This window comes from Arachis hypogaea, chromosome 17 (assembly GCF_003086295.3).
Source record: "Arachis hypogaea cultivar Tifrunner chromosome 17, arahy.Tifrunner.gnm2.J5K5, whole genome shotgun sequence".
Classification (NCBI taxonomy): domain Eukaryota; kingdom Viridiplantae; phylum Streptophyta; class Magnoliopsida; order Fabales; family Fabaceae; genus Arachis; species Arachis hypogaea.
This window is the reverse complement of record NC_092052.1, coordinates 125,632,868-125,704,956: the sequence shown is the minus strand read 5'-3', so window position 1 is coordinate 125,704,956 and position 72,089 is coordinate 125,632,868. Positions and strand designations below refer to the sequence as shown.

General features: G+C 34.6%; 5 protein-coding genes across 9 annotated transcripts in view; 3 read left to right on the top strand and 2 right to left on the bottom strand.

The window, feature by feature from the left end:
- Positions 1–27,230: 27,230 nt before the first annotated feature.
- Positions 27,231–29,287, top strand: LOC112762594 (1-aminocyclopropane-1-carboxylate oxidase 5). Its single transcript, XM_025808471.2, has 3 exons — positions 27,231–27,614; positions 27,865–28,091; positions 28,325–29,287. The coding sequence occupies exons 1-3, from the start codon at positions 27,513–27,515 to the stop codon at positions 28,926–28,928; spliced, it is 933 nt and encodes a 310-aa protein (XP_025664256.1). The 5' UTR covers positions 27,231–27,512; the 3' UTR covers positions 28,929–29,287.
- Positions 29,288–29,786: 499 nt separating this feature from the next.
- Positions 29,787–34,755, bottom strand: LOC112762592 (NAD kinase 2, chloroplastic). 2 transcript variants are annotated; one of them, XM_025808463.2, is made up of 8 exons: positions 34,025–34,755; positions 31,981–33,828; positions 31,505–31,626; positions 31,253–31,394; positions 30,937–31,161; positions 30,711–30,785; positions 30,495–30,596; positions 29,787–30,237 (listed from the first exon to the last, which is right to left on the bottom strand). In XM_025808463.2, the coding sequence occupies exons 1-8, from the start codon at positions 34,283–34,285 to the stop codon at positions 30,034–30,036; spliced, it is 2,979 nt and encodes a 992-aa protein (XP_025664248.1). In that variant the 5' UTR covers positions 34,286–34,755; the 3' UTR covers positions 29,787–30,033. The 2 variants fall into 2 exon arrangements, with proteins under 2 accessions (XP_025664248.1, XP_025664250.1); XM_025808465.2 differs by having other exon boundaries at positions 31,981–33,767; positions 34,025–34,636.
- A 987-nt stretch (positions 34,756–35,742) lies between these two features.
- LOC112762593 (ubinuclein-1) lies at positions 35,743–42,447 on the bottom strand. Of its 4 annotated transcripts, none has more exons than XM_025808470.3 (14): positions 41,757–42,382; positions 41,365–41,451; positions 41,118–41,210; positions 40,913–40,989; positions 40,223–40,485; positions 39,879–40,144; positions 39,193–39,292; positions 38,954–39,063; positions 38,763–38,849; positions 38,060–38,185; positions 37,669–37,791; positions 37,537–37,584; positions 37,363–37,464; positions 35,743–36,443 (listed from the first exon to the last, which is right to left on the bottom strand). In XM_025808470.3, exons 1-14 carry the CDS (start codon positions 41,937–41,939, stop codon positions 35,994–35,996), a joined length of 2,115 nt encoding a protein of 704 aa, XP_025664255.1. In that variant the 5' UTR covers positions 41,940–42,382; the 3' UTR covers positions 35,743–35,993. The 4 variants fall into 4 exon arrangements, with proteins under 4 accessions (XP_025664255.1, XP_072079656.1, XP_025664251.1 ...); XM_072223555.1 differs by having other exon boundaries at positions 38,763–38,846; XM_025808466.3 differs by having other exon boundaries at positions 39,879–40,485; positions 41,757–42,447.
- A 14,446-nt stretch (positions 42,448–56,893) lies between these two features.
- On the top strand, positions 56,894–57,820 carry LOC112763889 (protein FAR1-RELATED SEQUENCE 5-like). Its single transcript, XM_025809436.1, has one exon. It carries the CDS (start codon positions 56,894–56,896, stop codon positions 57,818–57,820), a length of 927 nt encoding a protein of 308 aa, XP_025665221.1.
- A 12,653-nt stretch (positions 57,821–70,473) lies between these two features.
- LOC112763887 (uncharacterized) overlaps positions 70,474–72,089 on the top strand; it is a 3,362-nt gene continuing 1,746 nt past the window's right edge. The window contains exons 1-2 of the mRNA XM_025809435.1: positions 70,474–71,531; positions 71,780–72,089. The exon at positions 71,780–72,089 is cut by the window's right edge and continues 389 nt beyond it. Of these exons, the coding sequence (XP_025665220.1) occupies positions 70,474–71,531; positions 71,780–72,089 (1,368 nt within the window). The remainder of the gene's footprint in view (positions 71,532–71,779) is intronic.

The following is a 72,089-nucleotide window of genomic DNA, read 5'->3' as shown; positions in this document are numbered from 1 at the left end:
GAGTGATTAACTGTGGGTTGAGCTCAAAATGAGCTACTCCAACAGGAGGTATACTAATGTTGCTTCCATAGAAATCAGGAGTGGGGGATGTATAAGACCCCAAGGTTCTTCTTGGTTGTGCCTCTTCCTATAGATCCATAGTGCACTCTTCCTGTTCTTGCATACACAAACAAGAGGCAAAGAAAAGTAGGAGTCTCTATGTCAGAGTATAGAGAGCTCCCAGTGAGATACCCAAGAAGAAACAAGAATTAAAGATTTTTTTTTTCGAAAATTAAATAAATAAATAAAATAAAAATAAAAAACTAATTTGAAAATAAAGAAAATAATAAGTTAAAAATTTCGAAAAAATAAGAAAAGCAAAGACTAAGAAAAGATATGAACAACCAATTAACTAACAAGATTTAAAATTAAAGAGCAAATTTTCGAAAAGTGGAAAGAAAAAGTCAAATAAAAATTTTGAAATTTTAAAATTAGAAAGAAAGAATCAAGAGAGAGAAACAAAATAAGATAAGATTTAAAAATTTAAAAGTTTTGAAATCCAAATTTGAAAGAAGATTTGAAATTAAGATAAGAGATTTGATTTTCAAAAGTTTTGAATTTAAAAAGAGAAAGTCAAACAAAAGATTTGAAATTTGAATTTAAAAGAAAGAATCAAACAAGATAAGATAAGATTAAAAAATTTGAAAATTGAATTTTGAAAACTTGAATTTTGGAGAATTTTAAAACTTGAAAATTGAATTTGAATTAAGATAAGATAAGAATTTAAAATTTGAATTTAAAATAAGATAAGATAGGATTTTTGAAATTCAAAGAAAGATAAAAAAAAAAGATAAGATAAAGATTTGAAAAATATTATGAATTTAAAACAAGATAAGATAAGATTTTTGAAATTAAAGAAAGATAAAAAGATAAGATAAAGATTTGAAAAAGATTACAAGATAAACAAAAAGATAACTAACGGGACACCAAACTTAAAATTTGAAATTAAATTAAAATAAGATAATAAGAAAATTTAAAATTTAAATTTTGAATTTTGAAAAATTAAAAACACAAACACTAAACAGACACCAAACTTAAAGATTTTGAAATCAAATACTCCAATTTTCGAAATTTTGGAATGAGAAACACAAAAGGACACCAAACTTAAAAATTTTAAGATCAAACAAAGGAAAATACCAAGAACAATTCGAACACAATGACTCAAGAACACTTTTCAAAAATTTAAGAAAAGAAAAACACAAAGAGACACCAAATTTAAAAATTTTAAGATCTAATGACACTAATTTTCGAAAATTAGAGAAAAAACAACTAAAAGACACTAAACTCAAAATTTTTAAAATCAACCAAGAAAATTCACTAAGAACAATTCGAATATGAAGAAGGGAAAATAAGAACACCTTCAAAAATTTAAAGAAAGAGATAAAAACAGAGGGGACACCAAATTTAAAAACTGACACAAGGCTCAAACAAAAGACAAAGATTACTAAAGAAAAGAAAATATTTTGAAAAATTTTTGAAAAAGAAAACAAGAAATAGGTAAGACCCAAAGTAAGAAAATCAAAAGAAAATACATAGCCAAATAAACAAAAGAGCAAATAAACCATAAATAATACCTAATCTAAGCAACAAGATAATCCGGTTGTTTGTCAAATCCGAACAATCCCCGGCAATGGCGCCAAAAACTTGGTGCACGAAACTGGCTCTGCAGAATTCACACAAATAGACCGGCAAGTATACCGGGTCGTCCAAGTAATACCTCAAGTGAGTGAGGGTCGATCCCACAGAGATTGTTGGTTTGAGCAAGCAGTGGTTATCTTGTAGATCTTAGTTAGACGTATATAAAATATAGTTTGTCACGGAAAACTCATAAAACAGATAAATAAATGAAACGTTACTAGATAAGTGTGAAATCAATGGTGATAGAACGGTTGAGGATTCGGAGATGCTTTGTCTTTCCGGATTAACTTTTCTTACTGTCTTCTTCAACAACTTTCTGATTCTTTCAATGGCAGCCGTAAGTGATTAACTCATGTCCTCTCATCAAGTTAACCTCCTCTACTGCAGCAATCCACCATGTTGAAGTGACTCATGTCCTCTCATCAAGCCACCTCTAGGTTTCTCACTGTAGCAGAAGACGAAGCTCTAAGCAATCCACTCCCCTTCATGATCCTACTCAAGGTGCCACAGACAAGGCAGATCTTCTGGATCAAAAAGTTTGCTTCTCTGACTCTAGCCTTATGCCACAGAGACCTCACTTACCCATGGTCAACAGGATTTTATGTCACGTATCCAAAGTTGCCCAGGTACTCTATTGGAATCCGCAATGTAATCTCTAGCTCTGGTTCAACGCTATCCGGGTCAGGACTCGCACGAAACCCAAGTAGAACAAGGGTGATTGTCACGGGTCACCCTCAATTCATAAGATGAAGAACGAGATTGCATAAGAGAATATAATCAGACATATTGAGATAGAACAGTAATATTATTAGTACATGAAACTCAGCAGAGCTCCTAAGCTTAACCTTAGGAGGTTAGTGACTCATAATATTCAAAAATATAAAATGAGGGAGGAAGAAGATCCAAAGTTAGGGGGATCTCCTCCTATATATACTAAGAATTACAGAAATAAGATAAACTAAGTTGATAGTGCGAAAATCCACTTTTGGGGCCACTTGGTGAGTGTTTGGGCTGAGTTTGAGTGTCTTCCATGAGCTAGTATCCCTTAGGGGCGTTGAACACCACTCCTGGGCTCCCTTTTGGGCGTTTCAATGCCAGCTACTCCCCTTTGGGCGTTGAATGCCAAGAATGGGGCTGGTAGCTGGTGTTGAATGCCAGTTTTTGGCCTTCATTTCCAAAGTAAAGTATGTATTATTATATATTTCCAGAAAGCCCTGGATGTTAGATTTCCATAGCCGTTGAGAGCGTGCTATTTGGACTTCTGTAGCTCCAGAAAAGCTCCTTCGAGTTTACGGAGGTCAGATCCTGACAGCATCTGTAGTCCTTTCTTTGTCTCTGAATCAGACTTTTGTTCAAACTCCTCAATTTCAGCCAGAAAATACCTGAAATCACCATAAAACACACAAACTCAAAGTAGAATTCAAAAATATGAATTTTTTAATAAAACCTATGAAAATATAATAAAACTTAAACAAAACATAATGAAAACTATATAAAAATAACGCCAAATAGCGTACAAAATATTCGCTCATCAATCACTCTTTACTTCCTCATGCGTCAAGCACGCCATCACATGCATCGTCACTTTGTTCTTTATTTCTGGCCGCTCAAAAATATCTTCTTTGATTCGTGGTACGTTTTAGTAATCTCAGGGAAAATTCGAAAATCCTCTCTTGTGAGCTTCGGATAATAGTTTCTCATCTCAACTTCCGATTTCGACACAAATTCTCTCTTGGTATCTTCTTAATTCAATAGGCTTCAATACCCTTAGTAGCTCCTTATCATCATTATTGCGCTCCTTAAGTTCTCGACCTTATGATCTCTTGTAATTTGTAATTGGTTCAATCTAACACCTCCATCCACTTTCTTAACACCCAATTTAAGACCTTAACTTACTTAACAGTTCTTTCTCTTTGGTCATCCAAGCAATACTCAGAGACCTCCTGCTCAGGCATCCGTCACCACTTCCCGATGTTGTATTCACACGCCTCCTAAACTCCTCTGGATGGCACACACTTACATGTTTCACCTTCCGCGTCCAAAAGTCTTGCTCTAAGGAATCAACGTCTTGATGGTTACAGCTAGGATTCATATGCGATACTAATATAGGCTCGAGTTAATTTTCAAAAAGACATTAAGCTCAAAGACGAATGAACAATACGAATGGTGTTCGTAAGAAATCAGAAAGAAAATCTTGTATACAGTCAAACAGAGTTATAACAAAATAATAGAATGCACAAGAAGAAGAACTAAGGTGCATCTCAAGAAAAGAGTTCAAATCAAGGACCTTTGTTTGAAAGAACAGAGCGTATAGAGTCAAAGAAGTCTCAGCTGATTTTAAAGAACATGGTTTGCGAATAAGAGCAACTCCACTCATAGCGAGCTCCCAAGATTCAAGGACGTGATTATACCAAGACAAGATTAAGCTCATCCTAGAAGAATCAAGATTCATGCACATGAGGAGTAAAACTGGAAAGATGATCAAGTCATTTAAGAGGAACTCGGGATAGAGTTTCAATGCAAGTTTCAAAAGAAAGATTAGATCGAGTCGCAAAGAATCGTTGGCACACTCCTTCTCACATAAAATCTGCTGTCGTTCTCTTTCTTCTTCATTGGCATAACCGGTGCTTCTCACAAAGAAACACTTAGTTGGACAATTCTCTCTTCCAGTACTCCCTTAAACTCTATCTTAAGTTCTACCGATTATAATGGTGTCTTCGCTTGTGGTGCAATCGAATTTAATCCGACTTCCGGACTAAGTCTTTCGCAGACTAACTTTCTCTCTAAGATGAAGATTTTGGTATGCCTTCAAGAATCACCTTGGAGACTCTCTTGTAATAGGGATTTGGTCTCATCTTCAATCGCCTCTTAAACAATTAACAACTAAAGGTTGAATCCGCTCTATTCCTCTTCCTCGCAGCTCACCATCACTGAGTTTCGAACAACAACTCCGCGTAGTTCTCAACATTTTCGATTCCTTAGGCATAATCCAACATGCTTCCGCTGCGTCACTCTGATTCTTATCCTTCAAGAGCTTAGCCACTCCTCTAAGTTAACTAAATATCACTTCGTCTCAACAACTAATAGTCTTCAACTAATCATCGACTTGGACTTCACGATTATCAAAACTTGTCATGCATCAAGAATAAATATTACATATTAATGGTATGCAAGAAAGTTAGAAATTCAACTACTAGTTCACAATTACCTCAGATCTGAGAATCAAATTCGGTTGCATCCCGGCCTTCTCTGTATGGACAATTCCAAGACATATGCCCTGGTCTCCTACACTTGTAACATACGCCTAGTCCGGCCCTGTATGGTCTGTTTGGATGGTACCTTTTGCATCTCGGACACCTTAAATCTTCCGGTTGAGTACTAGTTTGCTCTTCTGAATCCTATCCCTGATGGTTGTCGTTTCTTTGGTCATTGTTCTAGCATTGAGAACGTGAAGTGACAAAATGACCCCTCTTGAAACTTTGGCTCCTAGGTGTAATCTTCGTCTTCATTCCCTTTTTCTTTATGAAAGATTCCCAGCGATCACTCCTTGTCACCTCAGTCCCCCTTAAACTTTCTCCCATTGCTTGACCAGTGTGAGTTGACTCCGGATAACCCGTTATCTCCATTGGTACCACTGTACTCGAGACATTATTTCTGCCTTCATGTTCACTACCACCGTCATTGCCAATTCTAACTTGTGGTTCCAACCTGCCCATTGCTCGGCTGGTCGCAGCAGCAATAGCACCAATGGCAGCAGCAGCAGCACTCGTCATCACAATCATGAAATCGGTCAAACTACCTACTGGTATGGTTATCACATTACCTCTCCGTCCTCAACCTTGATTACGCCCACGACCACGCCCACGAGACGCCATTTGGTTCCTGTTCACACCAAACAAGTGATATCAAGGTGATCAGTCTCAATATCGCAAGTCTAATATTTTAAAGTCCCAAATGCATGCTCGTGAGCATTCATGCCATATATATCAGTTAGATATCCTAAATAGCATGTATAGACACCCAGAGTATGCCCAAAAGCATAGTCAGTCTGTCCCTCATGCTCTACAAGAATGAACTGCTCTGATACCATAATGTAACACCCTACCACACAGAGCTTTACACTTAGGATGTAACACAGAGGTGGCGAGGCACTATGACCTCTAAAATAAAATAAAATATAAATACGTATAATACTCGAAAGAATGTAATATACTAGGAGTCTTGAAGAATAGGTAAAACAAAATCGCAAAATTAAAATCGTAACGCTCAGGAAAGAGATTACTTGCGTACGAAGAAAACTAATGGTTCATAAACATATATATAAAAGCAAGAGTAGAGCGTCAAGAATACAAAATATCAAGCTCGAACTCAGCCTGCGAAGCCAAGGCTGGCCGGAGAATATTTACATACATATATACTTAACCCAAAACCCAAAATACATATATATATAATAAATCCTTGTTCTCCATAAACCTCTAAGAGATGCAAAATAAAACAAGTTATCAGGAGAGTTCTATACATATAATCATATATAAACTATATATCAGAATAAATTACCAAAAATCCACTTCGCTGCAAAACTCCAGACGCCTAGTGAGGTGCCGCCTGACCTGCATCTGAAAATCACAAATATCCGTATGGAATGAGAACCGGGGGTTCTCAGCATGGTAAAGGTGTCACGTACATAAGATATAAGGTTCTGGGAACGCCAGAGGCAATTCTAGAACGCCGACACTCAGATTATAAAACTTAAAGAGCTAAAACAGAAACCATAAGGTAAGGTGGTTTACTAAGGATTATAACTAAACCAAACCTTAAAACTTGACTAAACTCCCTAACTTCTCGCCTTTCCTCCGATCCTCCAACACCAGTGGTACCGCACACACAAACAAGCAAGCAAGGGCAAACACAGCTAGTATACAAGTACTGCAATTAGCGAATATAACAATTAACATAGTAAGTTCACTTAGGCATTCCCAATTAATGCACAAACAAGCAAGCAAACAATATGCACATGATGTATACCTGTCCTATGGTTGATGAGTCTCATCTGTCGGTTATCAAGCCAACCCGACAAGTCCAGCTGCTAAACCCTGGACTGTCCCTCGTCGTGCATCCCCAAGAGTACCTATGCATAGCTTTTTCACATATATATATCAAATTGCTCAATGGGGGTACCATTCCCGAAAATTTATACGTGCCCAGTCACCCTTACGACGTAGGGTCAACAGAGTATCGAGTCTCAACCTAGAACACGCGGTGGCAAGCCACGGTACTTTACCCAGGAAAACTCGTATCCCAGATAATCATTTCATATTCATTCATAAACATTGCATAATCATTCATTATCACCATATCATTACTCATTCATCATATAATTGCACTTTTATACATAACTCATCATAACCCGGAGCAAGTGAGGCGAAACCACAACCCTTGTGTCTACCCGGGGAGCCTCTATACTAACCAACCTAGAGCAAATAGGGCGAAACCATAACCCTTGTGTCTACCCAGGAGGTACGTTCTCATATGCCCAAGAGGAACAAAGGAGGGGATCCTAACCTCCCACCATCTCGCTAGGGGCGATTTTACAATACCAGGAGAAACAAAGAAGGGAATCCTTACCTTCCACCATCTCCTGGGGTCTGATGAGCGGATATTTTATACGCTTTTTGTCATCATTTTCATATAGTTTTTACTATGTTTTGTTTAAGTTTTATTATATTTTCATAGGTTTTAGTGCAAAATTCACATTTTTGGATTCTACGTTAAGTTTGTGTGTTTTATGGTGATTTCAGATATTTTCTGGCTGAAATTGAGGAGCTTGAGCAGAAGTCTGATTCAGAAGCAGAGAAAGGACTGCAGATGCTGTCAGGATCTGATCTCTGTGCACTCAACGGAGCTTTTCTAGAGCTACAAAAGTTCAAATGGCATGCTCTTAGTGGCTCTGGAAAGATAACATCCAGGGCTTTCCAGAAATATATAATAGTTCATACTTTGTTTCGGAAATAAAGGCCCAAAACTGGCGTTCAACGCTAGCCACCAGTTCCATTCCTGGCGTCCAGCGCCCACAAGGGAGCAACTGGAGTTCAACACTCAAAAGGGGGTCCCTAGCCAGCGTTCAACGCCCCTAAGGGACATTAGCACGTGGAGAACACTTAAGCTCAGCCCAAACACTCACCAAGTGGGCCCAGAAGTGGATTTTCGCACTATCAACTTAGTTTATCTTATTTCTGTAATCCTTAGTCATTAGATTAGTATATATAGACAAGAGTTCACCATTGTTAAGAACTTTTGAACTCTTGCCCACTTTTACTTTTTCCATTGTATTTTCTATCAGTATGAGTCACTAACCTCCTAAGGTTAAGGTTAGGAGCTCTGCTGAGTTTCATTGATCAATAATATTACTGTTTTCATTCAATATGTCTGATTCTATTCTCTTATGCAACCTCGTTTTTTATCTTATGAATTGAGGGTGACCCGTGAGAATCACCCTTGTTCTACAGGGTTCCGTGCGATTCCTGACCCAGATAGCGTTGAACTAAAGCTAGAGATTACATTGTGGATTCCAATAGAGCATCTGAGCAACTTTGGATATGTGACATATAATCCCGTTGACTATGGGTGCGTGAGGTCTCTGTGGCGTTAAGGCTAGAGTCAAAGAAGCGGCACTTTCTGATCCGAAAGATCTGCCTTGTCTGTGGAACCTTGAGTAGGATCGTGAAAGGGAGTGGACTGCTTAGAGCTTCATCTTCTGCTACAGTGAGAAACCTAGAGGTGGCTTGATGAGAGGACATGAGTTAATCACTTACGGCTGCCATTGAAGGAATCAGAAGGTTATTGAAGAAGACAGTAATAAAAGTTAATTCGGAAAGACAAAGCATCTCCGAAGCCTCAACCATTCTATCACCATTGAATTCTCGTCTCATTAGTAACGTTTTATTTAATTATTTTGCTTTATGTTTTTTCCGTGACAACTTATAATTTTCTATCCGCCTAACTAAGATCTGCAAGGTGTCCACTGCTTGCTCAAACCAACAATCTTCGTGGGATCGACTCTGACTCACCTCAGGTATTACTTGGACGACCCGATATACTTGCCGGTCTATCTGTGCAAATTCTGCAGAACTAGTTTCGTACACCAAGTTTTTGGCGCCGTTGCCGGGGATTGATCGGATTTGACAAACTACCGGATTATCTTGTTACTTAGATTAGGTACTTTTTACTATTTTGTTTTAGTCTTTTGTTTTCCTTTTTCAAAAAAATCAAAAAAAAAAAAAAATTCAAAACCTTTGCTTTTCTTTATTAATCTTTATCATTTGTTTGAGTCTTGTATCAATCTTTAAGTTTAGTGTCCTTTTGAGTCATCTTAAGTCTTTAAGTTTCTTTTCTTTTCTTTTCTAAAATTAGAGTCTTTAATTTCAAAATTCTTAAGTTTGGTATCTTTATTTACTTTGAATTTTCAAATTTGTTCTTTGTGTTCTTTTTTGGTATTTAAGTTGTTCTTGTTTCTTTTCTTGTTTTGATCTTTAAATTTTATGTTTGGTGTCTTTTGGTGTTTTTCTCTCTTTAATTTTTCAAAAATTAGTGTCCTTAGATCTAAAAATTTTATGTTTGGTGTCTTTTGATTGTTTTTCTCTTTCTTCATTAATTCAAAAATAAAAAATAAAAAATATCTTTTTTATCTTTATTTCAAAAAGAATTTTGAAAATTTCAACCAAAAAAAAATTCAAATTTTAATTTCAAAATCACTATCTTATCTTATCTTAATTTCAAATTTCAAATTTCAAATCTTATCTTTTTAAAATCGTTTTCAAATCTTTTCTTTTAAATTGTGATTCTATCTTATCTTATCTTTCTTTTAAAACTTAAAATTCAAAACTTTTTCAAATCTTTATCTTATCTTTAGTTATCTTTCATTATCTTATCTTATCTTAAATTTGAAATTCAAAATCAAATCTTTTCAAAAATCAATTTTTTTTTCAAATCTTTATCTTATCTTGTTTCCAATTCAAAATTCAAAATTTAAAATTCAATTTTCAAAATTCAAAATTCAAAATTCAAAATTCAAATTTCAAATTTCAAATTTCAAAATAAAATCTTTTTAAATTTTTTTATCTTATCTTTTCCAATTTTAAATTTCAAAATTAAATATTTTTCAAATCTCTTATCTTATTTTCAAATCTTTCTTAATTAGTTACTTGTTTTCTCTTTCTTCTTTTTCAAAACTTCCTAACTAATTCTTCTCTCTCTTCTATTTTTGAAAACTTCTTGTTTCTTTCTCTCCCATCTTTTTCGAAATTTATCATTCAATTTTCAATTATTTTTAGTTAATTAGATTTTATTTTCGAATTTAATTAATAAATAAAATAAAAACAAAATTATTTTAATTCTAGTTTCTCTTTTCACTTCTTAATTTTCGAAATCTTTACCCATTTATTCAAATTCTTCTTATCTTCTCTCTACCTTCATTGTTCTTTCTTCTTCACATCTCACAAGGAGTCCTCTATTCTTTGACATAGAGCTCCCATTCTTCTTCTTTCTTGTTTTCTTTTTCTTGTTTATGAGCAGGAACAAGGATAAAGAACCTCTCTTTGATCTTGATCCTGAACTTGAGAGGACCCTAAGGAAGCATTTGCAACAAGTTAAAGCACAACACTCCGAAAGAGATCTCACAGAACTTTTCGAACAAGAAACTGAAAATACTGACATGGCAGCTGAACCAAATAGTCGACGAGATGCAAGGAAGGTTCTTGGTGACTTCATTGCACCAACTTCTGACCTTTTTGGCAGAAGTATCTCTATACCTGCCATTAGAGCAAATAACTTTGAGCTTAAGCCTCGGTTAGTCTCTCTAAAGCAATAGAATTACAAGTTCCATGGACTTCCACTGGAAGATCCACATCAGTTCTTATCTGAATTCTTGCAAATATGTGATACTGTTAAGACCAATGGAGTGGATCCTGAGGTCTACAGACTAATGCTTTTTCCTTTTGCTGTTAAAGACAGAACTAGGATATGGTTGGATTCTTAACCTAAAGAAAGCCTAGACTCTTGGGAAAAATTGGTCAATGCTTTCTTGGCCAAGTTCTTTCCACCTCAAAAACTAAGCAAGCTCAGGGTGGAAGTTCAAACCTTCAGACAAAGAGAGGGTGAATCCCTCTATGAAGCTTGAAAAAGATATAAGTAACTGATCAGGAGGTGTCCTCCTAACATGCTCTCAGAATGGTCTATCCTAGGTATTTTCTATGATGGTCTATTTGAGATATCCAAGATGTCCTTGGATCATTCTGCTGGTGGATCACTCCACTTGAAGAAAACGTCTACAGAGGCACAAGAACTCATTGAAATGGTTGCAAACAACAAGTTCATGTATACTTCTGAGAGGAACCCTATGAACAATGGGGTAACTCAGAAGAAAGGAGTCTTAGAAGTTGACACTCTGAATTTCATATTGGCTCAGAACAAGATTTTGACCCAACAGGTCAATATGATCTCTCAGCATTTGACTAGAGTGCAAGCTGCAACTAGCAGCACTCAAGACACCTCCTATGATGGAGATGCCTATGATTCAGATCAACTCATGATGGAGGAGGTGAATTACATGGGAGAACCCTATGGAAACACCTACAACCCCTCATGGAGAAATCATCCTAACATCTCATGGAAGGATCAACAGAAGCCTTAGCAAGGCTTCAACAATAATCAAGGTGGAAGAACCCAAAATAGATTCAACAATAGACCACCATTCTCGTATTCTCAGCAACAGATGGAAACTTCTAAGTAGAGCCTTTCTGACTTAGCAACCATAGTCTCTGAGCTCTCTAAGATCACTCACAGTTTCATAATAGAAACTAGGTCCTCCATCAGAAATCTGGAGGTACAAGTTGGTCAGCTGAGCAAGAGAATCCCTGAGACCCCTCCTAATACTCTTCCTAGTAACACTGAAGTAAACCCAAGAGAAGAGTGCAAGGCCATCACAGTGGACATTGAGGCCGAATTTGAAGGAGATGATTTGGCATTGAACGCCAGTAAGGAACTCCCTATTGGGCGTTCAACGCCCACAAAGGCACCATCACTGGCGTTGAACGCCAGTAAGAAAGTCCTTACTGGGCGTTCAATGCCACAAAAGCACAACTACTGGCATTGAACGCCAGTGAAGATATGCATGATGGGCGTTCAATGCCCAAAGAAACACAAGTCCTGGCATTGAATGCCACAATAAGGATAGTTGGCAACCCTAAGCCCACTAAGAACTTCCCTATTAAGGAACTGATGGAACCAAAGGTTCATGAGGAGCCCATTGAAATTCCCTTGAATGCTTGGTTGAAGATCACAGAATCTGCAGAGTACTCCTCCTCTGATGAGGGAAGAGGAAACTAGGGAGGAGCAAGTTGCTTGGTACCTAGGAATTCTGACGAAGCTTAATGCCAAGCTATTTGGCACAGAGCCATTGGAGGAAGAACCTCAATGTTCACCAAGGAACTCAATGGAGTGAGGAGGCGGAAAATTTTTAGTGTGATAGATCTCCCTGTAGATATCAACAAGAGAAACTCGGAGTGGGGTGTAGTTGTAGTGTCTTCGAGGCTTTTCTGAGCTGTATTTCTCTTTTTTTTTCTTTGTCTCCTTATCCTCATCCCGAGCTTGGTAGGTTGAGTTCGGTCTTGGAGCTAGATCTCTAAGTTGAAATTTTTTTGTCATGTTGATATACTTCTCTGCCCGCTCTTGTACTTCATATAAAGAGGTTAGATGCCGCTTTGATATGGATTGAGAAAATGACCATTCTCTAAAGTCATTAACTAACCCCATTATTATTGCTTCGGGAGGCAAATTCTGTATTTCTAGGCAGGCTTTATTGAACCTTTTCATATAAGCTCGGAGAGTCTCTCCGACTTCTTGTTTTACCCTTAAGAGGTTTGGAGCATGTTTGACTTTGTCCTTTTGAATTGAAAATCGGGTAAGAAACTTCTTTTCTAGGTCATCAAAGCAAGTCACCGACCTGGGGGTGAGCTATTGAACCACTTCATTGTTGCTTTGGTTAATATTGTCGGAAAAGTCTTGCAACGAGTCGCATCGGACGCATCGACAAGACACATCCTACTTTTAAAATTGTTGAGATGATGTATTGGGTTGGTCGTGCCATTATAGAGATCTGTGTTGGGGCTTTTAAAATTTCTTGAGACCCTATCCTGCATGATCTCTTCTATGAACGAATCCTCTTCCCCAAAAGGGCTTTCTTCTCGTTCAGCATTGTTGGTTCAATTTCGTAGATCAGCTTCTAATTTTAGAAGCTTTTTCTCGAGTTTCCTTCTGCGTCATACCTCCCTTTGCATATCTGTTTTGGCTTCTCTTTGTCGCTCGATCTCTTGTCGAGTTGCTCCAACCGGCCTTGATGTCCGTATACAAGTCCCATGATCTCGGTTGGGTGTGGAGGCTCTTCATTCTCAGGTGGATGTACCTCTTACCGTAGTCGTCGATTTTGGAAATTTTGTGATGTTCCTTCCCCATTGGGATTACTTGTCCCTTCTTATCGTGGGGGTATCACCAGGGCTCGATCGTCGTTATGAGGTTCTAGCTCGGACTCAGATGCAGTGTGTCTGTCCTCAAATTGTTCGTCCGCCATGGTTTGGAGTAGATTTCTAGGTCTCCGATAATGGCGCCAATGTTCCGAAAGTTACCTGAAATGATGATTTGGGCCTGAACGTAAAGTCCAAACTCCTTCTGAGGCAGCGTCTGACTTGTGCTGATGTCGAGGTGCCGCCGTCTGAGTTCCTCGTGAGGAGGTGGAGGTGGTACCTGCAAGAGACTCTGATGCTTAAATTAGCAAAGACTTTAGGCAAGTTTTTAGTAGATTAGGTCTTGAATATACTTAAGGTTGTCGATGTATTTATAGTAGAATAGATAATCACCTTTTAATGTAGTTCTACCTTTAATAGTGAATAACCATCCTTTTTTTCTAAGAAAGTTATTGAGATCTCCCTTTTAAATAAATGAGAGATATCTTAAGAATTAGTTACTTATTAAGGTAAGTAAAATTAAGTCGCAACGCTCTGAGATCGGGGAGGTAGGATGAAATGAAATTTTTTTGTTGGGACTTTATTCATTTTGGATTTGATTTTATTTTTTGAGTTAGCGTATAAACAATAACTTTTATTAATAATAATAATAATCTTATCATGTATCTTTAGAGAATTAGGGTACGTTAGCTAAACTCTTAAAAAATAAATAATCAAATTAAAATAAAATAAATAAATTAATTAAGAGCATAAACCAAATCTAAGTGTATGTTCATGCATGTAACCTGGCCTAGAACAATTTCTTTAATTTGTAATCGTTATTATTGTCGTGGGTGCCTTGTGAGAGACACCATTACTCAGCACCCATGTGTTATTCTTTTTGTGCCGTTAACCTCAAAATTAAATTAAATTAAATTAGCTTATGGATATGCAATGCATGAATATAGCTCTGAAATTCAATTGCCCTTGAACACGCTCTCATGTCTATGCTGACACTATTGCTGGGGGAATGTATTGGTATATATATCATTGTACCTAACTATTAAAATATGGTGAATGCTACCCAATCTCCTCTAAAATAACATGTAAGTTACTCTTTATTATGTGTCACATTGTAATTGGTTCTTGTCTTAACCATAGTTGGGGCGCCAACGTCATCGCTATCTACTGTCCTCCCACACAACCTCTCTTTCCAGTATAGCCGGCGCCTCTTTTTGCCATGGATCACTTTTTACCCACATAATTAATGATTAATTTGGTTATTAAATTTTTTTATTAAAAAAACATATCTTTATTTAATTACGTGATGGAATATATATTTATATGTAAAATATAATATAATAAAATAAATCTATTCAAAGTATTTAAAAGTATAGTTAAAATCATGAACATACAAATATAATAATAAAATTTGTACTCCAAACAAATAAACATATTTTTTTATCATACATATATTATTTAAAAAATAAATATATTATTAAAATTAATAACAGAAATTTAAAATGATAAAATTTAACTTTTTTACCGTATTTTTTATAGTATTTTTATTTTTTTAATTTTTAATTTATTAGTACTTTATTATTTAATTAATAATTAAACAAATTATTTTTATGAAAATTTATTTTTTGTATTATATTAGAGAAGAGATCAATATAACAGTTTAAAAAATAAATTGTATAAATATTTAAGAGATAAATATAAAATACATACCTAAGTAATGTTTAGTTTGGTTATTAAATTTTTTTATTAAAACAAATCTTTATTTAATTACACGATAGAACATATATTCATATGTAAAATATAATATAATAACTCTATTTAGAATACTTAAAAGTATAATTAAAATCAGAAAAAATATATTTTTTATCGTACATAAATTATTTTTTAAAAAATAAATTGTTAAAATTAATAACACAAGTTTAAAATGATAAAATATAACTTTCTTACAAGTATTTTTTTATAGTATTTTTATTCTTTTAATTTTTAATTTATTCGTACTTTATTATTTAATTATATTTTATATATAAATATATGTTCCATCACGTAATTAAATAAAGATATATTTTTTTAATAAAAAAATTTAATAGCCAAATTAACCATTAATTATGTGGGTAAGAAATGATCCATGACAAAAAGAGACGCTGGCTATACTGGGAAGAGAGGTTGTGTGGGAGGACAGTAGATGGCGATGTCGTTGGCGCACTAACTATGGTTAAAATAAGGACCAATTACAATATGACACATAATGAAGGATAACTTACATGTTATTTTAGAGGGGTTGGGTAGCATTCACCTTTATATTAAGTTAATTATATTTTTAAAATTTAATTTTAGTATACTATGAATATAAAACAGTTTTATAAATACATTCAATTATATAATATCATATTAGTAAAAATAACTACTTTTTATATTGATTGTGTAAATATTTATTCAAAAAAATAAATATAATTAAATAATTATATAAAATATTTTATACTGTAAGTATATCAAAATTAAACTTATGTTTTTATATACTCTAACTTATGCATTATATATATTTTTTAATTTACTTTGTTAAAATCTCATTTTAATCTCTACATATGTGTGCAAATCGTTATAAAATATTAGCACCAAGTAAAAATGAATGTCACGTGTATAATAAAAATAAAAATATATAACAAAAAAAACCCAAAAAAAAAAGTGTCTCCCTTCTAAAATTAATAAATTTGGTTTGTTCAAGCTATTGTATATGAGAGATTCAATTTTAATTTAGACTATATATATAAGAAACTAATTTTAAATTTTGTCTTTAGATAGTGTGATAAATGAATGACATGTGTTTCCAAATGTTTGCTATTTGGCGAACAAAGCTTATTCTAAAACATGTCATGGCGGCTTTTTTTTTTTTTTTTAATTTTATTCTTTAATAATATTACAATTTACAAATAACTAACCGCAATTTTCATTCTCTATTGATCACGGCATTGAAAATGTGGGGAAAAAAAAATCTTTTTCTTTAATTTCGTTTTGATGGTAATGCCGAATGAATATATGATAAAACTTTTTATTTTATCTTATGTTTTTTTAATTTGGTCTACTTACTATTTTATAAATTCTTTGTGCTATGAACCCTAATAATAATAATAATTCAGACCCAAAATGAAACTTGTGAAAAGAATGCATCTATGTGTTGACTTTGACTCCTGGTGGCTGAAAAACTCTAATCATTGTCTGAAGGTTCTAATTAACAATGCTCCTGGATTTTCTCTAATATTAACTTTTCTGTTTAATCTAGCTTAAATTAAATTACTGCAAATAGTTTTAGAGTGATACCCTAAATTAATAGGCTCTAACGACTTTGTGAAACACTATGCAAAACATACCTGTTTTAATGTCCAAATAAATTTATTGATTAAACTACAGTTAAGAAAATTTAATTATTGGAAGTGAGTCGAATTGAGTCGAATTAGATTAAACTTAAATTTAATTAAAAAAATTGAACTTTAACTCATAATTCGACTCTAATATTTAAATCTATTTATAAAGTTCGAATTAGATTTACCAAAAGCTCACAAGCTAGTTGGAGTTCATGAGCTACAAATAATATAAACATGTATAATTTGTAATTTTATATAAATTATCAATAATATATATTGTATATTTATGGATAGTTTATGCTCTATCAAAATTATATATAAAAAATAATTATAAAAGTTTCTAGCAAACTATTAATATATAGATATAGTGTTTTTTATCATAAATAATTTAATTAGGCTTGTTATTTATTTAACCTACAGTGAAATAAATAAAAATATTACAACTTAGATACAATAAAAAAAATTAATACACTCTCATATATTTAGCAAACATAAATAATATTATTGTGTTGTAAAACTATATATTATTATAAATTAAAAGTATAAAATATATATGTTTTAATATAAATAATTATAATAAATAACATGTATATAAGAGTTAGTTTACGAGTCAATGAATTAATTTTATCCCATTTAAATTTGGCTCGTTTAATATATGAGTTCAAATTTAAACTCAAACTCAAATTTGCGAGTTCATGAACTCAATTTATCGAGTTGTTAACAAATTGAACTCAAGTAGTTAGTTCACGAGTTGACTTGACTTACTCTAATCCAAATTCTCACAGAAATAATTAAAAAATAATACTAGAAAGCTAATCAAATTTATTATTTTTAACCAACCGTTATAATAATATTTAAAAGTATTAACTAAAAAAATATTGTTAGGCTGTTGAACTAAAAGTATTATTGATGCTAAAAATAGTGGCTAATATAAAATAAATTTACTGGTTTTTTTTAAAAAAAATTCATAATTAAAAAAAAAAAAAGACAAAGCTCCCATTATATTATTGAAAATACTAAAAAAAAAATGGGAAAGACAGAACAGGAGAAACAAATTAATTAAAGCACCTCAAATGAGAGATACCTTATTATGTCAAATCATCTCTATGGTTTTAAATAATGCCCTTCTATAATTAAAAAGTTAAATGAAAAATTGAAAACAATATAATGGTTGGGTTACAAAGTGTCGGAAACAACTATTGAAAGATGCATAACAACAACAACAATTGCTCATCTGATTTAATGAAATCTCACATGACACCGACTACAACAGTTTCTGTATATGTGTCATGCATTTTTTGTTCTTTTCTTATGTTTAATGTGATTCAATCTTCTTTCTGTTCTTCTCTATTCCAACTTTCCATGTTAGGATGGACCTACATTAAAGTATTATTATTGTGACCTCACACTGAAAATAATGTCCCATTAAAAAGTATCATTGTTCTCATCAAATCTCTAGCATGATTACAAGGAGTTTACTCTTTACATAATTAGAAAAATATAATATAAATTAAATTATCTACATTATTATGCAAATGTAGTCATGCAAATTAAAGAGTATTATTTATTTCTTCTTTTATTTTATCAGAAGAGATATTTAACTTAGTTATGCCCGTGATGGTACGTTGTTGTCTTAATAATTTTGTCCCTTTTAAAGGCTCTTTAAAGTTTACATATATGATATATATGATTTAAAGTATATTAATTTTATATAAAAATATTACGTATATACTAAAAATTGAGTTAAATCTCAAAGTGGTCTTGAAATTACACTTGTGCTTTATAGTAGTCCTTGAATTTAATAGTTACTCATATTTGTCCCTAAAATTGTACTTCGGGACTCAATCTCGTCCTTCTAACACATTTCCTTCAGCTGACATTACCGGAAAGCTGATCTGGACAATAGGGTGACACGCTGGCAACACTAACGGCTAGCTGACGTGGATGAGTAAACTTTATTGAGTCAATTTGGTCCCTAGTTTGAAGTTAAAAATCCTAATTCCCAAATTTGAAGGTCAATCTCCAGTGTTCCTTCTCTTCTCTTTCCTTGGATTCTATTCAGCATCTTCATAGCCAGACGGCAATGGCTAGCGCGAGCAACGCAGTTGGGAGTTCAAACAACCCACGATCGTTTGGAAGCATTATGAGGAGAATGAACAAAAACAGGAATTCACGTTTGCCAGAATGGTGTGGGTGTGGGTCAAGACCAGTGCTACGATGGTCAGCGACGGATTCTAATCCAGAAAGACCGTTCGTGGGTTGCCCAAACTACAATATAAGTGATTGTTGTTGTTGTTTGCTGTAATTCTGGATATAAACTTGGTTGATTCACTTTCTTGGGTGCAGACTATAGGTAAGAGGTGGTGTGAGTTGTTTCTGTGGGTAGATAAAATTTTTGAAGAAGATGTGATAACATGTGATGGTAGAACAAGCCTTCAATTGACAATGAAGAATGGAAGATGAAGATTGCTTGAAAACTTGAAAGATTAAAGTCTAAAGTTAGGGTTCTAAAAGTGGGTGGAGTTTTGGTATTTGTATTTATGCTGCTGATTACAGTAGCTGTTCTTCTCTTAAAGTTAGATAGGTAATTTGGCCAATTGTATCTAACAAAAAATAAATGACATGCATGTGTTATTCCTGTAGTTGTACCTGCCAGTTTGTTTGAAAAAAATGCAAATTAAAGTGTTTGACACTGCTGTGCTTGCATATTTTGAAAATTGGAGAAACAATATGAACTGCTAATATATTCATCCAAAATATAATTCTTGTAAATAAAATGGAAATGGACAGTGTTTGGAATGCATCTTAATTACATATAAGAGGACAAAATAAAATTAAAAATCTGACACAGATCAATTCAAGAAAGTCATAATTCATGTAAATACATCCAAAAATAAGGCATTGTAAAGCCAGAACAATAGTCACCATGTATACCAGAGTTGTCAAAACATAAGTCTGATAAGTTTCTAACACTAAAATCTCCAACACTGGGATCCTAATTAAGAAAGTATACAAAGTAAATTTCTTCACCAAAACATACAAACAAAGACACCATTTGTCCCTAAAGATAATAATCTAAGTCATTCATTCTTGGTTCTGGGTGGCTTGAATCCACGAGCACAAATCTCATTATGCTTGCTGGTTGAGTGCTTGCAAATGAAATGCTTGCAGGTGGGGTGCTAGTTGGTTGGGTGGTAGCAGCTGGTGTGCTCGAGTTGTAGACCTTGCACACTTCCAAATCAAACTTCTAAGGTGATTATCCTTCCACTGTTTGTTGAAGTTCCTCCATAAATGCCAAACACAGAATCTGTGATGGACATTTGGGAACACATCCTAAACTGCATGGATAAGTCCCTGTATAACCAAAAATGGCAGTACAAAAGTTTATAATGAAGCCTAAAAAAGGTCCCTCATGTTGTATTAATGAACTTGGAGTGGTCCCTAAAGTTGTGTAAGTGATATCACATTGGTCCCTCAACAGAGTAAACAGATACTACCCGTATATAGCAACCATCAACTATGCAGCATTCAATTTATACAACAACTACTCAATTGTTCTAAATAGCAGTAAACAAATTTACTACTCAGCACACATATATAACAATAAACAACAATAATTAAGATATCTAACAATAAACAACAGTAAAGGGATTTACTACTCAGCATTTATATCTCATAATCTTCGATTACTACCATTAATTTTAGTGGTGGGTTGGACTTAGTACTAGGAACAACTATAGGTTGTGCTATTGTTTTTGGTGGTGGGGTGAGGTTAGTAGTAGGAGCAGCAGTGGGTGCTGCCATTCTTTTTTGTGGTGATTTAGAATTACTAACAAAAGTTGCAGTAGGTTGAGTCTTATGTTTTGGTCTTGAAATACCTTTACCAGCAGGCTTAGTTGTGGAGATTGTTGTTGGAGTAAGAATGGTGGTGTGTATTGATTCTGAAATTGGAATTGGTGGTGATGTGGTGGGAATTATTTTGGGGCTAGTGGTGTGAGTTGGCTCTGATATTGGAGTTGATGGTGATGTAGTAAAAATTGTATTAGTTGTGACATTGATGGTGGAGTATGGATATGGAATAAAGTCTTGTAGCACTATTAACTCCTTGCCTTTGAATGATGCTGGTTCTGCTTCCTCATTAAACACAGGTTCAGAGACTCCATGTTTATAGTACACATGGATAATTTAATTGTTCTTCTGAGCTAGGTAACACATCTCCATGAGCTTTTTGTCATGTGTCACAGCTCTAAGACCAGTTTGCAATGGCCTATTAGGCAGCAGCCACCAACAGTGAGTCACATTATCATACCCAATGTTATTGTAGTAGTCTCGGACAAAAAATACATTCAGTGTGTCTATGTCAATTCTCGGTAACTCAGAAATTTGTCCACCATTGTAATTCACACTTCCATCATGCTCTGTGATAAATGACCCTTCATGGTGAAATATGATGGTAATCAAAGGATCATCCATCTGCAATTTAAAAACAAAATTTCATGATCAAACTCATCATCTTCAACCACATTAACGAATTGAAAACTTCATAACTAAAACATAAAATCATGTTTACTCCTGTAAATGCAGTAAACCCTAACAGATAGGAAACAGATTTCCACCATGACAAACAACTCTTATCCAATCAACAATTTCATTAGCCTAACCACTCAGAAAGCTAGTTGCGAGCAAACCCTAGCAAATATTGCGAAACACAAACATGCATACCCACACATTACACTCCAAAAAATTATTTTTAACTACTAAAGATATTAAACTAACAATAATAACAAAAAACAGAGCACACCTATTATCACATATTTTTCCCTTACCTCTTTCAGAGAAACCAACCTTCAGTATAGTCTTTGTCTGATGCAGATGACGAAACCGATTCTTCAGAGCAGTCGTGTTCCAACGAAATCACTGCAGTTACAGCAATCACACCACCATCATTGATGAGTATAGAGGAGAAGGAAATACTCTGTTTGTGTTGTATTTTGAGAGGGGGGAGACAATACGTTACGTTAACGTTTGAGGGAGGATTCTTCAAAAGCAATTTTGGAGTGAAACGATGGCGTTCTAGGGATTTATGCGCCACCAGCAATACTACATCATTTTAGCTTGCCAGCGTGTCACCCTGTTCTCCATATCAGCTTTCTGATAATGTCAGCTGGAAGGAATGTGCTGGAAGGACGAGATTGAGTCTCGGAGTGCAACTTTAGGGACTAATATGGGTAACTATTAAATTCAAAGACTACTATGAAACACGAGTGTAACTTCAAGGACCACTCTGAGACTTATCTCTTAAAAATTAGCTGTTAAATCAATATATATATATATATATATATATATATATATATATATATATATATATTATTTAACTTATTTTAATATATATTTTATATTTTAATTATATATATTTTATATAAATGATTGATTTGGTAACTATTTTTTATTTTCACATAATATAGTTGATTTTTTATTATTATATAGTTTTTGTTTTGAGTATTAATAAAGACTTTTTGAATGGATGTATGCTTTTTTTTTTTCATAATTTTTATTGATAAATATGTATAACCGATAACTTTTCTTAAAAAAAAAATGGCTTGGATGATATTGTGAGGGCGTGCTATAATAATATAACTTAAAAAATAAAAAAGTAAAAAGAAGAAGAGAGCTAAATAACAAAAGGTAGTGACAAAAACTATAAAATGTTGGCTATCCACCATGTCTCCAAATAATTAATGTGTCACATCTATGTACCAAAATATCACAAAAACAAGGAGAGAAGAAAACACACAACATCAATTTGCAGTTCGTACACATACAAGTTTAATTTAGAAGTGAAAAGTTACTTGTAAATATGTATATAAATAATTATGTTTTATTTTCAAAATATGTTTTTTGTCTAAAAGATCATGCTTTGTGGATTTTTGGTTATTTGATATGATTAATTTTATAAATCGTATAATCTTAATTTGCAACTTGCATCATACATGATACACCACACATTAATTTAAAAAAACAAATAACTAAGAATCTTAACTAACCTCACCAATAAAAAAATTATGAAATTATTGATGATTGAGATCAAAACTTCAGTGCTGGCACTGAACACTTTATTTGTCTGCATATAATAATGTTATGATAAAATCCATTAGAAGTGAAGGGCCACGTATACTTTAATTAGGATTGATAATAGGCAGGTAGAATAGAGTTTAAGTTATATTTTAATTTTATTTGTAAATTTAAATTTTTTTATTTAAATTCTATCCGCAATTTAAATCTCCTAACTTGACTTTATCAAATTTGATATATAAAAAATAAATTTATTTTATTCAAATACAATCTCTAATTTTCTCATAATTCATGATATCAAATATTATGTATTATTACTAATAAATTAAATTACTATAGTTTGATAATATTTGATAATCGAGCAAAAGAGAGAAATCTAAATTAATCTCCACTCGTGTATTATATGTATAGATATATTTTTAAGAATGTGCACATTATATATTAGAAGTAAAGGTAAAATTGATCTGATATTTAAGTTCAATTTAATTTATTTTAGATCAAGTTGTCAATCGAATTAAAGTGGGTTGGATTTTTTTTTTTATAGTATTCCTCAATCTAAGAGGTTAAAAATTAATTCGTCACAATACTAAATTTTATTTTAAAATTTATTATTGGCCAATAAATTAATACATATACAAATAAAGCGGAATTTAAACCTTTTAAAGTGGGTTACTGGTATAGGTAAGTAATCCTTTGAATCCTAGCTTTAATTTTGTGACCCAATAAAAATAAAGAAATAAATAAAATAAGTTGTTTAATGCAATCTTTAATAAGGAATTTTGATTTTTGACAATGGTTTCGAAGTACTACAAGTACAGCAATGAATGAGTTAATGATGTAAAATTTGGTCCTTAATTAGAAACCAATATAATCTGTCTGCTCAGAAATGTACCCCTAAAAGTCGTACAATTGGAATCAAATTGAAAGGCCAATAATTCAGCTAAGTGCTCTTAACAACACAACAAGATAATGTTAGTTCTGAATCATAGATCAGTGACCACACCACACATGGCAAGGAGGAAAATGAAATTCACAAAAATAAATAAATAAATAGTACGAGTTTGATTCTTCTAAGTAAGATTTATATATAGTTGAAATTTTTAGAATAAAATATTCGTATTTAAAAAGTTAATTACAACATAATGAATGTTTTATACTCAAATTAAATAAGCTAAAATATATTTTTAAAATTCAGGTAGTCAATTATATTCGAGAAGTTGACAATAAGGTACTATGAAATACGAACACTTTTTTGATTTGTTGTGTCCGCGTGTTGAATACATTTTGAACACGACATTCATCGACACTCATCAGACACGTGTGTCTTCTGTATCCAACCGTGTCTTAATAAAAAATAAAAAAATTTTCTTCAAATACGTTTGGACACACCTAAATATCATCACGTATCAGCATGTCTAACCTTATTCTTAACATGTATTATTGAATGAGTTTAGAAATAGTATATATTATTAATTATAAAAACAAAAAATATTTTAAATATTTTATATAATTAAAAAAATTATTAAAAATAATTAAAAAATAATATATATTTTATAGATATGTTGTGTCTTTGTGTGTGTCTGTGTATTTAAAATTATGTCATTTGAACTATAACTCGTTAGCAGTAATAATATATAAATTAAAGGTAAATGATTGTGTTATTATATACACTAAAGCTTTGACCATTCATTTCCTTAAAGCTAAAACTATGCCTTGAAATGTGTGTCAAGAATAATATTATATTGTTAATGACAATTGTCAAGAAGGAGCATGTCATGTGTGAAAGTCTATATTTGTTACCACAACAAATTAAAGCAATGTAAAGGGGTAAGTCAACTTGATTAAAGTATAGTCGGCAAATGCTTAAATTATACACAAAAAATTATCAATTTCAAACTCTAAGGATAATTCCATGTTAGTGTTATTAGGATGATAGTAGCTAGAATTTTTCACATTTAATTTCCTTTGAAAATTTGGCGTGAATCAATAGCAAAAGGAATAGTAAACTAAATCCCATAACTAATGACAGATATCATGGAGGTTAGAGAAAGTCATAATCAAATAATTCCTATGTATTAATAGACTAATCATTATACTATTGCTAGGTTCTAATGGTTTAGTTGGTTGGTTCATAGATGGTGCTGGCTTGGTTTAATTCTAAACTATAAAATGAGGTCAAACATAGTTGCCGTTGACAAGAATAAATTGGCTAAAATTTTTATATATGAATAATTTTAATGTGAAATATAAAAATATTTGATTATTTTGGTGTTTTACACGGTTGTAGTAGTACAAAACGTCACTGACGTTTTGTTAAAAAAAATTTTTAATCATGAAAGAACAAAATGTCAGTAACGTTTTGTAATAAAAAATATTATTTTAATTATTAAAACACAAAACGTCAGTGACGTTTTGTTAAAAAAATATTATTTTAATTGAAGAAATACAAAACGTCACTGACGTTTTGTAAATGGCCATAGTTATGTTCAACACACAGTTTAGTTCATGATAAAAGATTTCACCTCTAGTAATACAATATTAAAAAGAAAAAGTTCGAATAAATTCTACACTTTTTAATGAATATCTTAGAAATACTTAAAATTGTATAAATAAAAATTATTTATAAAAAAATAAATTTTTAATGCATACAATATATTTTATTTTATTTACATTATTGGATTATTATATTTATAGAGTAAACTACCATTTCTACCCACAAAAGTTGAAAACACTGACATATCTACTCATAGAAAAAAAATTACCATTTGTACCCATAAAATATGCGTTACGCACAACAAAATTATCCAAACACTAAAAAATCATCTAAAAATCCTAAATTACCCTTATCTTTACCACCACTTTTCTAATTTCAAATTCCACTGGCACCCATCCAAACTCTTTTTTACCACCACTCTCATCCCCAACTACCACCATCATTGCCGCCATCCAAAATCCGCAAGCTTTCTGGACCGGTTAACACAAAACAACACTGCGGCGGAGAGGTGTGGCTTTGCCGCCGCTGCCACTAACCTCAACAGCCGCTGCTATCTCCGGAGGCAAGCCTTTGTGATTTTGAACTCAAGGTGTTTTACAAGTGTATATCATAGTAAGAATTTGTACTGCAACATAGAAATTAGGAATTTAATCAGGAATGCAAACTAAAGTAAACAGATCAATGAAAATGTGAAATTGGATAAGTAGAGAGAGATAGAGGAAGCTTGAGTGGGTCAAGAACAACATAGCGTTGTTGGTGGTGTCTAATTCCTTCTTCTCCATTTCCAAATCCAAAACCCTTGCTTTTACCATTGCCGTTAGTTTCTTACCCTATCGCACTAGTTCGCTATTGCACTCAGATCCCCAAATTCCCCACTCTGCAACCACCAACCCAAAATTTTTGCAGAATTTTATTCTGATTTCAACAATATCCTAGTCCTGAGCAACATCAACAACCACCATGATATGGAAGGATTATCGCTAATCTGCGCCCCTTAGGCACCGTCGAGGAGGATGACCAAGGCAACCGCATAGGCTACATCAAGGGTGAATACTGCCTCGGTAATAATTTCACATATTTCCCATTTTCGTTCTCTAAATTTAATTCGGTGAAATTTGTTCAATCGTTTCTTGGACGGCCTGGGTCCGCCTTCGAACTCGGAACTTCCGGCGTAGGTTAGACCAAGTTGAGGCGTGCTATAAAAAAGCCGATCGTAGGTGTCACTGGAGGAGTTTCACGTGGCGGGGTAGTCGGATTTCCAACAAGAAATGTAGGGAGATACAGAACGAGGGAAGACTAGAGGCGATGAGTTAGCGTCGTTGTTTATGGAACGTTCGTCAGAGGCACATGAGGCGTTTTGAGTGATGGTGGTAGTTGGGGTTTAGGGTGGTGGTGAGAAAGAGTTTGAGTAGTGGTAAGATTTGGGATTGGAAAAGTGGTGGTGTGGAATAAAAGAAGAAGTTAGAAATGGATTATATTAGAGGGTAATTTGAGAATTTTAAATAATTTTTTTGGATTTAGATAGTTTTGTTAGTAAAAGTCATGTTTAATGGGTATAAATAGTAATTTCCTTCTTCTACAGGTAGATATGTTAGGTTTTCAACTTTCGTGAGCAGAAATGGTAGTTTACTCATATTTATATATAAAAATATCAAAGAAATGATAACGATAGATAAAAGAAGCTAGTGTAATTAGGTCTTTATACTTTTTTTTTGTTAATTGGTCTCTATACTGTTTTTAATTTTTTAGTTAAATCTTTTTTAGTGCAAAAAATATTAAAGTTAATTAAATATTTCTTTGTAAATTGAATGTATTTATAATTAAAACCTAATTAGATCTTTGACTGCATATATCTTAGAAAAAATATTCTATTAATTTATGTTTTTGACATAAAAATGACTTAATTATAAAATTAAAAATAATGTAAAAATTCAGTTAAATATATATATATATATAATAACCTAATTAAAAATTTGATAAAATTATAAAGGCTGACAGAATAATAAAACCTAAATCAGATTAAATTTCTTAATTAATAGTGGGAGAAGAAAGGGAGAAAAAAAATAATAATTTATGAAGAGTTATATTATATGGATGATGAGCCTGAAAAGTGAGGGATTGTGTTGTAGACATTAGAAACAAGAAGTAACTCCCAAAGCAAGCATTGACCTAAGAATAAATAAATTTTTAATTAAAAGTGTGACCATCCGTGACCTTGTAAGTTATAACTGCTATCTATAACTAAATTGGTTGTATATCCAATTTGGTGGGAAACTTTTTATTATAAATACCCAAACCCACTCTTACAAAAACCACATCAAATAAAACATTAACAAAAGGTAGTGTTTTCTGTTTTCTCACATTTTCACATTCACACTAACACTTTGATCTAAAATGGCAGTGCCAGTGATTGATTTCTCAAAGCTGAATGGTGAAGAAAGAGCCAAAACTATGGCTCAGATTGCTAATGGCTGTGAAGAATGGGGATTCTTCCAGGTAATATAGTAAAATTTTTTGAAATAAATTAAATAATTCTTTATTTTCCAAAAAACATAAATTCTTTTTTTTTTTTTGAGACGCAGATTGTCTTAGCTTAGGCCTTAGCCGATCTGCATGCAGTGGTTATTTGTTTTGATAAATAATGAATTGTTTTAATTTATTTGAAAAAATTTCCAACTAATTAATTGTATAGCTAGAAAATTTGAGATTTTATTTATAATCTTATATATTATGTTTGGTTTTGCAGTTGATCAATCATGGGATTTCTGAGGAGCTCCTTGAGAGGGTGAAGAAGGTTTGCTCTGAGTTCTATAAGCTTGAAAGAGAGGAGAATTTCAACAACTCTACATCAGTTAAGATCATGAATGATTTAGCTGAAAACAAAAACAATGGAAAGTTGGAGCATGTTGATTGGGAGGATGTAATCACTCTTCTTGATGATAATGAATGGCCACAAAATCCACAAGAATTCAGGTATATTGAGAGGAAGGGTGAAGATTGAGAGAGGGAGAAAGTGAGCTCTTCTTTTTCTTTTTTTTTTTTTTGTTTGAAAATTTTTCAAAGTGAAAACCTAAAAAAATGTTTGTTATGTACTTCCTTATGTATTCCTACTATAAAATTAATTACAATTGAGTCTACATTATTACTAATGAAAAATGATCTAGGTAACAAAATCATGTATAACTGAATTCTAACTTGGATGGCAGGAAAACGATGGCCGAATATCGATCGGAGCTAAAGAAATTGGCAGAGAAGATGATGGAAGTGATGGATGAGAATCTTGGATTGCCAAGAGGATACATGAAGAAGGCATTGAATGATGGAGAAGGAGACAATGCATTCTTTGGCACCAAGGTGAGTCACTACCCTCCCTGTCCCTATCCAGAGCATGTCAATGGCCTGCGAGCTCACACGGACGCCGGAGGACTCATCCTTCTCTTCCAAGATGACAAGGTGGGAGGCCTGCAGATGCTCAAAGATGGACAATGGCTAGAAGTGCAGCCTTTGCCTAATGCCATTGTCATTAACACCGGCGATCAGATTGAGGTTTTGAGCAATGGCAGATACAAAAGTTGCTGGCACCGGGTTCTGGTTTCAACTGAAGGGAACAGAAGATCAATTGCTTCTTTCTATAATCCTTCATTGAAGGCTACCATATGTCCTGCACCGAAGTTGGTGGCTGAAAAGGAAAACCAAGTAGTTGATGAAACTTATCCTAAGTTTGTTTTTGGTGATTACATGGATGTCTATGCTAAGCTCAAGTTCCAACCTAAGGAGCCAAGGTTCCAAGCTGTTGTTAAAGCCACATGAAAAAAATAGCACTTTGGTTTTCAATATAGAAACTACATTTGATCCCCACCCCCCTTTCTTTTTGTTTTTATTTTTGTTATCTTTTCTTTGTTTATTGTTCTTGGTGCTATACATGTTTGATAGCAAAGAGTACCACTTGGTTGCTGCTATTCTAAGTTTCTTAAGAATGCAAGCCATTGTGGGTGCTAGTGTTCATGTTTTGTTTTCTTTTTCTTTTTTTAGAATATTGTTTTGGTGGGTGCTAGTGTTCATGTTTTGTTTTCTTATTCTTTTTCTAGAATATTGTTTTGGTGGGAGCATCTGGGCTTGAATTGTACCATAGTATTTATTACATAAATTATAGTGTTATCTGCTATAAATTTCTGAGTCCTTGAATTATTGCGCTTCTTTATGATTCTGTTATCATCCCAAAGAAGCAAACATATAAATGACATACAATTTTCATTCAGTTCAGTTTCCTCTTAAGAGGGCATAACAACAAAGGTTACCTTCTTTATCAACAGGAATTTACATAATAATGGAAACATAATACAATGTTTCAAAATACAAGGTTACCTTTTTAAATCATAGGTTAGACTAATTGTTTGATCCTTCAAAATACATATGACATTGATTTTTGTTGTCAAAAAGGTTTTTTCACATCAAGTCATTAGATGCATATAACATATGTTTGATACTTCATTTTCCATGAATTAATTTATTTATTTGAAGGCACATATTTTTTAGGCATCAAAATGACATCAAATATATCTTTTTTTTATAAAAGAGGCTCTGTGCAGCCATTAGCACAATTATCTCATTAACTAAAACTAATGAGAACTTCCTCTTCAACACAAGAACTTTGACAGAGTGGTAAACTTTCAGAAGCATCAATGAGAGCTACTTCTAAGATCAATAATTTACAGCTTCAAATCCTGTCAGTATACAATAGCTTTTTACCAAAATCACATTTGGAAAAAACCCTATCTCCTCATTTGGAAGCCAAGGTAAGAAACTGGTATTGACAACAAGTTCTATAGTCTTGAATGTATAATCTGTACTGAAATCACACACAAACCAAGCCTTCAAGTGAGAGTAACACATCCATTCTTCAGTTTCAGATGCTTCATAGGGCCTTTTGATCAAGTCTTTCGTTCCAATTCAGGCAGCGAATCAAGCTGTGAAACCAATCACCGGTTTGATCGAACTTGTTAACAGTTGGAAGTGGGTGCTGACTCATGGATATTCGTACAGAATCTCCCCGAGAAAGTTGCTGCCTCCTCTTCCCATCAAATGATACCCAAGCATTGCTTCTTGCGTCTTGCGGAATCTGATATCAATAACCCTACGAAACTTAGCAGTCTAATTTTGATAAAAATAAATTACTCAAGTGTGAATCCAAAATTCTCGACGATGCAGCATTTTCCGAGACATAACTGCCTCAGAGACTTGGCTATAGGCTATAAAAAACTAAAACAAGGGTAATATTTCGAATGGAACTTGCTCCTTAAGCACATGCAATTTTGGTAATAAATTAATAACATTCCGATATGATAGTTTTACCACATAGAGGACAACAAACTTCACCTTTAATTCTAGTCGAGCAGAATCTGGGAGTATAACTGGTCTAAATGAGAGTGAATGCGGACAAATCGGGGTAAATAGCATGCAAGGAACATTTGGATGCACCTGCAGTTTTCTTTTGTCATTAGATAAAATCATCGATGAAAGCATGACTAAGTCGTGCCAAATAAACTGATACTGCACGGATAAAGATGTATACATATAACAAGAAGTGCTTACCATGGAACCTCCAGCAGCTGTAGAATAAGCAGTGCTTCCCGTTGGGGTGGCCACAATGACTCCATCACCTTGTACCTGAAAAACACGACAATGGGTATATATATATATATATATATAAGGCATGATGCTGTTTCATAATGGTAAGGATTTTCAGAGACAAGAAATTTACTATAGTGACAAATCTCATAGTGCAAATAAATGCTAACAAATACATGATAAAATTCACCTTGGTTATAAGTCTGTCATGTTCATAACATTCAATCTTTGAAAGATATGGATTAGAACCCCGATCAATAACAACCTCGTTAAGAATATCAAACACTTTCCCTGGCATTGCTTTACCCTTACGAAAAATTTCACATCTGAGACGCATTCTAAGAGTTATGTATACACCATCTCCAGTATTATTTCCATGGATGACTTGTCGTAAGTCCTGCCTGTAGTCTTCAAACTAGAAACAATAAACAGAACAGAAGTCAAACAAATGGCTAAAGAGATACCAACATTTTGTGGAAATTATTTATTGATTTGAAAAAGCTTACACAATGAGAAGCCAGAAAACCAAGGGAACCAAGGTTAAATGACACAACAGGAGGAATAGCACCTCCAAATAGATTTGAAGCATGCAGAATAACACCATCTCCTCCCAAACAAGCCACAAAATCTACTTTCTCATGTAGATCACTGAATCAAAGGCATTATATATATATTAAGCAACCATTTAATGAAGCAGAACTTAGATAAAAGTAAAAATAACATAAAATAAAATAAAATAAAGTGTTTGAATACAACACCTAGTATCTTGGATATAGAAGGTTTGAATAAATTCAAATCCAGGAAGTCTAGCAAATATATCATGCACATCAGGTTCCACAAAAACGTTCATTTTCTCTTGGTAATACAGAAAGGAAGCAACCTGCAGATAAGATACGCAAATTACTCAATTGCCCTAGGCATACCACTCAAAAGTCAGAAGATTCACCTAAACTAAATCCCCAGCTCTCATTTTCCCTAAATGCTCAATTTCTAACTTCCCCTTCTTTACATAAGGACCAAAACATTTCTGTCACTGACACATTCTTAGTAATGAAAAATATAGATCCCATTCCTGAACGAAAACTGTGCAGACAGTCCTAGAACTCATATTTTACAGTTTCCATCAACAATCACTCAATGCTCAAAACTATGATGTTTAGACCATTAAAAACTAAAAGTAGACCCTCAATGATTCTTAGAGCCAATTTTTTTTTATGAAGAAATAAAAAATGACCTCTTTAGCTTCTTCCATGAGTTGCTCCCCGGGCTTTTTCAGCAATAACACAGTCTTCGGTGTAGATTTCCACATAAGCATCTGTTGCTGGGTGCTAGGGTGAGTGAAGGCCAAAGAAGATTCAGTCACCTTTTCTCTCTCACAAGAAACGCCATCAGTCCGTACTAGGTACATCTCTGCTTTCTTTCTTGATTGCACCCTTACAACTCCAGTTGAGGATGCACACATGTCTCCCTCCATGAGTCCCAAGTCTTCATCATGTAAGGCTAACCCAGCCTTACCATCATCACTTTGAGACTTAGTCATTGTGACATTGCCATTATTCATGTAGCGCACATCTCCTTCACTTAACTCATTAACTGTTGTCTTCACAAAGCTCGATGTACTCCCATTCACTGACTTCCAGTCGCCACCAACTGTGATTGGAGGCTCTCCAGATGGATAGTCCACACGAGGTGACCCATTCAAACTTTCCCGGCCCACAATTTCAGCGACGGGATTATCTCCATTGCTGATGGTCACTTTCCCCTGTGGTCTTCCAGCATGCATGTTCCTGGAATCTGTCAAACATTCTAAACTTTCAACCTTATAATTGAAATAAGAGGGTCCTGGGATCTTTCTATTTCTCCAAAATCTGGACATCTCTCTTTTGGAGAAGATGTCACGAGGAGGGATTTGAGCTTCTAAAGGGATAGTTTTGCTGGAGAAATTCATAGAAGAGTTGTCCTCACTGCCAGTAATCACTTGTGAAGAATTAGGAGTAACTGCACCCGAACTCTCTTGCAACAAATTGTCATCTGTTTCTGCAGAGGATCTGGATCTCTCAGATTCTATTGAAGAGTCATGCGGTTTCGCAGATCCATTTTTATAATCTGATGGCCTTTCACTGGAAGTAACTGCTTCATTAGAAACAAATGATGATGCAAATCGAGTCATATACTGCCTCCATCTAGAGACCATGGCAGACGTTCTCCAAACTCCTTCCTGACTATGAAGATAGATTGGACGTTTGCTGTAATTTGAAACGTAAGATGAAAACCTCTCAACCTGTTCCATTGTAGGTGCTCTCTGAACGTCAACAGGGATTTTGACCAATTCAATTTTTCCAGACGAAATAGCATCATTAACAGCTTCATGATATAAATTATCTTTTACTACCTCCTGTCTAAGATCTATGATAGTTTTATATCCATTATCAAGCAACCACTTTAGGCCTTCTTCAGTTACCTGCCCGCCTGTCCAAAATCCTGCTTCAGAGTCTTTCAATTTTGTGTCTTCTTTGGGAGCAGATAAATATACAGGACTCCAATTCGAAAACAGTTCTGGACATGGATCTTCCTCCCTGCGCGGAAAACCAGCATCATAGCATACATTCTTCAATCTCTGAAGTTTCCTCCACGCATCCAACCTTGGATTGTCACCTGGAACTAAATAGTTCTCAAGAACAACATGCAAGCTCTCACAACACCTCTTCATCTCACTCCTAAAAGCAGCAAGTGGGGGCACCACGTCCTCCATCACGCCAACCCCCGCCACACGAAAGGGGGTCATAACCGAAGACCTTCTTCCAGAAAGAACATCCTCCCTCGCGGTGTTCACAAGTGCTACCATGCACCCAAGGACCGAAACAATCTTATCTTCTAGAGGCAGCCTCTCATCCGATGGCACTTCATCGGAAACACTACATTCACCGGTTAGTGGATTGCACAACACGTTCATTAATGAAGAATGAAGCCTTTCATAATTCCTAAAGATCCTACAGTATGCTTCCACTTCAGCAATATCACCTGGAACCGGACCCACCCAAGGCAATTGTGACGGATCATGGGATTGGATAGCATTCAAACTCTACAATCAAAGGCATCAAAATAATTTTTTTTCTTTTTTCTTCTTTCTAAATAATAAAAGGACCATAATATCAATCATATGTCTATAAAATGAAATTCTTCCAGTTAAGAAAAAAAAATTGCAAACAGTAAATAAGTCCCAGCTCCTCAGAGCTGGAACTTGATCAAATCTCGGTGAGCTAAGAGAAATTGGGTACCTGAGAATCCAACCAGAAACTGAAGGAAAAGGAGTTGGAAAGTTGGGCGGTGACGAGAAACTTGGGACGCCTCAGTCCGCGGGTACTCCTACCCTTCGTCTTGAACCGGAAGCCGAAAGCGAAAGTTTTGGGATTGGAATTGGGATTGGGATTGAGGAAGGAGAAAGAAGAGAGAAGAGAAAGTGAGGATGCTACGGCGGCGGAGGCGGAAAGATTCATCGCGGTGTAAACGAGGTGGCACGTGCAGAGACATGCCACCATGAATGAGTGAGTTTTGTTTCACGAAGGAAACGGAATAGCGGAAGGATCTCCTTCGGTTTTCATTGATATGTGTTTGTTGGGTATTAATAATGGTGACGGTGCAATTGCAATTGTAATTGCAAGTGCACGTGGTGGTGGTGGTGCTGGTCTAGAAGTAGCAATAGGAGGCATCATGCTCTGTTTTTCTAGTGATATAAGGTTTGATTTGGATGCACGTTGCCGCTATTTACTAACCATCCTTCTTGACGCCATCGCCATCGCCATCGCCATCGCCATCTCCATTCTACTTGTACCTTTAGGGCTCTACCTACCCGCCTGCGCCTTTTTTTTTAGATTAATTTATTTAATTATAATTTTTCACTGATATCCTTGGACAAAGCTAAAAGTGCCCTGTCCTGTATGAATCTACTAATTTTAAGAATGTGATGTTTTTTTTTTTGTTATTTTAAATTTTAGAAAAAATGATAAGTGGCCTTTTGATCCGCAGATATTTTAATGTTTAAGGATTTGAAAATACATTCAAGTTTTTGGTATTTTCAAAATTTAGATATATCGATCCTTCATGTTCACTTGGGTATATCAGATTCAATAGAAAAATTAAATGTGACTCCCGTTGTACTAACATAATTGATACAGATGTACACGTAAGAGAATTTTTTAAATTGGACAAATTAGACTTAGGAATCAATATTTCTAAATTTTAAAAAGGTAGAAACTTAAATATATTTTTAAATTCTAAAAAATTTAATAAAAAAGTTAGGATTAATTTGTCTTTTTCTCTAAATTTTATTTTCTTGAAGACGGTACTAACTTGTTACATTCTGGGTGTAACTGATTTAGAAAATAGTTTTGTATAAATAATGTATTATTATATCATAAAAAATTAAATTCTCTATGAATTAAAATAGGTCTTAAAAAGGATAAATATTTGACTTGTTTCTCAACAACTTCAACAAGACAAAAACATTACTTTTTTAGAACTGCAACTAATTTGTTCTCAGCCAACCCTAAATACTTTTACAGTTTTTTTTTTTTTTTTGGTAAGTAAATACTTTTACAGTTTTAATAATATTAATTAAGATAGAATAAAAATACAAAATATTTTATTAAAAGAAATAAATATTTATACATTGAATATTATTGAAAATTACCAAAAGTTTATCTATTTTGTTAGAAATATTATACAAAACCCATATTTTTACTATGACACTCAATTAAGAGACTTTCTTCAGAAATCACTTCTTCCTATCCTGTTAAGTTATCACAGCATTATGTGGATCTAATTCTTGTTTATGACCCAACAATGTTTCTTACAATTATTACAAGCTTGCCAATAAATTAACTGCTATTGCTACTTATTGGTGCAACTAAATCAGACATTAGTCACTCCCGTAGTATACCCCCTCAAGACCTCAACTCAGAGCATATGAACAAAACTACAACCGGGACCAAGCATAAACGCCAGAACAAATTAATGTTTGTCACCACTAATAGAAATTACAATTATCAAATCTATCTATATTTCTCAACAAAACTAATGAGAGACATATAATTACAAAAATGGCAGCAATCAGTAAAAACCATTTGATGACAGGAAGACTGCGGAAAAACTATTTATTCAAATATTAGATGGAAAAAACAAAAGAAAAAAAGGGAATAAAACTGTGAGGCATTCTGCTACGTAAAGGGCCTAAGCTGAGATATCACGTTAGCTTGACTGTTCAAGACCAGGGATACATGTTGGCTGAGGATTTGATTTGGAGGGAACACCTCCAGAAGACTGCCTCTGGGACTTTGGTCGGTCTTCAACCAGCGAAGAGCCTGAGCCTAGCTTCTCGGTACCAAAATGTGCTCCTTCCAAATCAATTTCTGGCCTTTTCTTTATTTTCTTCTTTTTCAATGCGCCATCTGCAACCCTCACATCATCTAGGGAACTGGTAGAACTTGCCTTGGCTTTTTCTTGTTTTAAGCCGTTCAATGAAGGACTGGGGACGTGGCCACTTGTGCTTGTATTGGAAACTGGCTTATTCAGGGAAGGAAATGCATGACTGCTAGATTCTGTAGCTGATTTCTCCCGCAAGTTCTGCTGTGCATGACTGGTTTCAAGCCGAATGTTTTCCTCTGGCTTCAACTTTTTCCTCTTAATCTTTTCCGGATCCTAATAATTCACAATGAGATAATCAACTTAAAATGACCAAATTGTTCGGTCTAAAACAAGTTCCTGCTTGTCATCTGTGCAGAAAATGAGGAAAAAACAAGGTCCTCCACTCTTGTAATAATACCAACGCCAAGATTTGCAGAAATAAAACATCAAAGAAGTTTCTGTTATCTGCATCATTACATTATTTGGGTATTTCACGATTTCTAACACTGCAGATAGAATTTATAACAGTCATGACAATATGGTCCACTCAATAGACAATTGTATGATAACCAAAATAAGTGTTAATAAACACGTCCTGCTAAAGAAGAATCACACTCATTACCAACGTAGGGAAGAAATAGAATAAAATGACACTGGAAGCTCCAGATTCATATTCCTGTTAGAACCCAGTGCTTAAACTTACCATCGCATGTTAGGTTCCAGATAAGGCTTAGGTTTGGGGTCTGAATAGGGTTCAACTGCTCTGTTTTGGTTTGGCACAAGCATTTCTTTCCTCTTGCAGAACACCTCTTTTAGGTTCACAAAAACCTTCTGTTATATCGTAACAGCATTGAGTTCTATTACATGTCACCCCAACCACCACCATCAACCCCCCTCCCCAAAAAAATAAAAATAAAATAAAACCAACCCAACAAAAATAAACAACACGAGACATTTTCTATTACATTGTCGAGCTCTTCCCTTTGCCTTCCATTTTCTCCACTCATTTAGGTACGGGTCTCATATACAAGTTAGACCCACATAGCTTAACGTAAAATCTATATTGACAATCTTGTCTGCCACCCCAAACATGTGTAATTTACTAATTTCCAATGCTACAGTGATACATATATAGGTATTGGCAGTCTAAACACTAAGTGTGAGAATCAAATCATCCTCCTTTTTTTTTAAATTATTCACTGCTAAAGGATACCTTATGTCTGTTGTGCAGTGCTCTGCGCCTCTCTTTGGCCCTGCAAATTCCACGTTTGATCCCATGGTTGTCCATGCAGCCACTTGGCCATAATTCCGCAAGCTGAAGACAACCAGAAGGTTAAAGACACTGTAATGAACCCTACATATAGATTCTTGAAAGGATGAAAATCACCTCGGCATACAGCTTTCTGATTTGTGGACCTGCATTTTCATCCAAACCCTAGAGCAATTGCCAAGAAAGATCAATTAGAGATATTTTTATCAACAAACAGAATTTCAAGGAATTGATAGCTGAAATTCGTACTTCAACATAAAGGTCATAGAGATCACAGATCTTGTCCTCCAATGCAGTGTCCATACTAAACTTCATTTTTGTTATCATTTTCCCATCAGAACCAAATTCTTGAGTATCACCTCCAGCTCTTAGCTGTTCTCATACGTCATGAAAGAAATAAACTAGATAAATAAAAGGATAAAAAGAAACATCCCAATTTAAATAAACAAAACTATAGTTAAGAAAAGCAATCAAATCCCTTCAAGGAAAATGATCCAACAGTAAGCTTTCCATTAAGAGAAGCACCCAATAAAAATTATACAAAATGCATACCATGGTATGAAGCTCAGAAATGAATAAAGATGAAACACATGTTATCCATTTTATCAATATTTGATAAGTGGCGGAAACAAAAATAAACCTTGGATTCCAAAGTTGGGGCCAGCGTCTTAATCATATCAACAACTTCCTTCTTTATCTGTTGAAACCTATCATCTTTCTCCTGCTTTGCTGACAGACCCGTATTGATCATTATTTTTAAGTTTCTCTGCAATAGGAAACATTGTAGGAGAAGGTAAATAGTCTAAATGTGTGCATCACAGTGAAAAGGAGAAAACATATGCGTGAGAATTTAGACTTATTATATAATCTAGAGTAACTTATTATAAAATGTATCTATTTATCTATATTATAACAATATAACTACTGTAAAGATGTAAATCTATTATTTATAGACACAAATTAGCAAATTGAGAGGCACACGTATACTTTAAATGTCTAAAAAAAGAAATTGTATATGGGTACAAAGAATTGAAAATTGTAAAAATAAAAAAAATTAAAAGAAGAAAGAAAGAGAAGTTGGGGTAGATTTGTAAGTGTAAATATTATGGAATGTTTAAAAAGCGATATTTTTGGAAATACAAAAGTCGAACAGAAATGGGGAAAATCATTTACTTTTTAAAACTTTCATTTTTTTTTTTTTCCATTTGTTTTCTCTTCTCTTCATTTTCTATCCTCATTGAAACAAACACTAAAGTCCCAACACAAACTTTTTATTGGGGGGAGGTGGGTGGTAAATAACCAACACAAAAATATTATCTGTTTATTTTCAGCAGCAGCAATACCTTTAATGTTCTAAGCTGAATCAAGTGCCCAAGAATACCATTAAGACGGTTAATTAACTCCTTTGATACTTTTCCTTGGTTTGACTGCTGCAACAAAGACATACATTTAATATTTCAAGTCCTTGAATGAAAAGAATAAAACTGTTTGTATATCTGTAAGCATAAATTTAAGAAAGACAATATTCTAGTACCGCTAGTCTAGCAACTTTAGCAAGCTTGAGCTTTATTTCTCTAGGCAACCTCCTTTTGACTGCCTGGGATGTAGCATCAGCCTCCTGGTTTTCCACTGCAGGTGGCCTTGCTGTCATATCAAAAAAGCATGAAAGGAAACAAAAAAAAAGGGGGGGGGGGGGGGGGACCTTGGTATTAGGAACAAGTTTCCCAGTTTTCTATCCAGTAACATGAAATTCATAACAATTCAAAAACTTACACTCGGCAACCATTTTCTCTAATTCACGAATAGCCTTTTCCAGCACTGAAATTTTTGGCCTAACACTAGAACCATCTTTCTTGACCATGTGTTCAGATTTCTGTATAAGAATCAAGCAAACTCATGACAAAGATAAGAAGTAATGCAATAAATGCAGTTTCATGCATATATTCTTTTCAACTCTACTACTTAAAACTTACAATCAATCCAAACAAGCCCTTAATTAATTCCTTTATTTGGATGCAATAAAAGTTAATGGAGATGAACAGAGAATGAAGGAGCACATTCCATCCAATACCACCTTATCGTCTCTTCCCCAAGGATTTGCAAAAGGAAATGGAAAGAATGTCAATTGCTAACTTACTTTCCTTCGAAAATTTATTACATTCCATTCGGTTACTAAAATATTCAAACAATGGAGTAGAACAATTATGCCACTCCACTCTTTCCTTTTACTCTCCATCATATTCCAATCTATTCCATTCCATTACTTACCGACAATAAAACACAGCCCAAGATTTTAAGTGTGAGAACCCATTTGTTTTATAGCAAACACTAAGGAGTAATTGATGAAGCACTCTAGTGCAGAGGACCCCTATTTTTAGTATCTTCTTAAAACTTTTTTATCAAGTCAAAATTCAAATAGGAATGGAACGGGAAAACGCATAAAAGATCTGAGAACTCACTGTTGCTTGCATAGCAGACTTTCCTATAGACAAGTTAAGATCCGGCAATTCACGCATGCCATTTCTTTCTTTCGGCCGAGTTGTATTCTCCAAATCACCAATAGTACTTGATGGTCTTCCAGGTTGGGCTTTAGAATGTACATGTGCACCTTTCTCATGGGACTTCTGATGAGATGGATCAAGCAAGCCACCAGCATCTTTATATTTATCACTTATGTTCTTTGATTGAGAAACTCCTTTCTTCTGCTTATCAGCATCTTTTGCTTCTGCCACAGAAGCATGAACATCATCATTTGATGCTTTCAAAGAGACAGAAGAGTCCATTACAGGTTTAGTATCAGCACTTTTCTTTTTAGAATTAATTCCAGTGACATCAGATTGATTCTGAAATTTCAACCCTTCATGAGATTCACCAGGTGCAACTAAATTCTGTGAGGAATTAAGTGTACTCTTTGCCTGTACTGAAGCTTTCTTTTCCAACGCTGGCTTACTCAGTTTAGCTTGTTTATTTGAAACACGATCATTATCTTTTTCACTAGGATTCTTCAGTGTCTCCTTTCTGCGCCTTTTTTTAGGTTGCTGGTTAGGTAATGCCGGAGCTTCAGCTCTGGTAATAGAGTTAAAAAAAATGGAAAATCAGTAAGAATGACTGGTGATGTGTTCGACCAAGTTCAATACTCCAATACTGGAGAATATATTAATAAGTTATAACAAGTCAATGTTATAAATGTTGCCAGAAACTTGATGTAAATACTATCAATACCAGATTGTCATTGGAATAAACAAAGAAAGATTTAAAAGAGAAAGAAAGGAGTTGTAACTGATGAAAACGGTGACTTGAGAAACTAGCACTTATTTGACAGCAAGTAAAATAAAATGATGACAACAGACCACCTCAGCAGTGAAACAAGATCAATAGTTCAGTAATTTGTAAGGAAACCTTATCTATGATTTGCTTACTCTAAGCTAAGTGGTATTCTTAAAATATCAATCATCAATCATTTAAAGAAAAACATGTCAAAACAGAAACTTACATGCGTTCCAATTTCCCCCTATTTACAAAGAACCCGTCATGTTTGATTGCAGAATTATCAACCTCAAAGTATTCATCCTGCATGGCAAACAGTTTGAAAACATAATATAGAAGTAGAAAAAGTCCAACAGTGGAATAATATTCCTGTCAGCAATCAATGATCACAAGAGCCAGAAAAAGCCGAAACACTATACAGAGATACCAACCAGCTCAGCATCATCAATGAAGGAGTCTTCTGTATCATACTGATCATCATCAGGAGCATCAAGCATATCCTCGTCGTCACTACTATCCTTACCCTGAAAATTAATTCCGCATTCCATATATTAACAAATAAAAAACCTACATATCAACACCAAAGCACGCATATAAACACGAATCAATGGCTTAAACGAATAATTAATAACAACAAGGAAAACAGCATAAAAATCCCAGCAAGCAACATAAACATACCATGTAAAGGCGCTCAATCTTCTCTATTACAGCACTGAAACGGTTCGGCTGATTAGCATCTTTTCCGTCAATATCAGAAGCTTGTTCCTAAAAAAGACAAAAGATTATAGTCAAAGCTAGCATAACTGTGAAGCACATCACCATTGCAAAAACAAAAAACAATAACTTCAACGTACTAACAAAATTCGATTTCACAATACAATCCGCAATTCCAAAAATCACAGAAAACAGAATGCTAAGCATCACAGTCCAAATCAAAAGGAAATCAAAATAAAACAGAATAAAAAGTTCAAAACCGAGAAAAGTTTCACCTATGGCACTATCTAGTATGTGAATTCAACAATGTACAAAAATTACAACGAAGATTGAGGCAAAGAAAGATTAAGACTAACCGGAGCAATTACGTCATCGAGCTTGGGTTTTTCGGAGGAGGACGATCCATTGGTTCTGTTAGCATCTTTGAGAAGCTTCTTCCACGACACGATTGTAGTCTCTCCCGGGCGAAGGTCCACCGTGAAAATCATACGGTCGCTCTTCTTGACGAACGACGACGACGGCCTCTTCTCCTCCGCCATGGCCGTAGGCGGCGGGAGCAAAATCAATCGGTCACCGTCGCAGGCGAAGATTCGAGTATTTTCGGAGGAGATACTGAGTAAAAGCCCTAAGGGAGCGGAAGAACAAAGAGGGGATTTTCGGGTTGAAGGAGAGGGATTGCGCGGGATTCCGAAATTATTATTAATTAACGAAAATTAACAAAAATTAAAATAGAATAGAAGGATAAATTAAATGGAATTTGAGATAAATGAAAAAATGGTAGTGTGTGTGTGTAACTGCAATTCGAGTTTGGGAGTTTGCTCGTAAAATCTTGGTTGTTCTTGCGAGCAAAAGGGGAAAGTGGGTCGGGTTTGGTGATGGGCCGGTCGGGTCGTGGGTCCACAGAACGATGAAGTGTCTGCACTTTGCGAGATTCAGTTCCAACTTCCAACTGAGCTTCCAAAACGGTAGTCCTACATTGGTCACGTGTGACTTGTTGACCACAAAGGTGGTTTTGGTGATATGGTTGGACAGGACAAATACAAAGATAAGGAAAATAGCAAAAATAGCGAAAATATAGAAAAAAAATTTTGTATCATGAGATTCAGCATTTTATTCTCTATTTCCAATTTTAGATATACTTTTGTATTTTCTATTTCTATATTTAAATTTTGTCTTTTAGATAAAATACAACATAACGAAAATTAAAGTAAGAATGGAAATTATATATGTTCTAACAAGGGGAAACTAGTATTATTATCAACGAAAGAGGATCAAACTTAGAGATAAGAATAAGTTAAGCTAATACATGCAATATGTTTCTAATTTTGAGAAGTAATGAGATTCTAAACCCATTTTCAGGCTAAGGGTTTTTCTTCTCTGGATCATCTCTTTTGCAACTTCATTCTTTTGTTATGTTTATGGTAGAAATAATATAAAAATATTAGGTGGAGACATAATTTTTTTTTTTAGCCACTATAATTTTTTACAATTATATGTTTTTGTGAAGGACAACATAAAAATAAAGTATAATTTTTATTATTTATTCTTTTTTGTATTCAATTTATTACTAAATAAAATATAAAACACTAATTTTTATATTTCTGTTATTTGTGTCATCTTTTTCATATTTTATCTTATGATATTCTCAAAATCAAACACAATTTTTTTATATATAAGATAGCACACTAATATACACAATATATATATATATATATATATATTGTATTTTTTAAAATATTGAGACACAAAAATACTGGCAATTAGATACAAATTTTTACTCTTTATTTCTTATTAATTTTTAAAATACCAATTATTTGCTTAATGGCTCACCGTCTTCCTTCCTTCTTCATCATCTTTTCTCTGCCAGTATCTTCTCCCTCCATTACTGTTTCCTCTGCCTTCACCACCACCTTTGCTCTACCTTCATCTAGATTTGTCACGCCTCCTACTTTTCCATCCAGATCCGCTACATTTTTTGCTTTCTCCTTTATGTTTGCCTCTCTTTCTCTTCGTGTCGCCCACTATCACCATATTTTTCATTTATGCGCCGCCTCCCCTTCATTGTCTCTCTCTTCCTCTTTTGATGCCCACTGCCACCTCTCTCAATTTCTTCCTCGTCGCATCGCATTTTATATATATATATATATATATCATTTTTTTTAATTTGTTGAATTGATTATTGAAATAGAGTTTTTGTTGATAATAATTTTGGTTGATGTTGATGGTGAAACAATGATAACAGCCGTGGTAGTGAAACAATAGTGAATGTGTCTAGAGAAAATTGACATTTGATTTATAGTAGTGTATTTTGTGCATAGTCACCAAATACAATAAAAAAAAAAAAGTGTGTATCTTTATGTGTGTTTTCTTAGAATAAAGTATTATTTTAGTCTCTAAAGTTTGGATAGAATTTTAAGTTGATCTCTAACGTTTTAAACATCTTATTTCAATTCCAAAAACTTTCAAACATTCTATTTCAATCTCAAAAATATTTTAAGCATGTTTAATGTTGTTCCACCGTTAAATTTGTCTCAAATAATTTGCATATTGAAGAGCAAAGAACATTCAATTTCAGTATGTAAGTAATATCGATCTACCAACAGTCACTAATATAAAGTTTTTTCCTTTGATTTTGAAGCGTTGATGATTGATTGTTAAGATTTTGAGTTTTGTACAAAAAAAATTGAAAAAAAGAAGTATCACCCGTTTTGGTTATGTTCTTCTAACACATGAAAGAAGATATGACTTAATTAGTAACGGTATTAATGTCCACGCCAGTTATTTGGTTAATGGTTTGTGTTAAATTTAACATTAGGACCACGTTAAACCTAATTGAAATTTTTTGAGATAGAAATAGACCGTTTGAAATATTAGAGACTAAATTAAAATTTATACAAAATATTGGGGACCAAAATAATACTTTATCTTTTTTTTTTATATTAATAGTGTGTCTTGTATATTTGGTTTATGGTTTTATTTGTTATTTTTAATAACTCTTATCTTTAGGATTTTTTAAAAGAAAAATAATAAAAATAATAAAATTTGTTTTTTATTTCTATCTATTATTTTTTTTTCTCCAAAATTTTTAAAACAAAAAACGTTAAAAGTAAAAAAATAAATAGCCCAAAGTATGACCATTATTTAGTCTCTCGGCCCTTTCATTGTCGATGAATGGAGGAAATGTGCCTTTGGGCAATAACTGTTTTTTTTTGGCGTCTCCTTGTGCAATAATTTGGTCTCACGATCTGTGTCCTATTCCATTTTTAAAAACACAATGAAATTATTTACTTATTACTTAATTTCTTTACATTTTGCCAATAATTGGGGTTGGAATGGATTTTTTTTTCAAAAAAAAAAAAAAAACTCATCATTAAAAAGGACAGGAAAATTATCTGGTGTTCTCGCGTACAGATTTGGAACTCTAATGTTCTATGTACGAACAAGTTTCCAATTATGGTTTGTTGTTTTCCAAGGTCGGAATAGACAAGAATGACCCCAGATTAGGAATGACCCCAGATTAGAAATGTCTTTGTCGAAAATGACCAACTTAGATAGGTAGTGTATGAAACTTGCCATGAGATTCATGCTTGAAGTCTGTCGACTTCGACATCGGCTGGCAGTATTTTAAATCGGAATAGTAGTGAAAGAAGTCACGCAGAGGAGTGTTGTTGTTTGGGTGGTGTCGGAGAAAGTGAAGAAGCGTTGTGTGATTGTGGGTCATTGGGACTAACAATGGCGTGTGTGAAGATCGCGGTTGTGTGGATCAGTGGTGGTAACAAATAAATCGAAGCAAATCATAGTTAACGAGACACCTTCTGTAGATGTGGGATGTGATATTCTTTGTGGGATTGATGCCGGTGAGGAAAGCTTTCCAGGATCTAAATTGTAACACCCTAACTATCAAAATGTTACGCTTCCGGCTGCGCTACTCTGATAACTCGGGTATTACGACGACTATTATAATATTTAATACTAAAATATGAGCCTGTTTAAAACTTTCATCGTATTACCGCTTAAAAGACTTTTTAAATAGATAACATACATCCATACAAAACTCTATATATATATATATATACACATCTTAATAAATTTTACAAGCATTGCATAATCAGAATCCTATCCCTCTTATAAAGACTTGTAAAGAATAAAGGCGAGGGGGAAAAGTAACTAATACAACATAAAACATCGCTTAAACAGAAAAGAAATACAATAAGCTCTTCCGAACTTCGTTGTCCATAACTTGAAAAAGAAAGACCTGTAGGGGAGTGAGAATATCGTCCTCGCTAGTTCTCACTATGGGGGTTAGAGAATTACAATAATAGGATACGTGAAAATAAAACCGTCACAGTGATTAATAACCACCTTATGCATCGTCTCAAAACCAAATACTTGATATCAAAAATCCAAAATCCTTTCTAAAAGAGGGAACTGTTAACTCTTCAAAAATCTAAAAGCCTTTTTAAAAGTTTTTCCTAGACAATATGAATGACCAAACTGTTCCAAGCATAGGTTCATTAAGTCTATGCTGAACCAGTTTAGTTTTTCATACTTTTCTAAACCAAAAGCACAAACTAAACACGGCCTTCGGCCCATCTCATAATCAACCACGGCCCTAGGCCCAAACAATCCAAACAACAGCCAATCCACCACAATCCAACAGAGTTTCAGTCGCAAACATAAGTAGGAAAGCTCAAACACAAACAAGCAGTTATTTCAAGTAGCACAATTAGCAGTTAAACACAATTAATCACAAAGGCAAACCAAGTACAATATGCACACCCAAACAATGTCATATAGATGCATATGATGAATGCCTGTCCTAGTGGCTGATGAGTCTCATCTGTCGGTTAAAAAGCCAACCTGACATGTCGTGGTATTGGACTATCCCTCTGTCGTACATCCCCAACTCGAGTTATTCACAATCATAATCATAATCACACAACACCCACGCTGGTGTTTATCCACGGGGGTGAGCTCATCCGGAACTTTCACAGTGTCCGGCCATACTTAGGACATAGGGTCAGCAGAGTATCGAGTCTCAACCTGGAGTACGTGGTGGCTAGCCACTGCTTTTACCCAGAGAAACTCGTATCTCAGATAATTGGAAGTGCAACAATCACATTATCAAATCTCTAATCATCCATATTCGTACTCAGCCATAATTTAATACCAATACAACCACCCGGCTCATAACATGATCTACAACCAGCCATAATTCATTATCATATACAGCCATCCGGCGCATAACATAACAGCACTTCCACCATCCAACATCATCAAACTCATGTAATCATCACTTTTTCTCAAATCATCTTACTTTGAAATCAAAAATCAATTCCTTCCAGCCTTAACTTTAAACTCCCCATTTCTCAAATCATTTCAGACTCATAAGCCACTTTTCCTCAAACGTAAATTCCTCTTTTTAAAACAAAGTCACCTTCCTCAATATCTTTCCATAACATTTTAAAAACCACACCAAATCAAAAGTTTTTTCTGAGAGATTCAAAGTTATTCATCCTAAAACAGGATTTGATAACAAAAGTTCATCAGCAAAGTCTCAAGTCTTTAGGGGAGAATAACATAACTCATTTCCTCAAATTCGTTTAAAATCTTTAAAACCTTGGCTTCCTGATTTGAGTAATAAAAAAATAGAATCCAAGCCAAACCGAGTCATGTAATCAATTATTCCAAACACATTTTCAAAACCATTTCTTTTACTTAGACAAAACCAACTTCAATTCCATAATTAAATCTAAAGCGTTTCAAACTGCTCAAAAATTGTTTGTCTTGCAAAAATTCAGAATTCAAGGAATGCTTAAAACTTTTCCTAAAACATTGTAAAATGAGACTTGTCAATGAACATTCAAGTTCTTTCAAAGTCACTAAAACTCCTCCAATTGAAACCCTCAAGTCAAATTCAAAGACATAAACCCTTTTCGCATTTAAAATAGCCTTAAAACATAAGTTTCTTCTAAATGACTTGCTCCCAAAAGAGATATAATACTTTTCTTAAGAAACAAGACTAAATCATAATTTTCTTTTTAATAATTCATTTCAAAAGCATAAGTCATCCCTTTCTTAAATAATCCAAGTAAAATAGTAGAAGTCTTTAACTCACAATTTTCCTAATAACACTTCAATAAAGTCTCGGATTTTAAAGGAATTTCGGTAGTACCTCCCCTAAAACTTGGACCTTGCCACCCTTTCCAGGTTCCAACTACACCATTCCGCAACCCTCTTTAATGGGTTCAAAACCAAATCAGTTCAAAATCAAGTTAGTTCCAAAAGTACATCATTTTCAGATTTTAAGAACACCAATTCAAACTCAAATAAATTTCCAACAGATTAAACTTGATTTCAAAACTTTTAAGAAACAACTTTAAAGAAACACTCCAAGAACAGTCCGTCTCACAAAACCGAACAGTAACCCAGTCAAACAAGCATTCGTATTCATCCAAGACAACCAAACAACATATAAGACTTATACAATCACTAAAATACATTTCTCACATAAATATCCATATATAATAATTCCAATTGATAAGATATAGTTTTCTGAAAGGTCCCCTACCTCGACATGTTGAAACCACAACACAAGCACCTCACAAAATTCCTTTCGTCTCGACCCGAACTCAACGGCAACCAAAACCTCAGCTCCGCTTGCTTTCTTAATAGTAGAAACAACCTCAAACGCCACATGCAAACTCAGTTTCTAATTCCTAAGACCATTAACATCGCAAATACTTTAATACACGGAACAGAACACTAATGCAGGGGTTTTCGAAACGTAAAATACTTACTGAAATACAAAAACAAAGCAGCGGCGGCCTCTGAATCGGTTTGGCGACAGCTCCGATATCCACCTCAAGCGGCAGCAGCGACCCGACTCCAGCGACGGTGACTGAAACCAACATGCAGCGACAATAAAGCTTCTGAAATCTCAAAAGAAACGAAAACCAAACTCGAAACCCTTACCAGCAGAGCGTTCTCCGGCGGCAGAGGCAGCTTCGTCCCCTCTCATCCATAACCAGTCTCTCATCCATAAGCCTTTTTAAAAGTTTTTCCTAGACAATATGAATGACCAAATTGTTCCAAGCATAGGTTCATTAAGTCTATGCTGAACCAGTTTAGTTTTTCATACTTTTCTAAACCAAAAGCACAAACTAAACACGGCCTTCGGCCCATCTCATAATCAACCACAGCCCTAGGCCCAAATAATCCAAACAACAGTCAATCCACCACAATCCAACAGAGTTTCAGTCGCAAACATAAGTAGGAAAGGTCAAACACAAAAAAGCAGTTACTTCAAGTAGCACAATTAGTAGTTAAACTCAATTAATCACAAAGGCAAACCAAGTACAATATGCACACCCAAACAATGTCACATAGATGCATATGATGAATGCCTGTCCTAGTGACTAATGAGTCTCATCTGTCGGTTAAAAAGCCAACCTGACAAGTCGTGGTAGCTAACCATTGGACGGTCCCTCTGTCGTGCATCCCCAACTCGAGTTATTCACAATCATAATCATAATCACACAACACCCACGCTGGTGTTTATCCACGGGGGCGAGCTCATTCGGAACTTTCACAGTGTCCAGCCACACTTACGACATAGGGTCAGCAGAGTATCGAGTCTCAACCTGGAGTACGTGGTGGCCAGCCACTGCTTTTACCCAGAGAAACTCGTATCTCAGATAATTGGAAGTAAAACAATCACATTATCAAATCTCTAGTCATCCATATTCATACTCAACCATAATTTAATACCAATACAACCATCCGGCTCATAACATGATCTACAACCAGCCATAATTCATTATCATATACAGCCATCCGGCGCATAACATAACAGCACTTCCACCATCCAACATCATCAAACTCATGTAATCATCACTTTTTCTCAAATCATCTTACTTTGAAATCAAAAATCAATTCCTTCCAGCCTTAACTTTAAACTTCCCATTTCTCAAATCATTTCAGGCTCATAAGCCACTTTTCCTCAAACGTAAATTCCTCTTTTTAAAACAAAGTCATCTTCCTCAACATCTTTCCACAACATTTTAAAAAATCACACCAAATCAAAAGTTTTTTCTGAGAGATTCAAAGTCATTCATCCTAAAACAGGATTTGATAACAAAAGTTCCTCGGCAAAGTCTCAAGTCTTTAGGGGAGAATAACATAACTCATTTCCTCAAATTCGTTTAAAATCTTTAAAACCTTAGCTTCCTGATTTGAGTAATAAAAAAAATAGAATCCAAGCCAAACCGAGTCATGTAATCAATTATTCCAAACACATTTTCAAGACCATTTCTTTTACTTAGACAAAACCAACTTCAATTCTATAATTAAATCTAAAGCGTTTCAAACTGCTCAAAAATTGTTTGTTTTGCAAAAATTCAGAATTCAAGGAATGCTTAAAACTTTTCCTAAAACATTGTAAAATGAGACTTGTCAATGAACATTCAAGTTCTTTCAAAGTCACTAAAACTCCTCCAATTGAAACCCTCAAGTCAAATTCAAAGACATAAACCCTTTTCGCATTTAAAACAGCCTTAAAACATAAGTTTCTTCTAAATGACTTGCTCCCAAAAGAGATATAATACTTTTCTTAAGAAACAAGACTAAATCATAATTTTCTTTTTAATAATTCATTTCAAAAGCATAAGTCATCCCTTTCTTAAATAATCCAAGTAAAATAGTAGAAGTCTTTAACTCACAATTTTCCTAATAACATTTCAATAAAGTCTCGGATTTTATAGGAATTTCGGCAGTACCTCCCCTAAAACTTGAACCTTGCCACCCTTTCCGGGTTCCAACTACACCATTCCGCAACCCTCTTTAATGGGTTCAAAACCAAACCAGTTCAAAATCAAGTTAGTTCCAAAAGTACATCATTTTTAGATTTCAAGAACACCAATTCAAACTCAAATAAATTTCCAACAGATTAAACTTGATTTCAAAACTTTTAAGAAACAGCTTTAAAGAAACACTCCAAGAACAGTCCGTCTCACAAAACCAAACAGTAACCCAGTCAAACAAGCATTCATATTCATCCAAGACAACTAAACAACACATAAGACTTATACAATCACTAAAATACATTTCTTACATAAATACCCATATATAATAATTCCAATTGATAAGATATAGTTTTCTGAAAAGTCCCCTACCTCGACACGTTGGAACCACAACACAAGCGCCTCACAAAATTCCTTTCGTCTGGACCCGAACTCAACGACAACCAAAACCTCAGCTCCGCTTGCTTTCTTAATAGTAGAAACAACCTCAAACGTCACATGCAAACTCAGTTTCTAATTCCTAAGACCATTAACATCGCAAATACTTTAATACACGGAACAGAACCCTAATGCGGGGCATTTTCGAAACGTAAAATACTTACTGAAATACGAAAGCAAAGCAGCGGCGGCCTCTGAACCAATTTAGTGGCAACTCCGACAGCCACATCAAGCGGCAGCGGCGACCCGACTCCAGCGACGGTGACTGAAACCAACATGCAGCGACAATAAAGCTTCCGAAATCTCAAAAAAAAAAAAACGAAAGCCAAACTCGAAACCCTTACCGGCAGAGCGTTCTCCGGCGGCAGAGGCAGCTTCGTCCCCTCTCATCCATAACCAGCCTCGACGGAGATGGAAGCTGGCAGCGACGGCGGCGGTTCCGATGAAGGCGACGCCGGCGACGCGAATAGCGACTGGGCGCGGTGGTTGGACCTGAGCTCAGCCTCGGATCCCTCTCTTTCTCCTTCGCGCGTCTCTCTTCCCCGCGTGGCTGAGCTCGCTCGGGGTTCTGCTTCCTCCCTCGCGCGTCCTTCTTTCGTGACGGAACAGTTGCGGCGACGGCGTGGAGCGCGGCGTGGCGATAGTGACGAGGCGTGGTGCAGCGGAGGCGCGGCTTCTCTGCTCCCTCAAATCCGCGCGCTCTCTCTCTCGAATCTCCCTCTTGGCGGCGCAGCAGTGGCGACGGTGGCAGTGATGCCCACCGGTGCCGTCTCCCTCTCTTCCCCCTTCTCCCTTTCCCGCGGCTCCCTCCCCTTTCTTCCCTTTCTTTCTTTTCTTCTTTCTTTTCCTGACCGTGGGTTATGGGGTGGCTAGGATTAGGAAGTGTGAGTGAGGGTGTTGTGCTGAGTTGTGTGGGGGTTGGGTAGCTAGTGTAACACCCTAACTTTTAGCACATCATGATCGTACCAAAAGTAAGGCGTTACGGACCTGATTTCCTTTATTATAAATTTACTATTGAGCCTTTACGTCGATATCGCGTTTCAATATCAAATTATTTTCAACTCTCCATTTGTTACCAATAAATCAACCAATGCTTTCTGAAACTCTTTCCAACAGTTTTAAATCCAAGTCATTCCTTACTTTAGAAATATAAATCAAACCTTTCAATATAAAACCGTTTTCTCGATATGTGTAAATATATAAACCTATTCTTTTCTCAACATAGAAACATTTCTCAAAATAAGCTTATAAGTCAGATTTTCAAATCAAAATCACCTTTTTATATATCTTTATAAAAACTTGGACAGGACCTCCCTTAACATTCGAATTTACCACCCTTACAGGCTCCTTCATTCTCTCAACAATTTCTAAATCATTGTAATAGTACTTACTATTATCAAACAAATCTCAAATCATCAATCAAACTAAGAAATTTACATGACTAGAAATTCCAGCAACATTTACAGCCTCAATCCAAACTCAATTCATATCTCAGTTTAACAAACAACACCAATTAAACACCATTCACAACCACAATTCAACAAATTCACATCAATTAGTAATACTAGACTCTCATAAATTATTTGCAATTATTCAATAAGCCTTTTAGGCATTCTGAAATTAAAACATTTAACTTTAAAAACAAACTCCCTACATCCGTATGAAATCAAAATCAACGAAAGTTCCAAAAAAACTTTCTGACCGAGCTGCTGAAGAGGAAAGCGTCAGAAATTATCTATGCCTCCTAGAACTATAGTTGGCCGAACTCAAGGGGTAGGAGAGCTACGTCACCGTCGACTTCTACCGATTAAAAGTGATGACAATACGTAGAGGAGGAGGATACGAACACTTTTACCGGATTAAATTTTTTATTGAAGTTACGGATCTGAAGAAATTAGAACCAGAAGCTTAAAAGTTTTTACGATTTCCTCCCTCACCCACGGTCTCTCCTTCACTCGGTTTCTCTATTTCTTTCTCAAATTTCCATTCGGTGGAAATAAAAATAAATAAAGGTGATGGATGGAGGTTTATGATATTAAAGGCATTAGGTGTCAAGTTATATATATATATATATATATATATATATATACATGCATGGAGCCCATGTTTCAAATTTCCTTCCCTTTATTCTCTTAATGTCTCGTGCCTTATATATATATATATATATATATATATATATATGCATGGAGCCCATGTTTCAAATTTCCTTCCCTTTATTCTCTTAATGTCTCGTGCCTTATTTCTTTTCTTTTGCTTCCAAATGGCTTCGGCCAATTCTTTCTTTCTTTCTCTTTAATTTTTTTAAACTTTAATAATAATAATAATAATAATAATAATAATAATAATAATAATAATAATAATAATAATAATAATAATAAATTTTAATTTTTTGTCTATTAAAATAATTTTTAATAAATACTTTAAACTAATAGAATAAGTTATAATTAAATTAAACTTTAATAATCACAAAATTCTATTTATTTATATTGGTAAAATAATTTTCTTAAAAACAAAATTTTAACAAATATAATGACTCATAAATAATTAATTATTTAATTTTTAAAAATCTGGGATCTTACATCAATTGTAAGGTCCCACATCGGTTGGGGAGGAGAACGAAGCATGCTTTATAAGGGTGTGGATACCTTTTCCTAACATGACGCGTTTTGACGAGTGAGTGTGAGGGGTTTCGGCTATCATCCCTATCGTCAAAGGCAAAACCATGAGGTCTTGTGTGCCAAAGCGGACAATATCGTGCTAGCAGGTGGTCTGGGCTGTTACAGATGGTATCAGAGCCGGAGCCCGGATCGATGTGCCAGCAAGGGCGCTGGGCTCTCTTAGGGGGTGGATTGTAAGGTCCCACATCGGTTGGGGAAGAGAACGAAGCATGCCTTATAAGGGTGTGGATACCTCTCCCTAGCATGACGCGTTTTGACGAGTGAGTGTGGGGGCTTCAACTATCATCCTTATCGTCAAAGGCAAAACCCTGAGGCCTTGTATGCCAAAGCGGACAATATCGTGCTAGCAAGTGGTTTGGGCTGTTACAGCTAGGGTTTCACTTAGGAAAAGGGAGAAATGTATGTGTTAATAAAATTAGGGTTTGTGTATAAAATTGGGGTTTTTGAGGTTTAATTTGAAACTAATTGAATCCTTAAAATTATTCTAAAATATTATTTGTTGTATCAAAATACTATTTGGTTCTCACTCAAATACTCTAATTGAAAATATAATACAATATAATTAATTTTTTTTATTAACAAAACCTAAAGTATTTAATTACAAAAATATTATTATATAAAAATCTGATTATTTTACAACTACTAATTTTATAATTTAAATATAGGAATTGATTCAATAATTAGAAAATTAGATAAAATTCTAATTTAAATATCCAAACATCATTATTTTTAATTTTCTAAGACTTTAAATAGTAAATAGGAAAATAATCCAAAATTATAGAGTTTGGATAAAAACCTTAATTTATTTCAAATCCAATTAATCAAAACTAACTTTAATTATCTTCAATAAAATAAAATAATTTATGAAATTAAAGCTGTAAATAAATATATAATTTGAAATTAGTTCGTAATAACTTTTGAAAAGTTCTAGGTCTTACATAAGTCCGTCCCGTTCATTTTGGTAAGTTTTGTTGTTTTCGTTATGCAGAATAGGTTGGGGCTTTCATTTGATGCTGGTAGAATGAAAGATTGTGGAATGCCTGTTGTGGATTTTGTAGTTGTTACTTTATGGGTATGCATTCGCTGTGGGTGCAGTGCGTGCATTCAATGTAGGTACAGATTTAAGGTTGTTCAGCTTCGTGTAATCGTTGGTGAAGTATTTAGAAAAGTAGGATCCTTGTATTTAGTTGTAGGAATGAAGCTACTGAAGAAGGTCTAGGATGAATGCTGGTGTCGTTAATGTTAGCAGGCGTTGTAAAGTTAGTGAAGTGCAAGGTACTTGTTAAGAAGAGCAAAAACCAGGGTGTTAGGCAATATTTTAGTGAATTAGGAAATTTAAGTATTGATAGCCTGATCATTGTGAATGCTAATGGTGAAGTGAGTTAAGTTTGAGTATTAACAATTGAAATAATTTGAGGCTTGAATTGTGAGCACTACAGTCTTTGTTTCTCTGTATTGAGCTTTGACATATAGTAATAATGAAGGTTGATAGGGTGTGCATTTGATTCAGTTAAAGTGTTGAACCTGATGTCATACACTTGTAACCAACGAGTAAAGGATAGCTAATGTCTAGCAATTGACTTGCTTTTTAAAGACAAGGGATTATTTTGAGAAGATTGGATTCCGGATTCATTGAATTGTGTTTTATCTTTCGTGCATTGATGCATTGTGTAGTGTGTACTGCGTAATTCTTTATCAATTGGTTTTGCACAAATTATGCACATAGCTTACCTCTATGTACGTCATATCTAATTTATGGTTCATATAAGTGCTTAATACTCATGCTTATGAGGCACGACAAAGAGAGTATGCTTTAAAGGGTCATAGAGATTTCTATTTCATGACCTTGAATGGAAGTGAGGTATGAATCACACCTATATTTGCTTATTACTATTCTATTGTAGTTTTTATGATAGTAGTTGTTCTACTTTATTAATCACTCATGATTAGTTTGTTAGGTGATAGATGCAGTTGCAAAAGGAAATTTGGGCCATTTCATTTATCATTGATCTTAATTGTCGAATAGAAAAGGAGAATATACATGCTTTTTTGTTGTCGCTGCTTTATTTTATTATTTTAAATATTGCTGCATATTTGAACTGCTTCTTTTATTGGTGGTATTTACTTGGAGCTAATTTATATATGTTAGCATATATATTTGCTGGAAATATGAATGTTGCATGCATATGAGTATATAGATGTATGTTAATTAGTGAACTTATCTTTTAAGATTGAATCTTGATGTATGGTTTTCAATATGGTAGCCTGAAATGGCATTTTTTGTATATTAGTGTTTAGGGCAGGAAATATATAATTATTTTGTTGTTTTACATTATTTGTTGACTGGCCATGTGTGATCGCTTTTCTGAAAAGGGGACGGTGAATGGAGAAATATGTATTGGACTGTTTGCATTAAGGGATATTAAGCAGGTGTGGTTGCAACCTTTACTTATTCCTTTGATATATTGATATTCCTTTATTTATTTTACTTGGTCCTGCATTTATGTGTTATGTATCTGTATGGCAGTACCCATTAGTGGCCAGCTAGCTTTCCCACCTCTTTTTTGAGTTCCCTTTTTTTTTGTGGAAAAGATTTTTACCGTAAATATTATAAACTCTTGAGCTAAATGGAAATAAAATTGTTGAATAATTGTTTAGTAGAATAATATATTTTAACCTACATGTATGAAGAGAGATGTAATTATTTGATTTGAATATTTGTCATTGTGCCACTTATTTTTTGTCTCTCCTACCCAATTATAAAAAAGAATCGAATTTGTTCAGTTTAAGTTATACTCCTCATAGATTATTCAATTAGTGAGTAATAATTATTTTTTTTGTATTATATTGTATCTTGTATTAGTAATAAGCTTAGTAAGCAACATGACCAAAATATAAAATGGGAAGAGAACAACTTTAAAATAACATAGTTTAAATGAACATACTTTTACGTGTTAATTAAAATGAGAAGAAGCTTGTCTAGTATGCTTTGAATTTTAGAAATCTAAATATATTAATGTTAATTTTTATATTATCTGGTATTAATTTTGCTACTATTATTGAAAGTTTCTGGGCCTGTGAGTGTGTGTATGTATTTGCTTGTTGATGGAAAATTTGATTGGTTATGTTCCTGGTCAGTTAGAGTTGACAACAGAACAGGTGCGGATCCGAAGAGAGGGAAGAAGGAGCGTTTGGGAGATGGCGTCATGTAGCAGAGTGGTTAATGAAATGGGATGCGGGAGTGGTGATGATCCGGATTCGGCTGGTGAAATGCCCACAATGGCAGGCGACGACGAGGTATGAATTATGTTGAATTGAAGAGCACGATATTGGGTATGAATGTGGGGGAGGGGAGATTTTTTAAGGATTTCTTTTGAGTTAGTGAGCATTTATGAGTTTATGTGAAAGGTATTTAACATGTCAGCTTGTGAATTCATGCAGGAAAAAATGCTTGACATAGGAATGGAGGAGGATGAGTTTGAGGTGTTTTGGGTATAATCAGAGTGAAGGCATTGCGATAGTCCAACAGAAGCTACTATTTTCTATGAAGAGTATAGTAGGGCGAAGGGTTTTGTGATGCGACACGGGAAGAAGTTGAAAAATAAGAATGGTGATTTTGTTCGTTACACATATCTATGTAATAGACAAAGGTTCAGAGACAAGAAGTGGCTAGAGAAGGTGGATCGGAAGAGGGAGCACAAGGTGGTGACTCATTGTGGATGTCCTGTAGAGATGCGTATTAAGCCTAAAGGGGACAGTAGGAGATGGTTTGTGTCTCATTTTGTGGAGGAACATAACCATGAACTCTTGCCTATGAAGTATGTAGACTATCTACCCGCTCATTGTAAGATCTCTAATGTTGATATTGCACACATGGAGAGCATGAGGCAAGTCGGGATATCAATTCCAAAGATCTATGAGTCTATTGATGCACCGGCGGGTGGTTTTAATTTTGTTCCATTTACTAAGCGAGATATGTACAACGAAGTTAGGCGGCAAATGGCGATGCAAAATGGTGACGTGAATGCTGCGTTGAGGGTTTTGGAGGGTGCAGCCCGGACGGACGAGAAATTATATTGGAGGTACGAGGTTGGTGAGGGGCAGCATATGTGCGATCTATGTTGGAGTGATAGGCGAAGCCAGTATGATTATAAGGTAATTGGAGATGTACTACCATTCGATGCAACTTATGGGCAGAACAAGTACAATCTGCCAGTTAGAGTTTTTTCTGGGGTTAATCATCACAACCAGACCTGTGTGTTTGCAACTGCGATGGTATCATGCAAATCGATAGCAGCCTATGTATGGGTTTTAAGAAAGTTACTGGAATGCATGGGGGATAAAGCACCAACAGCAGTGATAACTAATGGCGATCGATCAATGCGCGTAGCTATTCAGGAAGTATTTCCCAATGTTCACCACCGCTTATGCGCTTGGCACCTTCTGAAGAATGCGATGGTTAATGTGTGTAAACCCCGGTTCACATCATTATTTAGACATTGAATGCTTGCCAATATTGAGGTTGAGGAGTTTGAAATGCTTTGGGATGCCATGCTGGAGGAGTGTGGGGTTAGGGGGGTTAGAGTGGGTTAAGGACATATACGAGAAGAAGTCTTCATGGGCAACTGCTTATATACGGGGCCGGTTTTATGCTGGGCTCCGCACAACATCTCGGTGTGAGTCGTTGCATGCAAAGTTAGGGAGATTTGTGGAAAGGCGATACGACATACTTGAGTTTGTAACAAATGTTCAATGATGTATGGACTTCCTGAGGGACAATGAAGAGGAACTTGATTTTCGATCATCGTACGGGGCGCCGGTCCTTCAAACCTAGTTTTCGGAGTTAGAAAAGTCAGGGGCAATAAACTTCACACAAGAAATTTTCTCAAGATATCATGAGTCGCTTAAAAGGTGTGTTTGGGTCACTATATTGGAGTGCATTGAAGCTGAAGATAGGTGTGTGTATGTGACACAAAAGTATAGAAGACCTTATTCATAGTGGAATGTGGTACATATGAAAAGGAAAGAGGAGTTTCTTTGCAGTTGCCTAAGGATGGAGTCATTCGGTTTGACATGTGTTCACATACTAGCAATTTTTGTTAGGTTAGATTTTGATTCCCTTCCTAAGAGTCTGGTGTTGCCGCAGTGGTCCAAAGCGGCGAAGGAGGATCTTTGTTATGAATGGTTAAGTAGCCAATATGGTGATGCAGGTGTTTTGTATCGGAGTAGAGTGGGTGCATTCCTACAGCACTGTAAGCGGTTAGCAAAAGTTGCATGTATTAGGGAGGAGGACTTTAGGCAATATTTAACCAAGGTTGTGAAGGATACTTGTTTGCTTGAAAAAAAATGGACTAGGTGGTGCGGTTGCTCAGACCAGAGTTGGCAACATTGGGGGATGAGTTAAGGATCCTGTTAGTATTAGGACAAAAGACACAAGACGTGGTAATGAACCTCTTGGGTCTAGGAGTATCAAGCGGCATAAGTGCAGCACATGCGGGTGTCTTGGTCATCGAAGGACCCGCTGTCCCAATGCTCCACCAACATCAGCACCGTCAACCCCAGGATGAGGGTGCAAAAATATTATCACCAACTGTTAACATGGTAAGCACAATAACCATGCTTCACTTTGGACATGTTTCTCTAGAGTGGATGTATGTTGTTATGAATGTTGTTCTAATATATGGCAGACACGTGTATAAGACTTGGTGGTACTGGACAATGTGTGAAATTAACAATATGATAACAATAATGTGGGTGTTCATAATGGTTTGCAGGGCCTCTGAATCTAAGAACAACGGAGAAGTGTGTAGTGGTGATCCTTGAAGTGGTTTGGATTTATGCATAGATGGTTATTTACAAGTGGTCGTTCAGTCTTGGTTGCCAATGGGGCTCAGATGTGTTATTGGTCATGGTGATGTCCTCAGATGTATATGCATTGAAGTGTGTTGAGTATATATTGTTCCTGAAATTTTAATTAGATTTGTTAGCCTTTTAATGATAGCGGTTTATGTGGTTGAGTTGATCGTATGATATCGTAATTTTAATACCACTATGAAAGAAATATATGGTAATTTTAATACATTATAGGTTGCATTGGTTTATTCATTTATGTTATATTTTCCCCATTTTATGTTTATATCAGTACTATCTTCCAGAAGGCAGGGAGAAACTGAGGTTAAAGACATTTTTTCCTGTCCACTTCACTGAGGATACTAGTGAGCTAAAAAAGTCCAAGCCTCTTGATAGGACATACCTTTGTCCTAGTTGCAAAGTTACTCTCACCAACACAATATCACTTGTGGCCCTTAGTTCATGTGGGCATGTATTTGGCAAGAAATGCGCTGATAGATTCATGATCGTTGATAAGGTCTGTTTTGTTTGCAACAAACTATGTAAAGAGAGAAGTTTGGTCAACTTGAAAAGGGGGTACTAGTTTTGATTGTCATAGGGATCATGTTGATGCCACAGACTTCAAGCATTTGGGAAGTGGTTTTGGTTTATGGTTGGTTAGACCGGCAATGAAGACTTGAGATCAAGTTGTGTATCGTGTACATTGTATGACACTCCAAACTAGAAGTAAAAACTGCAATAACTTCTCTTGATGAAGTTATGTCGCCATGATACTCGTGATAATATGTCGTTATCATGATGCTTCTATGTTGTGTACTTTGTTTTTGGTTTTTTGTTTTTGTTTTCCAAGTATTAAACCATGATAATTTTAAAGAGCATCTCGTTTCATTAATCTTTGGTTCTTGGAAATGTCAAATGTAGTTGGCGAGGTCTTATAGTTGTCCTATAATTTTCCTATGAAGAAAGGTATGGACCATTTTGCACACTGTACTGTTAGCCACGTTTGGCTGAAAAGTTCACCTGTTTGGAAAAAAACTTGACTAGATATAGAGTAGTATGTTAAATCATGCCACATTCACATACAATTGACATCCATACATGCGTAATCTGAGGCTTTGTGCCCAACTTTTCTATGTGCTTACATAAACTGCCTGCAATAATCCTAAAGCCAAAATAGAAGCAAGCTAGTTACTAACATCACAACCACTAAGAACTGAAGCCTAACGTCACTGACAACATTAGCATATTCCTGAGTGGGAAAATATAATATATTCGACATTTCTATTCAAAATACATCCAAAAGGCAAAAAATACAAGGCACATGGTTATCAAAATAGAGAAGGATCAAAGTGGTCAGCTTTAGTCGGTGCGATCCATGAGATTACGCCAAAGCAGCTCAGCTTTAACATCTATGAAGCATGCATGTTCATTTACATCACAACTAGCAATGCTAGTAGCAGTCCTCATCCTGATAGCTTCCGAGTGGATCTACGTAACGATAGTTACACAGCGTTATGAACATTTCAAGTAAAATAATCACAAAGGAATTAGATGGAAAAGCAATTATTAGTTGTAGTTACTAGAAGCTACGGTTTAATCAAGGGCATTGTAGGAGACTCACCATGGGAGCAAAAATTCAAGTAGAAAATCCTCCATCTTGTTGCAGCCAGTACAGTAGCCACGTCGATGACTCCTTGCTGTAGCAGTAAATCGTGCAGCATTGGGTCAACGTGTTAGCATGATGAAGAGTATCAAAAAACATAGGTGGGGAGAAAATAACTGAGCAAAAAAAAAAGCACAAACTTATCCGTCATATAAACATGCATAACTTTTTGGTTCACACTAGTTATGTTGCATAGTTTTCCTCTAAATAACTCAGAAGTTGGGTAGAGTGTAAGAAGCTTTGTGTATACCTTTCCTTAGTTATATACGAATATACTAAAAAGCAATATGGAATATATAAAGAAACTTTAGAAAATTTAAAAGTGCATAAGACCTAAAACAACATTACAAGAAAATATAGATTAAATATGATTTAAAAAAGCCATCAGTTAATCATATATTATAATTTAAAATAGCAAAATACTAGTCAAGTGACAAAATAAATATAGAAAAAAAAAAAGAGAACAACAAAATAATTATGAGAGTAACCTTTGTGTGGCCAACTGTCCTCTTCTAGATTAGTCAACTGTCCTCTTCTCGATGATGGCCAATCTAGACTCAACGTCGACAAATTTTTCATTGGAAACCTGCGTTGACAAAGCACACCACCAGAATAAACACAAAATTCATTATAATGAACCAGTAAGAGTCTTAGACTCATAAAAACTGAATCATGCATTAACATTGACAACTAACAAATGGGTGTTGTATCTTGCGATGGCGGTGGACCAGTTGGACCGGCAACTAGGGCGTATTGGAAAGCAACACCGGAACGATGGCAGAAGGACCGCAACGGTGACATAGCTTCCAGAAGAGAGGAGGGGTGGTGGTCTAGGGCTTTGTGGGTCTAGGAGTGAATCTCTCACCGGATAAGCAGGTAAGGCACAGATGAGGCAAGTTTGATTCGTAAAAGAAAACCAACGATAAAGTTTCTAACTAAAATTGTTTTTGGTCTTATGCTCGAACAAAATTTAGTTTTAATAGTGTGTGTATTGTTTTTTTTCCTGGTTAAAATTTGTGTATGGTTTTTATTTGCAGAATGTAATTACCAGTCTTTTTGAGTGGTAAGGCCCAAATAGAGGCCTATTTTAATGTCCCTTTTTGAGTCATTTTTACTGTCCCATTTAGGAAACAGTTAGGCCCTTTTTAATATCCCATTTGTACTGAGGCCTAATTAGCCTAATGGTTATGTCGGCCAAAAAAAAAAGATACAACAGTTATAGAATAATATTATAGCCTTGTTTCCTTTGATGAAAAAAAGAAATTCTATTAAAAAACTGAATGTATTTAATTTAACCTTTTGTTGGATAATTTAAAAATTTATTTACAATGTATATATGAACAAAAAGGAGGAAAAATTGATCTTTAGACTATTTATTATTTCTTTTTAATATCTTATCAATCACTTAAAGATACAGAAAAAAATCATTCAAAATAAAAGTACCAACCTAAAAAAAAACATTTCATTGCTCCTTTACATGGATTTGCCAAAAATTATATTCATATTTATAATTTTTTTAATTATATCGCTAGATATTTAATATATTTTCTCAAATTAAAATATTTTGAAATATAAAATATCATTCCTTTGTTCAAAATCTTAAAATATGCCATGTATCTCATAAATCATAATCTATAAATACCAATATAATTTCTTTCAAATCTGTTTATCGATTAAAAAAAACTTTTGTATTTACTAATTTCATTTTAAATAATTTTTTCATATCATTTACATCAAACTGTGAGATCTAACTTGGGTTCCATTATGCTTTACAGGAAAGAATATCATAAAACAATGAAAACGAAGAGTACAAAAGTATATCAGTAGTGAATATGTCGAAAATAATCACTCCATACCGGACTTTCACTCACTCAAAAGCCATCTACAATGTTAGATACCAAATACAGTTGACAAGGGAATCATTCACGATATACCTTTTCATGAAGGAAAATGCGCGCCACAACGTCTTTTTCCACTGCATCATGTTCACCCGTTGCATTTCGCTGTGTCAGCTGTTCTGGAAGGGGCTGTTACACGAAACACATACAGTTTAGCAGTTGCACAAAAGTTCAATACTAACAATGGCATTAACAACACATGTTACAGCAAAAAATTCTTGTTGAATATTCTAAATATCCGAATGTTATCTTCCATAGCAAACATTACGCATGTACATCAGCTGCATTATTATGCTCACCACATCTATGGTTAGCTCAAGGTTCATGCCAGCGTCGACGTCATTTGTGGATCGGTCACACTCTTGTACTGTGTTTTTGCCAGGGTCCAACCTACACTGCCAATACAGCAACCCGGTCAATCCCACCAAATAGGAAGGATGACAATTTTGTTACCAAATGAATATTAATACATGTCGCGTGTATAGATAACTTACTCTGTCGAAGGAACATCTTGAGAATCTTGGAGAAAGGAATCAGCGGCTTCCCTTTGCTCGTGCTTAGACTATCTATCTCGGGAGGTGGCGAATAGGTCATTCCTGTTCTAAGAGAGGAGTTTTCCACTGCAAAACTACTCAGGATTGTGGTAATCCACCAGTAGAAAAAATGAACTTCTCTCTCGTATTTGGACAGGACTGATATACACATTCACAGGATCTAGGCTTACCTATGACCAAAGCTTATGTCGTGTTAGGTGGTACAAACTTTTTATTTAGAAGGCTATGTAATCATTACATCTATGCACACATGGATACACTTCTTCTATTAGGATTAACAAAAGCACATTTTCAGCTTTAACCCTGTGAAAATTGGCATGCATTGGAATGTAATTATGTAACAAAACTGGCGCGGTAAGCACGGCAAGGGTATAACTGTAATTCAGCCCATGGAACGCTACATGGATTACCATGTCACCGTGAAACATTCGGGGATATAGAAGCAAGTAGCAAGCGATAATCCTTCTCACTTGATGCATGCATGTTCCGCATGAATGCTTCACATGGCGATAAATTCATGCACATATGTTGAAGAACGTCTCTCTCTTTCTCTCTTAATTTTATTCAATGCATTTCCTTGTTATCGTTTTTGTTTTCATACTTAGTATAACCACTCTTTTTTCCTTTTTTTATTTTTATTTTTTAAACGTGTAAAGCAGTCACGGTGCTTTTACTCTGTCGCATGAACTCCGATGAAAATTGCCTATAATGCTATATTTTTGTTGTTTGTTTCGGGTGACCCCTTTTTGGTTTATGAGAATTTGAAATTCTAAAACTCCTCACATTTGATCGTCTCTGTAAGTTTGGTATAATTTGCTTATGTAATCACTACAACAAAAACGCCACTTAGCGGCGGTTCCTGTAGCCGTTTAGCGGCGGTTCCTGAGAACGCCGGAAGATAGGGCGCGGCAAAACGGATTGCGGCGGTTTTCGACAACCGCTGGAATAACCGCCGCAAAATACCATTTAGGTTTGTCGGCGGTTATTAACTGCCACAGTATGTGAAGGAAAATTGCTAATAACGAATTTGCGGCGGTTTGTCGCGCAGGAAAATTTTTTTTATAGTTTTGCGGCGGTTTCAAAACCGCCACCAAATTCAAATTTTCCATTAAAATTTTAAATTTTCTACTATTTTGCCTATTTTGACAAAGAATGCTTAGTAAACATTAATTTTTTTTAATTTTAACTAATTTAAACCAAGTAAAACAACTCAATTAACATAACAAACTAGATTAAAGTTATGCAAACATAACATATATAACGAAATTGTCATAATATCATCCAAAATAAAGTAAGAATGCTCAAGTTGGATAAAATAAGCCTAACGTACTAAACCAACTTAAATGTAAAAGGTATCCAAAACCATTAATTGAAATTCAAGATTTTTGTTGCGGGTTGTGATTTCTAGATGAAGATGGCCATGCACATGACGAGTCCGGTGTACCGCCCACAAAAGCCAGCTCTTCAACAATCTCAACTGGCAAATTGCCTCCTAACTGTTGGACTACATATCCCAAGACCTTATGTATTGACTGTCTCTTCGCTTGCTCTTCTTCTAACTTAGCCGTCAATTCTGCAATCATCCTCTTATCCTCTGCATTGGACTCTGCAGAACCCGACGGTTGTCCAGCAGTGTTACCAAAGATTTAGGTGGGACATGGTCCAACACCTAGGGCACGAACTCGTCCTGGGTGCTCCTTTCCGAGAACTTGTGCTAGCGAGTCATTCTGTGAAATGTGCTTAGAGGATCCATCCTGCCTCTCAACATTCGCAATTGCTTCCTACAAATATACAACATTGGAAAGGAAGAAGTTAACAGTAGCACCATATATACAGTAAGCTATATATTGCTTCAAATTTTCAAACATGACTTACACTAATAACACGCGCATCAGGGTGGATATATGAGCCATCTCTTTTCTTATGAGTCATGATAAACAACTCTCCTCTACCAACGGGCCTTCCTTGCTCTCTCTCCTACATCGTTGATATTGACACAATTTAGTAAACAACAACATTTTCCAAGAAGCTTAATCAAAATCTTAATGCAAATGATGACTTATTACCACTTCGTCTTTTTTTCTTGCCAAGATTTTGGAGCCCCCAGTATGTGTGTAAAGTTGCTTGCTCCGATTTAAAGTGTTCTGTTTACACTTTTTCTATGAACAAATAACAAAACAAATGCAGATGAGAAAGATATGATGAATATCAACTGTAAGGGAATTACTATGTATACACATGTTTTTATGTGGATATAATAAAATATACCAAGGCTTACCTGCGTTTCTTCATTCAGGCGATAGTCAACGAACTTTTTCCAATCATTTTTGTCTATTCCTTTTGGGTGATGCTGAAGATTTTCCTCATAAGTCCTTATTTGTTTGTAACACCTATGAAACAAGTGATGCCTTGAATCCTTCCAGTTCTTTCCTATCCTCTTCAAAATATCACGCTTTATTTTTCCTCCAGCATCGTCCTCATAGTAAAAGACCCGCTGCAATTATTTTACATTGTCATTAACGAAGACCAACAAACAAGTATAAGATTGATATATTTAAGACATGCCACAACCATTACAGGCTAATTTAAATTGTTGAAGTATGATCCTCAAATTCAGTACAAGTAGTCGCAATTACGTATAAATGAGAAGTATTTAAATGATGATGTGAAAAACACAATATAAAAATTTTTCTAACCATATAAATTACCCATGCAAAAGACCTAAAAAAAAACCGAAAACTAAAATTGCTTAAATTGTAGAAGCTTAAAGTTTTACCTTAAGCATGTTGTACGCATGATCCCTCTTTGCTTTGCTCACCAGCTTCCAACTTTCTAAGTGTATGGGGAACCGGGAATAATCCGCACCCAAACTCCCTATGAAACCACTCAATAATCCTGTCGCCTGACCAATCGGTTGCAGCTCACTGTTAAACTGGAGTACTATTTTCGTATTGGAAGGGAGGCCTATAGCCTCCTTCACGCTCAGCTTAGAAACTTTTCTCACACCGTCCTTTAAGTGTATAGGAAACAAAATTACTCTCTAATCATTACACAAAAGAAAAATAGAAGTAAAGGACTATAAAGATCACTGTTTACGAAAATGGGAGGAAAAAATGTTTATCGATAACAGTAACTTCCCATAAATCTGTATCTTTAGATTTCTTGTTGTTATGCTGACCTTCGACTTCTTGAGCAGCAAACAAGTCGTCGATGTGGTCATCAAACGACGGAACTTCATCCACCTCTGGGTCGTAATCCTCATCCCCTAATTCATGATCAGCCACTTCCACGCAATGCCGAGTCTCTATGTTGTCTGGTGGAGTTTCAGATATATAGAAATTTTGAGGTGTATGGATAAAACAGAAATTGAGAAGAAATAGGAAGTGATCAACACAACATTTGACAAATTAATTTAACGTTAATCAATTCAAATAGTTTGTTTTTGGATTTTCCTATCACTTTTAAATTTAAATTATGCAGTTCCTTTTTAATTGCACCAAATCTGTTATGAAGTTACCGTATTTACTTAAACAAGATAACTATTGCCTCTTTTAAAAATGTAATCTGAACCACCTGCATAATTTAAATGGAGTTAAACAGTTAGGATAACTTAAAAGTAGTGAATACTGTTTTAATTTCAAAAGTTTGTTGAAATATTCAGTTATGAATATCTGTGATTCTCAAATGTTATAAACGTGCTTATTCAATTATATAAATTTCACTGATAAGCATTATAATCAGGTCACATAAAAATAAGAAAAAGTTATTTTTGAAGCCAAAATCACCTATCTGGTTCATCTCTTATTGGGTTTCTGTGTAAATATTTTTCTATATGCTACTTTAAACTGTTTCACATTAATTTGTTCTGATTTCTTACGACGAATCTCGTTTTTTGTATTTCAGTTTGTTGAAGTAATTAAGTTTCACACCAAAAGCCAATCAAATGGATCTTCAACCAGGTAAGTAACATTGTGTTTCTGCGTCTCATGTATGTTCTATTTGAAACCTTGTTTTATAGTTCTTCTAATTTCAGTATAAAAAAATTAAAGGCCCCTCAAAAAAATAAGGTTTTAGTAGAAAAAGTAAATCACTAACAAAACCGAGTTCCCAATAGCATAAAAATATTAACAACATTCACATTTCACAAAGTCAAATACAATTTATGAACAGTACCTTAACCCAGCAACTCAAATTATATTATCAACAACAAATTAAGAGAACAAATCAAGCAAAACGTCAATGTCAAAATTTTCAAAAGAGGCATAATGCTGAATAGATGACCAGAGGTAGGGACAGCGATACATCAGTTAAACAATCATTCAACTCACAAGACGCATAAAAAAATAAAATGTCACCACTACCCGAGTAACTAAAACAGTAATTTTACTTTTATTAAGAACAGATCAAAAAATCATGAAAAACCAAACTCAAGAAGCAGTGTTTAAGCTAACCAAAGGTAGGGACAACGAGACAGAGAGCGATATTGACGCCGACAAAATGCGAGCTCCACGGCTACAGCGAGTAGAACAGAGACCTCGACTACGACGGTGATGATAATAGAGACTTCGGCGTTGACGGCGACGAGAAGAGTGAACTCGCGGCGACGGCGAGGAGAAGAAATAGCTCGACAATGCAATCGTCGATGAGGTTGAGGCGTTGCTGCAGAGCGGTGGGGGCTGCTGTGATTGCACTGGGCGATGGCTGCGGAAGGGGTTAAGAGAGGACGGTGGCGGCTAGGTTATGTTTCTTTTGATTTCATTTTTCAGATTTGGGGCTGGAAGGAGTGGGGCTTGCGGGTAGTCCATTAGGGGCATTGTTTTTTTTTTCTTTTTCCTTACTAAAAATCAAAACATTACCGTGTTGCCCGGGCAAACCATAATTAGCAATTGTTATATGATTTTGCCCTTAAATAAGTAATAAGTAATAATTATAATAAGAATGATATTTATTACACTATAAAAGGCTAATATTATACTTATAATACCTATAGATATATTAAAATCATAATTGCGTATAATAGCGGTAATTTATAATATTTATAGATATTTATATATTAATATCCGTATAAATATTTATAAATAATATCTTTATTAATGAACATAAGATTATTCTTATCATAATTTATTGTATAATTTTTATTGTAAATATTATAACTATTAATATCCTTATTAAAATAATTAGAAACATTCTATTAATTATAATTTATTACAATAGTTGCTTATAATTTATAACCATCAAAATTTCCGTATATTAATTTACAACCTATAATATTACGTTATTATAAGGATATTTAAATATTAATAGTATTATATAGCTGATTAAAATTATGGGATTAATTATTATATGGTGTAATAATTTTTGCAAGTTATAAAAATTTAATAAATATTGTCTTCGATCATTTTTTTTTGTTGAAACCAATTCTATCACAATATATAAAAGGATTTAGTATGTGTTTGGATTTCAGTTTGTAAATGTCAATTTGCATAAAATTGATTTTATAAAATTTATTTTCTTGAAAAGTAAATTTGGGTTAACATGATTTATGTTTGATAATATTTACTTCAAAATTGATTATAGATTAATAAATGTTGTTTGGATTATACTAATCAAAATTAACGCTAGATGAAAAATTACTATTAGAGATATCAATTTTAATTATTTTTTTATATACATACGAAAACAGAACCTCACAAGTACAATATAAAAAATATTTATTATATAAATACATAAATACATTAAAAAATTATGAAAGAGTGGTCTCTAAATTTTATAATGTTAAACAAAAAAATATTTTAGTATTTTTTTAGTATTACCCGTACTCTTTAATTTAGACTTATTTTGGACTATAAATTTTTATTATTTATGACTCTACTGTTACCTATAATAAATTTTTTTCTTTATTTTTCATTTTTTATAGGATCATAGTTTATGTTATACAAATTTTTTATAATAAACATAGTATATAATAATTACAATAACAAAATTTACAAAGTCAAAATAAAAAATAAAAAAATTAATATAAAACAAAGATAGAGTACATCAAAGAATAGAAAAAATAATCATACGGAAATCAAAATAGTAAAAAATTCATAAAACCAACAACATATATCATATAAACAAAAAGAATACAATAAAAACTAAATAAAATTCATATGAACAAAATAATAAAAAAACTGACAATAGAAAAAGTAAAGTTTACTCGTTCATTATATTTATAGGAGTGTAGATGATGCACACAAGTGTAACAAGACCCCTTTTTCTATACTTTATTTTTAAAGTAGTATTCATTTTTCATTGTAATAATTATGAATTAATACATGGTGATAACTAATTGCTATTGTAGAGAATGTTGAACGAGAAGAAGAGAGAACAAGTTAATATAAGAGTGGGGATGAGCCAATGATAAATATGTAAATAAATAATGGTAAAAAAAAGAATGATAAACTTAAAAATAAAAAATTTTAATAGAATAATAAAACTAGAGATAATTTAAAATATTGAATATAAAGTTATTAGACATAAAAGTTTTTTAGCCATTAACATTATACGAAAGACATTAGTTATACACTGTGCACTTTAAAGTACATAGACAAACTTTAAATAATAACAATGCCAAAACCATAAAAAATACTAATAAGACTATATGTGGTCCTATTTTAAGAGAATATTATTTGCCATAATTTCTCGTATGACAGTAAGCGAAGGAAACACATTTTTTATATTTTGCAAACCATTTTAAATCTCATATCAACTGAAATTCGCTAAAACTAAGTTGCTTGCTAAAACTATATCGTCATAATTCTGATGGATGCAAAAGTTTACCTTTTTGTTTTCTCATCTTTTCTTACGTCACTATTAATTAGTTCGCTTTATTTTGATACTAAACTAGATATTGATAAAACCTGGATTTCAAAATCACGGAATAGTATGGAATATAGGCAAGGACTGAATCATTTTTTAGACTTTGCGTTTGCGAATGCATCCTCTGATGGCATGATAAAGTGTCCATGTCCTAAATGCGGGTTTCAACTTATACAAACAAGAGAGGATGCATACGACCATCTGTTGTTACGACCATTTCCCCCTGGATATACTATTTGGGTGCGTCATGGTGAGAATCCGGTTGAAGAGAGTCCTAGATTGGGACGAGTAGATGACAATCTGATACCCCAAGTGAATTAAATGCACCAAATGGTCAATGAGGCCTTCAATTTCACGATACAACATGGGAGTGAGGATATCACAACAATCGAACATGCAGAAGATGATGAAGACGTGTTACCGAGCTTGTGTGAAGGTCCAAGTCGTGCGGCGCGGGATTTTAACGATCTACTGTCAGATGGAGAACAAGAGTTATATCCCGGATGCTCAAAGTACTCCAAATTATCGTTTTTAGTGAAGCTTTATCATATCAAGTGTATGTGCGGTGTGAGTGACAAGGCAATGACAATGATTCTTGACTTACTGCGGGACGCATTCGAACAAGCAAAACTTCCGAATACAGTGTATGAAGCCAGGAAGACAATAAGAAAGGTGGGTATTGAATACGCCAAGATAGATGCTTGTCCAAATGATTGTATGTTGTACCGAGGTGATGATGCGAACCTGACTAGGTGCAAGAAATGTGGGTGTTCAAGATGGAAGCAGAAGACTAAAAAGGGCTCTATTCTTAGGCTCAACGTACCAGTGAAGAGAAATGGAAAACCTATAGCAGCCAAAACCTTTCGTTACTTTCCCCTCATACCACGACTGCAGCGGTTATTCATGTGCAGCAAGACATCGAGTGATATGTTATGGCATTCACAGGCTTCTAATAACGATGGTTTCCTTAGGCATCCAAGGGACGCTGAAGCATGGAAAAAGTTTGACGCAAAGTATACAAATTTTTCGGTGGATCCGCGCAATGTTTGCGTAGCCTTGGCGAGCGATGGATTTAATCCCTTTGGGAATATGAGCACAAAGTACTTCATCTGGCCTGTGATTCTTATTCCGTATAATCTACCACCCTGGCTTTGCATAAAGCAGACATCTTTCATCCTATCCACGCTTATTCCTGGGCCGAAAATGCCAGGTAATGACATAGATATTTATTTGCAGCCTTTGATAGATGAGTTGAAGCAATTATGGGATGGCGTTGAAACCTATGATGCCAAAGAGGGAAACACTTTCAAGATGTGTGCGGCACTGATGTGGACTATCAGCGACTTTCCAGGATTGGGAAACCTATCTGGCTGGAATACGCACAATGGGTTAGCCTGTCCTACGTGTAACTTGGATGCTAAGCCACATCGGCTGAAAGACAGTCAAAAATGGTGTTTCATGGGCCATCGACGCTTTTTAAATCAGGGACACAAATACAGACTAGACCGGAATAGATTTGATGGGCAGGTCGAAGGTAGAGATCCGCCAAGAAGTTATCCGGAACAGATGTATTGAGGCAACAGTCAAATGTGCACGTTTCATTTGGGAAGAGTTCAAGTGTGACATCCAAAAAAAGATGCAATGGCCAGGATGTGGATGAAGATGACTCGCATTGGAAGAAGAAGAGTGTTTTCTTTGACCTCCCGTACTGGGAGGATCAGATGTTGCGTCATAACCTCGATGTGATGCATATAGAAAAAAACGTGTGCGACAATGTAGTCTTCACTATCTTAAACGATAGTGGCAAATCTAAAGACAATGTTAAAGCTCGCAGAGATTTACAATGCATGGGTATAAGGCCTAAATTATGGCCGGGAGAAGGTGGTAAATATCCTTCTGCAATATTTGCGATGTCGAATTCACAGAGAGATGTATTCCTGAAGACT

Excerpts from the sequence above, each read along its gene's own strand:
- LOC112763889 (XM_025809436.1), top strand. The coding sequence starts at position 56,894 with ATGCGACACGGGAAGAAGTTGAAAAATAAGAATGGTGATTTTGTTCGT.
- LOC112762594 (XM_025808471.2), top strand. The coding sequence starts at position 27,513 with ATGGCAGTGCCAGTGATTGATTTCTCAAAGCTGAATGGTGAAGAAAGA. Across the intron at positions 27,615-27,864 it reads AAGAATGGGGATTCTTCCAG|TTGATCAATCATGGGATTTC; the intron begins GTAATATAGTAA and ends TTGGTTTTGCAG. Across the intron at positions 28,092-28,324 it reads CAAAATCCACAAGAATTCAG|GAAAACGATGGCCGAATATC; the intron begins GTATATTGAGAG and ends CTTGGATGGCAG.
- LOC112762593 (XM_025808466.3), bottom strand. The coding sequence starts at position 41,939 with ATGGCGGAGGAGAAGAGGCCGTCGTCGTCGTTCGTCAAGAAGAGCGAC. Across the intron at positions 37,585-37,668 it reads TCTATGACCTTTATGTTGAA|GGTTTGGATGAAAATGCAGG; the intron begins GTACGAATTTCA and ends CAATTGCTCTAG. Across the intron at positions 36,444-37,362 it reads CACTGCACAACAGACATAAG|GATCCGGAAAAGATTAAGAG; the intron begins GTATCCTTTAGC and ends GTGAATTATTAG.
- LOC112762592 (XM_025808463.2), bottom strand. The coding sequence starts at position 34,285 with ATGGTGGCATGTCTCTGCACGTGCCACCTCGTTTACACCGCGATGAAT. Across the intron at positions 30,786-30,936 it reads ATGACAGACTTATAACCAAG|GTACAAGGTGATGGAGTCAT; the intron begins GTGAATTTTATC and ends CGTGTTTTTCAG. Across the intron at positions 30,238-30,494 it reads CTGCTCGACTAGAATTAAAG|ATTCCGCAAGACGCAAGAAG; the intron begins GTGAAGTTTGTT and ends TATTGATATCAG.